The sequence below is a fragment of the Callithrix jacchus genome, chromosome 3, assembly GCF_049354715.1.
Source record: "Callithrix jacchus isolate 240 chromosome 3, calJac240_pri, whole genome shotgun sequence".
Classification (NCBI taxonomy): domain Eukaryota; kingdom Metazoa; phylum Chordata; class Mammalia; order Primates; family Cebidae; genus Callithrix; species Callithrix jacchus.
The window spans coordinates 3069237-3141325 of NC_133504.1; the positions used below are offsets into that span (position 1 = coordinate 3069237).

Consider the following 72089-nt stretch of genomic DNA (forward strand, 5'->3'; position numbering starts at 1 on the left):
AACCAGATTCTTCTTTGTAGCCCCGGAACACAGTTCAATCCGTGGTAGCACATATTCTTCCCAAATCAATATCATGAAAATGGCCATACTGCCCAAAGTAACTTATAGATTCAATGCTATTTCCATCAAGCTACAACTGACATTCTCACAGAATTAGAAAAAACTACTTTAAAATTCATAGGGAACCAAAAAAGAGCCCGCATAGCCAAGACAATCCTAAGCAAAAAGAATAAAGCTGGAGGCATCATGCAACTTGACTTCAAACTATACTACAAGGCTACAGTAACGAAAATAGCATGATACTGGGACCAAAACACACGTATAGACCAATAGAACAGAATACAGACCTCAGAAATATGACCACACATCTACAACCATCTGATCTTTAACAAACCTGACAAAAACAAGCAATGGGGAAAGGATTCTCTATCTAATGAATGGTTCTGGGAAAACTGGCTAGCCATATGCAGAAAGCTGAAACTAGACCCCTTCCTTACACCTTATAAAAAAAATAACTCAAGGTTGATTAAATATTTAAATGTAAAACCCAAAACCATAAAAAACCTAGAAGAAAGCCTAGGCAATATTATTCAGGACATAGGAATGGGCAAAGATTTCATGATAAAATCATGAAAAGCAATTCCAACAAAAGCTAAAATTGACAAATGGGATCTAATTAACTAAAGAGCTTCTGCACAGCAGAAGAAACTATCACCAGAGTGAACAGGCAAACTGCAGAATGGGAGAAAAGTTTTGCCATCTACCATCTGACAAAGGTCTAATATCCAGAATCTACAAGGAACTTTAACAAATTTATAAGAAAAAACTAAACAACCTCATTGAGAAGTGGGCAAAGGACATGAACAGATACTTTTCAAAAGAATACATTTATGCAGCCAACAAACTAGAGGAAAAAAAAAGCTCAACATCACTGATCATTAGAGAAATGCAAATCAAAGCCACAATAAGATACTATCTCATGCCAGTCAGAATAGAGATTATTAAAAAGTGAAGAAACAACAGATGCTGGTGAGGCTGTGGAAAAATGGGAATGCTTTTACATTATTAGTGGGAGTGTAAATTAGTTCAACCATTACGAAAGACAGTGTGGTGTGGCGATTCCTCAAGGACCTTTAACCAGAAATACCATTTGACCCAGCAATCTCATTACTGGGTATATACCCAAAGGAATATAAATCATTCTATTATAAAGATACATGCACACACTGCAGCACAATTCACAATACCAAAGACTTGGAACCAACCTAAATGCCCATCAGTAATAGGCTGGATAAAGAAAATGTGGTACATATACACTGTGGAATACTATGCAGCCACAAAAAGGAATGAGATCATGTCCTTTTCAGGAAATGGATGAAGCTCAGCAAACTAACACAGGACAGAAAACCAAATACTGCATCTTCTCACTCACAAGTGGGAGTTGAACAATGAGAATACATGGATGGGAGAACAGCCTACACCAGGAGCCCAATGGCAAGAGTGATGGGTTGATAGGTGCAAGAAACCACCATGACACATGTACACCTATGTAACAAAGCTGCACATTCTGCACATGTATCCCAGAATTTAAAGCAAAAAAAAAAGAAACACTAGGGGGCAACCTTGTTGGTGGCAACCCACTTTCAGGTCTCATCTCCTTACTGAGAGCTTGCTTTCTGTTGTTTAATAAAATTCTACTCTGCTGGAAAAAATCCTTTGAATGGGTAGATACTAAGATGAGGAATTTGGTCCGGTCGCGTTTGAGGTGCTGCATAGCTTGACTGTGGGTGCTGCATTCCGTGTGGCCTCCTAGACATGGTCAAAGCTTAATGATTGATTTCCTACATATGTGCTATTTTGTGCGGAAAGTGTCAGGACAAAGGCTGAATTACTTTTCTTAGCGTATTTTGCCTTTCATTCACATTAGGAAGGTCAAGAATGATGGAAGACGCATGTCAGGTTCTCTTCCCATAAAAGGACTTTCTAAATTTCCTAGCAATTATAACAGCTGCCTATTATACGGCAAGGAACACTACTCCTGTTACCTATGTGTTCTTTTTGTCTTTAATATCATCCTTGGATGTGAATCTAAAATTGCTTTGAGTTTTTCTAAGACTTATTTTTAGTGCCTAGGTAAAAAGTATTGTCTTGTTTGAGTTTGAGCAATTATATTTTATGTTGTGAATACACTTAGAACCCATCCTTAGCCACAGTAAATTATTTTGAAATTTAGTACAATATCTTACATTTAATGTGTATTAAAAAGTATGTGTGACTAGGATTGTCTAGTTTTAAATACTCTTGCAACACAAAATCTGATCTCTCCATATCATATACTATCTTAAAATAAAGACATATAGTTTAACAAAGAGCATACTGCCCAAATAATTTTCTAGAAATACTGAGACTTTTGTTTAACCCCATCATGCCAAATAGTAAGACTGACAAAAATGTTTCAGCTGTTCACCTTTACTTGTCCATTTATCACTAGTTTTCTGTGGAAATATTTCCTAACATAATGCATTTTCACTCGATTTTAGCAAATCTCTTGAGGTGTTTATATTTTAGAGTTTGTCACTTTTTAACATTTTCTCGAGTAAATAATTCTAAAATGTGTAAACAAAATCAGGTAGATAGAGAGATAGAAAGACACAAAAGCAGGTACCTGAAGCTTTCAGATTAAAATCATTACATCTGATTGAATGATTTTCTTATGAAATGACTGTGTAAGCAAACATGTCATTTCATAAGAAAACACTTTTTTTTCTTTGCCAAGGCTGCTTCATTTTTTTATTATAAAATGTGTGGTCTCAAATTAGTTCATGCTATGTGTTTTTCAAAAGTCCTAGGGAGGAAATTTATTAAACACAAATACTTTGCTTTTATATCATCTTAGAAATCATTTTATACCCTCATATTTTAAATCTTCATAAAATATGTTAGCATTAATGAATAGAGTACAAATTTTGTCATGTCGTATGGCACAGAACTCTTGTCTTGCCTTTCTGCAAGTGAGCAGGGCTCCAAGCATCACTGATTTCATGTAATTTTGGTTGTTTCAATCACAAAGCCTACTTTATGATTTGGGCTTCACGGAAATGTTACTTAGGAAATGAGAAGTTAAGTATATGAATTCAAACAACCTTCCACCTTGGCTCATGGAGACTTTTCTTAGTCAGTTTCACATGCCTCTGGGAAACATCCTGAGCTAAAAGTTGTGCGATAAAACCTGGCTATGAATTGCTTGAAATTGACTGGTTTTGAGACGTCAAGGACTAGACGAACAGGGAAGATTAAGGTTTATAACTAGATTATAAGATTCCTGTGGGAAATTTAATGTGTAGGAGTTACAAGCAATAGATACTTTTTTTACAAGGACTTCTGTAGCTTTCCAAAAATAGCTAAGATAAGAAACTAAACCTAAAATAACCAAGTTACTTCCCTGAAATTGTATTCCATGACAGGTTTTGAATACTGCATTATTAAGTATGATTGATTTTCAAAATATTAGCATCACAAAATTTATAACATGTATTTAATTATATCTATTTAGTATTATTCTGCTGTTGATTTACTTTTAAAAAAATAACAAATTGTGTCATTGTTTTTACAAGGGTCTTACTAAGATATGCTGAGGGCTATGATACTTTTAATAAATCCTATGAAAATATTTTATAAATGTTTCAGTGTCAAAATTACCAATACACAAAGTGGCAGTTTGAGATTAATTATGTAAATAAAACTCCTTTTATCTAAGAAAATATTTCTATGTCCTCCATAACTAAGATATATACATTGCAATCAAAAATATTAATTGAGTAAATATTTTAAAATTAGGGGAATTATGCAACTTTATAAGAATGTGAAATCTGGAATACTCTACTGTGAAAGTTGGCATATAATAGGAGGAAAATACAAATAAATGAAAATGATGCTCTAAATATAGCAGACGTAATATCTAAAATTCATTAGTTAAAAAACATCCAGAGATGGATCATGCATTTCCAGTTGTACAAAGTAAACACTGGGGCTGAACCAAGCAAATCTAAAAGAGCAGGTCGGCTGAAATGCAGGAGTCATTTTCAGATGGTTCCAGTGAGGTCATAAGGCGTGGCCACAGCTTTCATCTCCCAGCCCCCTCTTCTATACACAATTTGGCATTTAATGTCTAATACCAAAGAAATGAATTTGGTTTGCCCTTTTTGACACATTTAATAAAACAATGTGACAATCTGTTTATTCTTTCAATAAATATTTATTGACAACCTACTATGCTCTACATACTGTTACAACATTAAATCACTAAATAAGGTGTTTCTGCACCTTATTTATTTATTGTCCAAAGCATAAACAGTTGGAAGAACACCGAAATAGTAGCAAAACACTGGAAAAATAATGCTGCCTTCATAGGTGAAGTGACTTTCTCTTTTCCCCAGGTGGATTCCAGGGGTATCTCTTCCCATGAATATTTACCACCCTAACCAATCATGAACCCAGGGTCACAAATTAGAAAATCATGATAAATAACTGTTACTTTTAAAAAAGAGTGTATTTCTTCAGAAATGTCTAGATATCATGGAATTATTCAGATGTCTTTATACGGCCTCATACCACTGAACTTGAATATCTTGAAAGAATCTAGCTTTCAGAAGGAGTGCTGAAGCACAACTCACACCCGGAATAAAACGTGACTGACTTGCATGGTTTTCCCACATCTCTGCTATGAAATGTTCTCAGTAACTATCTTTATACAAGTCAGTGGCTCCAGGAGTACATGGACAATGTCTAAAGGGTAAAGTGCTCCCAACCGCCTGTGGCCTCTTCACTGACGTTCGCCAGTAATGTCAGCTGCAAGTGATTTGATTTTCCCCTTCAATGTACCAGTGCACATTCTTTATCTCCAAGAATTCAGTGAAGCAACAAGTTTCAGCTTGTTGGAAAAAGCTAAGTTTCCTTTTTTAAAAAAAAAAAAAAAAAGAAAGAAAGAAGCTAGGTTTCCTTTTAAAAAAATACCATGAAAAATGTTTCCAGACTTGCAATTTCAGGAAAAAAACATTTAATCCTTGTTGTGATTATGAATACAGGAGAACAAACCATTCAGAAACTCTTATTCCTTATTCCAATTCTAGGTCTCATTTTTAGACAACCCAAATGAATTTCCACAATGTCTTCAATCATGATTTCCATGAGGTCATTCACATTTCTAATAACGTGCCATTAATACGGTTTTCCAGTTGTTCACTGATGAAATTCTGTTTCCAAGAATAATGCAGGATTTTCAGATTTAAAAATTGACTATTTTATCACTTAGAGAATACTTTCATAGAATGTATCAATTTTATATTCTGGAATATAGAATATACAGGAGTAAAATATTTTTCAGAAAATACTTCATATTAAAATGAAGGGTGATCTTCATTTTACCCTTACCAATTAAAATAAAGGGTAACAAAAAGACAGTATTCTATAGGAAAATGACAGTAATATAAGAATTGACAAAATAGAAAATTCCAGTTTGTAGTAAACTTAGAAAGGATACTAAAGTGTAATCATTATTATTATGCCCAATTGTTTGATTAGCCAACATTAAATAGAAATGCATCATCTACTTTTATTGAAGACTGAAAAGGCATTCACTGTCTATTACAGTTTACAGAACATACATTTTTTTCTTTTTTGAGACAGAATCTCGCTCTGTCACCCAGGCTGGAGTGCAATGGCACAATCTTGGCTCACTGCAACCCCTGCCTCCCGGGTTCAAGTGATTCTCCTGCCTCAGCTTCTGAGTAGCTGGGATTATAGACGCCCGCCACTGTGCCTGGCTAATTTTTGTATTTTTAGTACACACAGGCTTTCACCATGTTAGTCAGGCTGGTCTCAAACTCTTGACTTCAGGTGATCTGCCCGGCCCGGCCTCCCAAAGTGTTGGCATTACAGGTGTGAGTCACTGCACCCGGCCAGAAGATACATCTTTGACTTAACATCTTCACTTCTGGGGATCTATGACATGGAAATTAAGTCTCATGTTTTAAATATTTTTATATAAGAGTTCTTAATGCAGCATTATTCATAGCGTTAAAACAATCAGAAACAATGGAAACACCCTTTCTTTAGTGGGGAAATAGTTGAGGTTTATACACATCATGAAATATTATATACACAATCACAAAAAAAGAATGTTAGAATTTCACTCACTGATAAAGAAGGCTCCCTAATGCACTGTCAGGTGAGAAGAGCAAAAATCCGAGAAGTCGGTTTAAAATTGTTGATTCCTTCAAAAAGACAGACAGCAACAGGAAATGTGTATGTGCGTCTCTGTTTTGGATATAACTATACTGGTATGGAGAAAGCTGTAACGAAACACACTAAGTTGCTAACACTGGCTACCAAGTTAGTGCCGAGAGGGAGAAAGTTAGGAGAGAGCAAACATAAATATACACCTATTTCAGATATACATTTATATATTATATTATATATATAAAATATTAGACACACACACACGTATATATATATACATATATTCTTGAAGAGTGAAAGGGAATAAAACTCCCAACCATTTCAGGTTTCTTCTTTATTTAATTTTGCCTTTCAGTGAACGATTTATTTGTTTAAAGTAAAGCTGTTTGCAAGAGGAATTGGCTGAAAACTGTCTGAGGGTGTTGTGGTGTGTGGACCTGGCCCTGTGCCTGATCTGACTGTATGAGGGTCACTTCAGCTTATGACGACCACAGCTTAGGGTCCCTGAGTTGGTAGAAAGAACCTGGCATTAGAAGAAGATTTCTCGAAATCTGTGGTCTGATTCTATCCCTTTTTGGCTGTGTGAATTTGAACAAGGATTAAAAAGAAGTAAAGCTGTTTACAATGATAAATGCATATGGAAGCAAATCTATGCATATGTTACTTGTCTAAAAGCTATTTTTGTGAATTTTTTCCAAAAATTAAATTAAAAAAACAGATTTATAGAAAATAATGATCATCAAAAATGTCATTGACTATAGGTAATTTTTATCTTTCCTTACTGAAAAAATAAAAAACATTTTTTCACAATTATACTTCTATAATTACACATTTACATTGTTTCCTGTTTTCAACTCTATAATACTGCATTAAACATTTTTGCACATACAGTTTATCATGTCTTATGATGAAGAGATGATGAGATGAATTAAAATTAGTTTATAACTAATTTATAACTTACAATTATAATAGAGAAAAAATAAGTTTAAACCCCATTGTTTTAACTTCAGTGATTTGAAGATATCATAAAATTCCCACAGCAAATTTAATGTTAATATATATAATGAAATTTAAATGTGTATGCTATTTTTAATGTACTAGAGGTATTAAAACTTAAGCTACACTAAGGCCAATGTTTGAATCACCACCTTAAATTTCTAGTCACTTAAGTTCCTTCCGAACAACATCGAGTCCCTGAAAGCTGGATGGAAGTGTACAGCCACTAATGGCTACGTAATGTGAAAGTTTCTAAACTTGCAAATATATTACAGGAGTTTATTCATCCAATTTTTGCTTTAATTTTCAAAACTTTGTTCAGACATAACAAAACAGGAGAACAATCAGCCATGCATCTTCATGGATGAACTAAGAATTTTTTTTTCTGTATTAATTTGTCTATGATCTTGATGAACATAAAAAGAAGGAAACGACCTTCTTAAATTATATCCAACAAAATATGAGTGCCACCTGATTTTTGGAAACCATTGTTGAACAGGAAGACTCTCCTTTTAGTTTAAATGTCATGCTGTGCGTTCTGGAATGAGGATGCAAACATATTGCTTGGACAACATGAAAACTTCTCCTCTGGACAGTTCCATGTCTGGGCGATGATTATCAGGCATGATACCTTCTGAAATGTCTGACGAAACGAGAGCCCGCTGGAGTGAGGAAAGTGACTGCCTTTGTCATCTATGCTCATTTATTTTGTTTGCTATCCCACATCCTAGTTCACTGAAAGGCGAAATTGAATATAAAGAAGTAATGCGGGCCAGGCGTGGTGGCTCACGCCTGTAATCCCAGCACTTTGGGAGGCCAAGGTGGGTGGATCACGAGGTCAAGAGATCGAGACCATCCTGGTCAACATGGTGCAACCCCGTCTCTACTAAAAATACAAAAATTAGCTGGGCATGGTGGCGCGTGCCTGTAATTCCAGCTACTCAGGAGGATGAGGCAGGAAAATTGCCTGAACCCAGGGGGCGGAGGTTGCGGTGAGCCGAGATTGTGCCACTGCACTCCAACCTGGGTAACAAGAGCAAAACTCCGTCTCAAAAAAAAAAAAAAAAAAAGTAATGTGGAATGGTTGGGATTTTTATTCCCTTTTACTCTTCAGGAATATTTTTTCTGAAGAAATGGTGTTGAAGGGAGTGTTGGATGGTGAAGGGTTCGGAAAATGGGGCTGGCAAAGACGGTTCTATAGCTGTGTAAAGAAGAGGAGAATGTAGAGAATGTAATGACACAAATAATTGAGCAAGCTACAAATTAGCACATGTAGAAAAATTAGCCTCACATCTAGACAGTATTCCTTCTGCCTGCATTTGTGTGTCTGCTTTTGGGTGATTTTATTTAAATCAGGGTGCCAGGGTTATTGAGTTTCTAATAGAAACCATTTTTCCTTGGCTCCTTCATAACCTGGGAAAAATGTGTGCTGTGGTAATCTCTAATTCCACCCAACAAAGTCCCAAGTCTCCAGTCAGCACTCAAAATAGTGACCAGGAATAAAATACGAATTAAAAGACCAAGTGTTTTCACTGTGTTAACAAAGCCATTTATTCTCAAAACAGAAAATAACATGTTACTTTTCTATGATTGGTTTTTATCTCACTGTCACACACACTGCAAACTGGTAGCCACATGCTTATAGAAATTCTGTTAAGCTACAAAACTAGTTTGCCTTCAAAACGAGTACAATGAATCTGTCTGAAAAATACCTGTCATGGCATCAGAATGTCCCCTTCCCACTACTTTCCCCAAAAGTTGCCTTGCTAGTAGGGCTGAGGTGGAGACTCCCCTCTTCACTCCCCAGTCCACCCCCCGACACACACCATCACTTTCTAGTTGTAGTAGTTTATGGCTGGCAGTGCCTTTTTCCAGACAGATCAGACAAAGCTATTTACAGTAAGTGTAATTACCCTCAGAAATTCAGACAGACTCAGAAAGAGTTCCCGGCCCAGCTTTTGACTTTTTATAGCTGTTGTATTATTTTAATCTTGAGGAAATAAATGGTAGCTGAAATGTTGCAGTTCAGGAGAATATTCTGTTTCTGTTACTTAAAAACATTATCTTTATAAGTTTAATAAGGTTACACTACTTTTATTTTGAAAATATTACCTATTGCCTTTAGTACTATATGTATTAAATAATATTAACTGGTAAAAAAGAGAAAGGAAGAAAGAAGGGGTCTATGTAGAGTTATAAGAGGAAACCAAACTTTTTTTCTGTTCTTAACCTGCAACCCTAAATACTTCATGTCTGGTCACCAAAATGAATGTGTGAATTTTTCCCCATTAACAATTCTCTGGCAGACCTCGGCTGGGTGTCCTTCAATGTGACTCAATCCTGACACTATTTACCTGAAATTAGCCTGAGATCCCACAGGTTGAGGGCTCAGTCCCCAAGACTGTCCCCCACTTCAAATGACAATTGCAAGCACCAGGTTGTGATCTGCACTTCTGACTGAAAGGCTGTAAGCTGGGGTTTTCACAGTCCCCTCTTCGGGTTGGATTAATTTGCTAGGCCAGCTTGCAGAATTCAGGGAAACACGTTACTAGTGCTCACCAGTTAATTGCAAAGGGTGCAAAACTGTCAGATGGCAAAACGCATCAGCAGTGTTCTTGTAAAGGTCTGTGTTCTCTCTGAGCACAGCACACTGCCGGCGCCTCCATGTGTCAAGCTGTCCAGAAGCTCCGAGAACTCAATCCTTTGGGTTTTTATGAAAACTTCATTACATAGGCGTGGTCTATTCCATCAGTGGCCACTGGTGATCAAGTCAACTCTCAGCCTCTTTCTGACCTGGAGGCTGGGGGTGGGGCTGAAAATACCGATCAGTAGTCAGTCCTTGGTCTTCGTGGTGACTGGGCTCCATCCTGATGCTAGTTAGGGGTCCTCAGCTGCCAGTTATCTCATTAGCATATAAAGGACACTGTTATACCTCTGGAGATGCCAAGGGTTTTAGGAGCCATGTGTCAGGAACCAGGGGCAGAGACCAAATATAGATTTATTATTATATCACAATAATCACAGAGTCTCATCCTTCAATTACATCAGGTTATGCTTTCTCTAGTGTAGCACCAAAACATGTTAACAAGGGGAATGGACTCTTTTCACGAGATTAGACTGTTCTGTCTTAGAGAAAAATACATGCAACATCTGCTGGTTGAATATATCTTTAGACACTCCTGTCTAGGTGGTACTAACAGCGACCCACCTCAGTGCATGGCAGAAAGTGTCTATTTGTCACATTCATCACTCATCGTTGGCCTGTCACAGCATGCCTGAGAGAAATACTCTGCAGTCATTCAGCTGATACCCCCAGCAGAAGCCTGCAGAGTGGGCAGGCTTGCCCATCTGAAGCAAAGGGTGGCAGTGGGCAGAAGGCTGGCATTCCACCCAGGGGAGTCCTGATTCGTGACATACAATAATGATGTGACCAACAATTTGTCACTAACAGTTTTGAAGTGTTAAAGTTTGCAAACACTTTATTTTTGAAAATTATTAATCACAGACGTGCAAAGGTGTGAAAGTGACTATGAAGCAATCTACAGTCACCACATCACAGAGTATTAGGTGGGAGGGGAGGGCAGGGGAAGGGGAAAGGGACGAGTCCAAGGAAGCAGCAAGAAGATCACACCCACACCCAGGACATGCAGGAGAGATGGCTCTCATGTGCTAAGGTCATCTTTTATGTATGTTGAGGTTACAAAGAGGTTACCAAAAAAATGTGAGAATTGCTGATCCAGAGGAAAACAGGTAAGATGGCTTTTAAAACGGAATTCTATGCAAAGTCTAAGTTGGTGTCTTTCCATTGTTATATGTTCCTGTGGATGAAACAAATCCCCTTAAGAGAGCAGGGAAGGGCAGTGACGATAGTCTCTGCACTTGGGTGCTATAATGTACTTCAGAGACAGGGAGGCCACAGCAGTGTGGCCCCTCGTTGTCCTGCTGATCCCTCAAACCAGGAACGTGAACAGAGCAGAGACCTTTGTTTATGCAAATAAGTCCAGAAATGAAATTCTCAGCAGAGGGCGAGACATATGAAAAAGCACAAAAGTAGATTTCAACACCATATATTCTGAGAACTAGAAGCAGTGGATATCTCAATTCTGAGACAATAAATGCCACATGGAAATTTTCCATGGAGAAAGGAAGTAAGGGTGCATTACAGGTTGTGGAACACGAGGCAGATGCTGGCATTGCTACTCCCACAACCTCTAAGAGCTACTGTAGAGGCCACAGGAAGGAGCGCATGTAGAGTTACTTCATAAACTTAAAACCTAGCTTACAAATAGTAATCAACATAAGATGTTTTGCACCAGGAAGATTGTTTGAAACTAGAGAAAAATATAAAAATATAACCGTGTGACACTTTTTCTTTAATCTATATTACTGGAACATTTTCTTTGAGGTGGAGAATTATAAGCGGGTTTCCTTTTTTACTTAGGGTATATTTTAATATCTATTAAAAGGATTGTCTGTTCATTGGTCTTGGCCAATTAGACCACTGGTTTCCAGCTTGATTGTACAAAGAATTATCTGGGACGCTTTTTAAAAAAATACAGAGTTCTAAGCTCATTGCAATTCCAGGCTAGTGAATGGGAATATCTGTGTTTAGAGCCTACACGTCTCTGAGCTTTGTGCCAAGTGCTTGGTTGGGCTAGCAGTAGTCCTCTCTGCCCCGGTCTGTGATCTACACTGGGTCATCACCGACTCCACGACGCCCTAGCCCAGGGCATATTAGAGAGCCATTTGGAACCTGCCTGCTTTTCTTTTAAAAAAGCCTTTTGATATCCTAAGATATTGTCCTAGTTCTTGCCATCACCACATCACATCTCGTTATTTCTGAAATATTCCCATTATCCCTGATTCATTTTCTTCACTCAGATTGTTTTTTCCTAGATTTGTAAGGTACGAAGCTCTATTTATCATCGTAACACACATTAAAAGACCTGAGTGATATAATCAAGGTCGCAAGGCAGTAACAGAGGAGAAAATGATACGACAACTGGGAGAAAGGAAGTAAAGTTAATATTATTTGAAGATTACATTGTTGTTTACTTTACAAAACCAAAAGAATCAAGGGAAACTTGTACCTACCGGGGAGAATGTATTTCCTCTATTGTTACTGCAGCCACCAGGATTGGGTTCTGGCACTATTGTATTTTTGAGACATAGGCAGAGGATATTCCAAAATAAGGGAAACATTAACTACAAATGAATCTTATTATTAATTTGGAGATATGCTAAGGAATTTATACTTGAGGGAATCAAGCCTCAGAGAGGTTAAGCAATTTGTCCAACAGCCAAAAGCCAGTATGCAGCTGAGCCATGATTTGAACCCAAGTCTGACTGACCCCACGATCATTCTGAAAGCATAAAGTTTGGGCTTTGTGGAAAATAAATTACTTCATTTTCCAACTGCTTTCTTATTATTTTTAAGATTTTTTTAAAAACTGTGTGCTATTCAATCCAATGGAATGGCTATTGTAAGGTCTAATAAAAAATGAATAAAAAACATTTTATAAGACTTGGCAAATTCTTATAATGCAGCTGAAACCCTATTTCTGTCTAAACTTCTTTATGATTTTTAATAATGAAGTAATATGTTATTATTATTAGAGACAGGGTCTAACTCTGTCACCCAGGATGGAGTGCAGTGGTGCTATCTCATCTCACTGCAGCCTCGACCTCCTGGTTCAAGCCATCCACCCGCCTCAGCCTCCAGAGTAGCTGGACTACAGGTGCACACCATTACACTAGGCTAATTTTTGTATTTTTTGTAGGGATGGTGTTTCCCCATGTTGACCAGGCTAGTCTTGAACTCCTGAGCTCAAGCAATCTGCCTGCCTCGGCCTCCCAAAGTGCTGTCATTATAGGCACAAGCCACTATATCCAGCCTAATACATTATTTTCATTCTTATTAAATCTTTGACCTACAATATGCCTCATATTGCATTAAGGAAACAAAAATAATAATACTTGGAACTAGGAAATAACCCTTCCTAATCTTATTTTCCTATGCATCACTATGAGACACTTTTTTTGCTCTCAAGTTAATGAATTTTAAACATCCTATGCATATGCATTCTTACAGTGATTTCTAATAATGCTTGCTGTATCAGATGTTTATTGCTGTGTAACAAACTGCACCAAAACACCAATGTTTTATTTCTGCTGACTCTGTAGGTCAACAGGGCATTCGTTCTGCTCACCTTGTTATACCCGAGCGAGTTTAAACAGAAGCACCACGCACTGAGTTTGCTGAGAGTCCACCTTTAATTGGCCGGCGTCCGAGACTCAGCTAGAGCTCAAACCTCCCGGCCAAACTAAGGGCAGTCAACATGTTTAGACCAGTTTAGGCTCGGGGGCTATACGCAGATTGCTACAGAAGCAGAAGGGGCAGGTCAGGGAAGAGGGGTGCCTAACAAAAAAAGTTCTACTCAAAGTTGTTTTTTACTCAGGATGTGGGGTAAGCAGTTGCATGGTTTTGCAAGTCCAGGATGCCCTGTTTCTCAGAAAATTGGTTACAAAGATGCCAGGTGTCTCAGACCACAAGCACTCAGAACAGAATGCCCTACACAGCTCAGGGTGGGCAAAATGAAGGTAGCAGCATTGTTTAAAATGTATTCATCCCAGCCAGGCTAGTGCATTTCAACCTCCCCTGGGCTGACTCCAGTGGCCACAGGCAGCATGGCTGGAAGCAAAGGTCTGAGCGGACGGCTCTTACATTTCTGAGTCTAAGTTTCAAGGCTGAAATGACTGTAACAGCTATTTCTTCACACAGTATCAGAAACATTCCAAGAAAGAAATATTGGAAGCCACAACCATCCTGAGTTCGAGCATTAAAAGGCAGGCAATATTACAGATTATTTGATGATGGGAAATTACAAGGTCCATCCAAGTTCAAGAGATAGGGAAGTGCTTTCACCTCTTGATAGGAGCTGAAATGGAGTTATGGTCACAGTTAATGAACCACACTTGAAATAGTCAGAATATCCACATACTGCCGTGGTGAGACCCACAGTAACATGAGAGGCAGAGTTGTGCAGAAAAAAAAGAGCATATGATGTGGAGGGCAGAGGCATGGCATCAAGCCCCAGGACCCCACTAAGTAGGCAATTGTAAGCTGTGAATCACCGCTGTATGGATTAGACCTTATTTGCCTCAGCTGTAAAGTAAAGGGGCCATTCCTTCCTCACAGCATGGCTGTGACGATTAGAGCCATTGTATGCACAAAAAGAATTGTAGAGTATGAAGTACTAAGTTAATATGACGCATTCTATAAATAACGAGGTGATAATTTTTTATTTCCCTAGATGTCTTCTCAGGATATCTTAGGAAGAGCCCTGTTAAGGTTTGTGTGAAACATTTTCATGAGCCACAGGAGGGGAGAGAGAGATTTTATGCAAATATTCAGATATTAAAAAGTGACTGCTAGATCCTGTATATTACTACTAATAAAGCACACTGTGGTCAGACAACATGTCCATGAAAACATAAATTTGTGGTAATTCACATAAATTATGATGAGAGCTTCAGACGTACACAGGCTGTAAATAGATGTTCCCAGCTGAATTTACCTCTTTTTAAAGAACAAGGATTTAGCAGCAGATTGCTAGATTACATCCAAACAAAGCAGAGAAAAATGTGCTCAATTGCTCTGTGATTAAATTTCAAAGAACTGATTCAGTTAAACAAGAGGCTCTAACTTCAATTTCCCTTTTGAGTTAAGTTTACTATTGCTTTTATTAGAAAACAAATGGTATAAACTTTCTGACCACAGAAGATCATCAGTGTTTTTTCTTCCCCTGGCAGAACTGAGCATAAAAGTGCAGCTTGGAAAACAGCCCAGCTTAAACTTCAGAAGACCAGATCCATGAGCATAACATTAACGCTGCTGAAATTTGCAGTTGTCACTGTTACTAAGACAGGTCTCACTCTCTGCTGACACTGAGTTACAGAGCAACAAGGCTTGCAAAGAAAGGCAAATACAAGTTTTATTGGCACAAAGAGAGCGACGATGCAAACTAATGACTTCTGTCCCTTTAAATTATGGCTGGCAGGCATCTGCTACGGCAAGGCAATCTCTTTCAAATAGTCCATCAACATCCCCTCAACTGCCATAAGCGTCAGCACCAGCGTGCCCCCTGCCTGGGCATCTCTCTGGGGGCAATGTCCATGCCTCTGACTTTGGGCTGTTTTCACTTTGAAACATTACAAGGTTTACAGGGGATTCATAGCTTCTTATGTTTTTACGACATTTGTTTTTAGGTAAAATTTGTGAGCCTTTCTCAAAAACTAATGGAGGACGCAAGTTTCTCACTGGTCTGAGACCACAGATCATAAGTGGGATTTATACTCAGCGCAGCTCTCTCCTCCCAGGGCTCTCCCACTTCCAGGCACTCCCTTCGTCGTGCAGACCCTCCGTTCTGATACTGAAGGTCCCCGCGGAAGCACCCTGATTTCCATTCCTTCAGATTATTCCTGAGCCTTCCCCTAAGTTAAGTTCCGTGTAATTTAGTCATCTCCTTCACTGGGCGTTATCTCGGGTTGTAACTCAACTAAAAGTTAAACTACTTTAAAATAACATCTGAGTGGCTAATGTTGCCATAATGTCTTTTCTTTTTTTCTTTTTTTTTTAACCAGGGTTGGTTCTGCCACCCAGGCCGGAGTGCAGTAGCGTGATCCTGTTCACAGCAGGCTCAATCTCCCAGTCTCAAGTGCTTCTCCCACCTCAGCCTCTGGGGCAGCTGGAACTAAAGGCATGCGTCACCACTCCCAACTAATTTTTAAAAAACTATTTTAGAGATGGGGGTCTCACTATATTGCCCAGTCTGGTCTCAAACTCCTGTGCTTTCACCTCAGCCCCGTAAAGAGCTAAAATTATAGGCATATACCACTACACCCAGCCTCAAGTCAGTTATTAAAATAAACTTGTTGAACTCTGGGCCAAACCTTAACCTAGCATTCAAAAAACAGATCTTCAAGCATTTCCCCAAGTAGAGAAGGAAGTGGGAATTCTGCCTTAATCAGTGTGGCAAAACAGTCGCATGCCCACCCATGTCTGCGTCATGATACCTTCAAGCCCCCAGCTTCCCCACTTGCGATTTCTACAGCTCCCTAGATTGTTGGCGCATGTCTCTGGGCAGAAGCCTCCGTGTCAGTCTCTTGCTGGGGCTTTCCTTGTCTGATGTCTGCTTCTCGTGAAGCTGCTCAACAGGCACATGCTCAATGAGGTTTCTGCAAGGAATGGCCCTCGTGAGAAAGCCAGTGTCAGTGCCCAGGAGGCAAGCCCCTGTGCCTACGACACCACCCCTCCTTAGGCCTGGGTCTTCCTTCACTCCCAGGGTGGGCCCCGCACTATTTATACCAGGGTCCAACGGTCACCTACGAATGAGGCAGGCCCTCAGCCCCCAATCTCTCATAGGCAACTGAAAAGAAAAATAAACATCTCAAAAATGCGCAGCAGTTTTCAGACCCACAACAATCCCAAACCCTATTTATAAGAAAATAAAAGCTCTCTCAAGGGTACACAGTAACATGCAGCTCAGCATGATACACAGACAACGTTTTCCATTGTAACATGGAGCAATTGTTCCCTCTGACCAGAGCATTTCACTGCACAGTCTTTGTTGCTGTGGTCTCTAAGGTAACGTTTGCATAACTGAAGATCTGGTCGTGGGTACATCCCTCTAATCCCTCAAAGGCAGAGACTGCAGAGCTGTCTTCAAGGCTTTGTGCCTTGTAAGACAAGAATCTGCATTTTTCTTTATCTTCCATATCAATGTTTCAAAAATCTCAAGGCCACATCTCGGCTGGAACTCACGCTCGATGAACTGGGAGTGAGGTGCCTCTGCGAGGAGAAAGCAAGTTGCCTGGAAGTGGAAACTGAGGCTTCAGAGAACAGCACACGACATTGTATTGTGAGGCCTCACTGTGTGCTTTTAAATCTTCCCAACAACTATGAATGGCAACCCCTGGCCCACACGGTGTACTGCTCACTGCTGAGGACATAGCCAGCTTCACCAGTGTGCAAACAGGGCACAGCTGGAAAGTATGGAACCCGCCCTCTTCCAGTCCAGGAACATCCTTAGAACCTCTCCCTTTTCCAGCCTCTCCAGCTGCTGCAGAGGCTCAGCAGCTAACACTGATTTACACTCCCCCCACCAGTGCTGCTCACCAGTCCCGGAAAGCGACTGCAGTTAGCATTCAGGGTGACCTGCTTTACCAACCACATTCTCTTGCCTCTGTTCTCACCTCCCCATCATGCTGAATTCAGATACTGAACTCATGTTTTTGCTTAAGAATAATCTGATCTTCTTTTGTTAAAATACAACCATATTCAGAATACAAGCCTCCCTGCATCTGTGAGATAATTCTCAGAGATTCAACTAGGATTCTTAGCTAACTATTCATACACGCACACACACACAAAAAAAATTTAAATAACTGTTTGTTATGTTCTTTCTCCTTGGCCTTAAAATTGTTATGATATGAAGTACTTTCACGTTAATACAGTAAATTAGTATATTCAGAGAAAAGGCTTTGGTTTCTTTTTGCTTCTCTTGGTAAGTCTTTTTGAGGATGCTCATTGCACAGGGCAGGGACTGTGTAGAGCGCCAGAAGCTAACACAGCAGCTGCCGAGATCCTAACGCTGTGTAGTTGGTGAGACATTCAGCTGTCAGAGGAAAGAGCGTTCAATAGTGTTCAGTAGAACTAAGTGCCTTCTTTTTTATTTTAATCTAATGACTGAAAGAAGAAAAAAGCACAAGATAAAAGACAGAGCAAATCTCCATGTCACCAACCAAAACAGCGGGATCAGTATATTTCCAAGTAGTGAAAATGCTTCTTTTATATTTTTTTAATTTATAAAGAATAGAAATTTATTTTTTATGGTTCTGGACGCTGGAAGGTCCCAAGATGCCAGCAGACTGGCAATTCCGATTCCAAGACAACACTGTGCAAGCTGCATGCTTCAGAGGGGAGGAACACTCTTCCTTGCATGGCAGAATATTACAAGGGCAAAGACAGGGTAAGAGGGCAAGAAGGGGCCAAACTTCACCAATCCCACCCATGAGGCCTACTCACAGGGTGTTCAGTTGTTTAGTTTTCTCTTCCTGTTAATTTGTTGCAAATGATGGCTTTGTTCTCCTTCATTTCAAAGAACTTATTTGTTTCTGCCTTAATTTCATCATTTACCCAGTAGTCATTCAGGAGCAGGTTGTTCAATTTCCATGTAGCTGTGTGGATTTTAGTGAGTTTCTTAATCCTCAGTTCTAATTTGATTGCACTGTGGTCTGAGAGGCTGTTCCTTTATGATTTCCATTCTTTTGCATTTGCCAAGGAGTGTTCTTCTTCCATTATGTGGTCAGTTTTAGAATAAGTGCCATGTGACACTGAGAAGAATGCATATTCTGTTGATTTTTGGGTGCAGAGTTCTGTAGATGTCTATCAGGTCCGTGTGATCCAGAGCTGAGTCCAAGTTCTGAGTATCTTGGTTAATTTTCTGTTTCATTGATCTATAGTATCGATAATGGTGTGTTAAAGTCTCCCACCGTTACTGTGTGGGAGTGTAAGTCTTTTTGTAGATCTCTAAGGACTTGTTTTCTGAATCTGGGTACTCCTATACTGGGTGCATATGTATTAAAAATAGCTCTTCTTGTCGGTCTCCAAGATTTGTAGATCCTTTTGTAGATCTCTAAGAACTTGTTTTATGACTCTGGGTGCTCCTGTATTGGGTGCATAAATATTTAGGATCATTAGCTCTTCTTGTTGCGTTGTTCCCTTTACCATTATGTAATGCCCTTCTTTGTCTTTTTTTGATATTTGTTGGTTTAAAGTCTGTTTTATCAGAGACTGGGTTTATAACCCCTGCTTTCTTTGCTTTCCGTTTGCTTGGTGAATATTCCTCCATCCCTTTATTTTGAGCCAATGCGTGTCTCTGCATATAAGATGGGTCTCCTGAATACTACACACAATGGGTCTTGCTCTTTATCCAATTTGCCAATTTGTGTCTTTTAATTGTGACATTTAGCACATTTACATTTAAGGTGAACACTGTTATGTGTGAATTTGGTCCTGAAATCATGATGCCAGCTTGTTATTTTGCACATTAGTTGATGCAGTTTCTTGCTAGTGTCCTTGGTCTTTATATTTTGGTGTGTTTTTGCAGTGGCTGGTACCTAGTTTTTCCTTTCCATATTTAGTGCTTCCTTCAGGAGCTCCTGTAAGGCAGTCAGGGTTGTGACAAAGTCCCTCAGCATTTACTTGTCTGGAAAGGATTTTATTTCTCCTTCACTTAGGAAACTTAGTTTGGCTGGATATGAAATTCTGGGTTGAAAATTTTTTTCTTTAAGAATGTTGACTATTGGCCCACAATCTCTTCTGGCTTGTAGGGTTTCTGCAGAGAGATCCACTATTAGTATGATAGACTCTTTTTTGTAGGTGCACTGACCCTTCTCTCTGGCTGCCCTTAACATTATCTCCTTCATTTCAACCTTGGAGAATCTGATGATTATGTGTCTTGAGGCTGATCTTCTTGTAGAGTACCTTAGTGGTGTTGTGTGTACTTCCTGAATTTGAATGTTGGCCTGTCTTGCTAGGTTTCTCCTGGATCATATCCTGAAGTGTGTTTCCCAACTTGGTTCCATTCTCCCCATCACTTTCAGGTACTCCAATCAATCATAGGTTTGGTCTTTTTACATAGTCCCATATTTTTGGAGGCTTTGTTTGTTCCTTTTCATTCTTTGTTCTCTAACCTTGTCTGTACAACTTATTTCAGCAAGGTCATCTTCTTTTTTTGGGGGGGGGTCATCTTCAATCTCTAATATCCTTTCTTCTGCTTGATGGATTCAGCTATTGATATTTGTGTTTGCTTCACAAAGTTCTCAAGCTGTGTTATTTAATGTTCCTCTCTAAACTGGTTATTCTAGTTAGCAGTTCCTGTGACCTTTTATCAAGGATCTTAGCTTCCCGCATTGGATTAGAACATGCTCCTTTGACTCAGAGTTTGTTATTACCCATCTTCTGAAGCCTACTGCTCTCAATTCATCAATCTCATTCTCCATCCAGTTTTGCCCTCTTGCTAGAGAGGTGTTGTGATCATTTGGAGAAAAAGAGGCATCCTGGCTTCTGGAAGTTTCAGGGTTTTGCACTGGGTTTTCTTCATCTTCATGGATTTATCTACCCTTTGATCTTTGAGGCAGATGACCTTTGGATGGGGGTTTTTGTGTGGGGTCCTTTTTTATTTATTTATGCTGTTGTTGCTTTCTGTTTGTTAGTTTTTCTTCTACCAATCAGTCTCCTCTTCTGCAGGTCTGCTGGAATTTGCTGGAGGTCCACTCCAGACCCTGTTCATCTGGGTGTCACCAGTGGAGGCTGCTGAACAGCAAAGATTGCTGCCTGCTCCTTCCTCTGGAAGCTTCATCCCAGAGGGGCACCAGTCTGATGCCAACTGGAGCTCTCCTGTATGATGTGTCTGTCAACCCCTGTTGGAAGGTCTCTCCCAGTCAGAAGGCATGGGAGTCAGGGACCCACTTGAGGAGGCAGTCTGTCCCTTAGAAGAGCTGGTGTGCTATGCTCAGAGGATCCCCCTTGTCAGGTTGACCTGCTCTCTTCAGAGCTGGCAGGCAGGAAAGATTACGTCTGCTGAAGCTGTGCCCACAGCTGCCCCTCCTCCCAGGTGCTATTCCCAGGGAGATGAGAGTTTTATATGTAAGCCCCTGACTGGAGCTGCTCAATTTCCTTCAGAGATGGCCTTCCCAGTGAGGAGAAATCTAGACATGAGTCTGGCCATAGCCACTTTGCCACGCTGTGGTGAATTCCACCCAGTCCAAACCTCCCTGTCTCCTTAGCACCTTGAGGGAAAAATCACCTACTAAACCCTCAGTAATGGCAGATGTCCCTCCCCCCACCAAGCTTGGTTGGTCAATTCCAGACTGCTGTGCTGACAGTGAGAATTTCAAGCCAGTGGTCCTTAGCTTGTTGGGCTCTGTGGGAGTGGGACCTGCTGAAAAAGAACACTTGGCTCTGTGGCCACAGCCCCTTTCCAGGGGAGTGAACAGCTCTGTCTCACTGGGGTTCCAGGCACCACTGGGTATGAAAACACTCCTGCAGCTACTTGGTGCCTGCCCAACTAGCTGCCCAGTTCTGTGCTTGAAACCCAGGTCCCCGGTGGTGTAGGCTCACTAGGGAATTTCCTGGTCTGCGGATTGCAGCAATCCATGGGAAAAGCACGGTACCCTGGGTGGGTGGCATAGTCCCTCACCACATGCCTTGGCTGGGGGAGGGAGGTCCCCTGTTCCGTGCACTTCCCGGGTGAAGTGACACCCCACCCTGCTTCTGCTGGCCTTCCATGGGTTGCCTCCACTGCCTAACCAGTCCCAGTGAGATGAACTGGGTACCTCAGTTGCAAATGCAGAAATCAGCCACCTTTGGTGTTGGTCTCACTGGGAGCTGCACACTGGACCTGCTTCTATTCAACCATCTTGGTTCCTCCCCTCTTTTATCTTAACGGTACTTTCTTTCCCCCCTCTCAGCCACATTCAATGTTAAAATCAGACTTCAAACTGGTTTGTGTAAATTAATAACTGTTGTTTTAAATAAAAAAGATTGTTGGCTTATATTTGCTTTCACAAATTCAAGAGCTGTATTTTTACATAAAAATTCCACCAAATATGAGTTATGTTCATTTCCCTTATGGATGCAGAGCAGAGATAAAATCCTTTTTGCCTTTTTTTCTTTAGTTCTGGTAACATGTGAGTTTCAGTTCTAATTTTTCTACTAACCACTTATAGACACAACTAAATGTTTTCAAATGGATTTTAAAAAATAAATGACACTTTTAGACTATAAACTTCAACAGAGCTTTCACAATTGATTATTAATTATAAATATTATAGTCAAAAAATATTCTGAGATTTCCAAATTAGCCTATGAGAACAAAGCTCTTCACAGGTAATATAAAGAAGAAAGGTCTTCTCATTCATTAAATATGTGCATATATATATATATATATCCTTTAAAAATATATACCTATGTGTGTGCATTTGTGTACATGTGTTTGCATACACACAAATTCAGGTCCAATAATTCAACATTGATTTAAGACCTAGCTCTTATTTTGCTTGCAACAGACTGTTATATGCCAACTAGAAAATGTGTAGGGAGTACTCAAAATGAAACCATTGCAAAATTTATGACAGTAAGAGAAATATGACATAGAAAAATCATGACAGTGAAAGAAATCTAACCTATTTGACTCCATCTTGTTTCTAACCTCCAAGCTGTCCTTTTAAATTCTTGGGCATAGGCCAAGCTAATTGTAGGAGAAATTTAGCTTTACTTTAAAACAAAGACAACAACAGATTCTTCTGGAAACTAACCTCATCCTTATTCAGGGACCAAAGACCTCCTTCAGAAAACTAACAAATTTGGCACAAGTTTAGGACTATGGCTGAGGAGTCATGCAGTCAAAAGCCACAAGATTTGTAACCTCCTCAATTGCTCCTGTAGAAAACACTACTGTAAAACCTAAGACTGGTGTTCAAGGTATTTTTCAGACCCTGCATATGTTTGGGCCAGCTGGTGACCAGCTGGACCACTAAACTGGCTCAACTGGTTTGGTGATCCCATAAACTAAAGACAGCAAGAGACAGCTTTAACCCCTGTGATTTCATTTTAGACCCGATCAATCAGCATTTCCCATTCTCTAGACCCTTCCCACCAAGTTATCCTTAAAAACTAGTCTCCAAATTTCCAGAGAGATTGATTTCAGTAATAAATCCTAGTCTTCTGCTTAGGTGGCTCTGTGCTTATTAAACTATTTCTCTATTGGAAATCAGCTGTCTTGGCAAATTGGTTCTATCTTTGCAGCTGGCAAGAAGAACCTGTCAGGCAATTACAGAAGCAGAAGATCAACATTTGGTAACCATCATAATAAGGGTTAGTTCAGGCATAAATCACAAAGACATTAAACCCAGAACAATATTTTGATGAAAAACAGGATATTTGCATGGTCTTAAACTGTTTCTTCCTGGATCACTTAGGAATGGAAAAATACAATAATTGTATAGTGGAGAAACTGGATGACATCTTGACAGAGGGATCAAAAGTAACGTTGCCAGTGAGGACCATGAGGATGTCATGTGTCCCCAGATGTGATATGGTCAGGAATTCATAAATTAAATCTAATTATAAGAAAACACTGGAAACTGCTCCCCACCCCCGAACCAAAGTAATCTATTTTAAAAAGCCAAAGTCATAAAAGACAAAGAATCTTGTGAAAGTCTTCTGGAGTGTTCTAGATTAAATGAAAATAAAGAGATATAAAAACTAAACATATAATTTTTAGACTAAATCCTGTAATAAAGAGAAAAGTACCATTTAAAAGATTGATAGGGCATTTGGCCAGGCATGGTGGCTCATGTCTGTATTCCCAGAACTTTGGGATGCTGAGGTGGACAGATCATTTGAGGTTAGGAATTTCAGACAAGCCTGGGCAACATGGTGAAACCCCATCTCTCCTGAAAATACAAAATCAAAATTAGCCTGGTGCAGTGATGCATGCCTGTAATCCCAGCTACTTGGGAGGCTGAGGCATGAGAATCCCTTGAACCTAAGAAGCAGAGGTTGCAGTGATCCAAGATTGCAACACTGCACTCTTGCCTAGGCAGTAGAGTGAGACTCTGTCTCAAATACAACAACAAACAAACAAAAAAAGATTGATAGGTCACTTGACAGAATTAGAACACTGATGGCAGATTGGACTGAACGATTTAATCTCATTTCCTGAAGTTGGTAACTGTGATGTAGTCCTGTTGGAGAATATCCCAATTCTTATGAAATATGCATGGGCATATTTACAGAGAAAGAACAGACAAATGGAAAATGGAAATGGATAAAAATGTTAAAAATACATGAATCTTGAGTTCCTCTTGAAAAGAGCTTGGAAGTCACAACTTTATTCCAAGTATCAATTTGAAAAAAAAAGTGAAAAATCAACAACTATGCCTAGAGCCATAAGAAAAATTAGGTCAAACCACTGACCCCAAATTGGAAACAGACAGGCATATACAAAGAATCACAACATACTAGAGCAAAAATCTCTGCAGGAACCAGTGCCAGGGTGAGGGAATGTGAACTTTAATTGATAAACTGTGGAATGATAGGTGTGAACAAGTCTGAGAGTTAAAAATTCCATATGGTTCCAGTTATGGGGAGCCCCCATGCTTTTGTATTTTTATCTCCTGAGGTTGACCAGGTTCACATAGTAAATATTGGAGAGAAATCCCCCAATGCTTCCAGTAAGGGGAGAAGAAGAGAAACCATTTTGAAGTATGCCATGGCACTGTGTTCTCCCTCACAAGGTCTACCCTGAAGGGGAATTAAATAGAGCCTAACTTTAATAGACGGGGTTTTAATAAAGCCTAACTAACCTGGGACAGAGAAAATGCTCCACTACAGCCACCTTTGGGCTTCCACATCAGATCAGGGAGACACCCAACCACAGCCTATCTAACCATCCTGCCCCACTTGAGTGTGGGAAATCAGAAACATCTGTGAAGATCACAGTCCAAAGTTACAGGTTCACCAGAAGACTGAGACCTAATTACAGGACTGTAGAACATTTATATTCTTCCAGCCTCTCACCAATACATTACAAAGGTCCTAACTACAGCAGCTCCTTTTACCCAATACATGTCTGGCTATCAAAAAATAATAATTACAAAGCATACTAAAATGCAAAAGCAAAAAACACATACAGTTTGAAGAGAAAGCAAGCATGAAAACCTGGCATGATAGAACTGACGGCATTATCAAACAGGGAATCTAAAATAATTATTATTAATCTGCTTAAAGCACTAACAAAGCAGACTATAAAAAACAGGTGAGCAATGTAAACTAAGAAATGAAAATCCTAAGGAAAGGAAAAAAAGAAGTGCTAGAGATTTAAAAAAAAAACTCTGTAAGTTACAAGAACTACTAAAAGAGCCTGGTTGACGGTTGACGGTGGCTCATGACCGTAATCCTAGCACTTTGGAAGGCTGAGGGCAGTAGGCTCACTGGAGCCCAGTAATTTGAGACCAGCCTGGGCCAAAAAAGTGAGACACCTGTCTCTACAAAAAATGAAAATAAAAATTAGCCAGGCATAGTGTCAAGTGCCTGTAGTCCCAGCTACTTAGAAGGCTGAGGTGGGATGACTGCTTGAGCCCAAGAGGTTGAGGGTCCAGTGAGTTGTGATTATGCCATAGCCTTCCAACCTGAATGACAAAGCAAGATTCTATTTTCAACAGAAAATAAATGTTAAAAGAAATTATTTAGGCAAAGATGAATAATTTAGGTCAGAAACTGGAATTTATATCAAGAAAGGAAGAGCACTGATTAAATAATGAATTGACAATCAGTGAAAGCAAATTAAAATTCTTTATTTTTGTCATTTTTAATTGGCCTAACAGATTACAATTTGTTCAAAATATGGCCATGATGTATTTTATTATATATGCTTATGTATCTGTGTGTGTGTGTGTATATATATATATATATATATATATATATGCTTATGTATACATATATAAGTGAAATGAGTAACAGCAATGATACAAGATATGGGAGGGAGGACTTAGGATTTTATTATAAGATGTTCATACTATTATAAAGTGGTAAGTGCTGTTTCAAAATCAGCTTATATTATTTGTAAATATGTATTATAAACAAAGGAGAGAAAGTTGAATCCTATAAAATTCTCAATCAAATCCACAAAGACAGAAAATAAGTGAAATACAAAAAAAAGAAACAAAGAACAAGAGAGGCAGGCAGAGTGGCTCACACCCCTAATCCCAGCACTTTGGGAGGCTGAGTCAAGTTGATAGCTTGAGCCCAGGAGTTTGAGACCAGCCTGGGCTATACAACAAAACCCTGTCTCTACAAAAAAATACAAAAATTGGCCAGGCATGGTGGCATATGCCTATAGTCCCAACTACTTGAGAGGCTGAGGTGGGAGGATCAGTTGAGCCCAGGAAGTTGAGGCTGATGTGAGCTGTGACTGTACCACTGCACTCCAGTCTGCACAACAGAGAAAAACTCTGTCTCAAACAAAAAGAAGAAGATGAAAGAAGAAAGAAGAGGAGGAGGAGGAGGAGGAGGAAGAAGGGCAACAAATAGAAAGTACTACAAATACAGTAGACATGAATCCAACTATACCTGTTATTACCTTGAACCATCAATGGTCTAAATATACCAATTAAAAGACTACTAGAGTGGATCCAAAAACAAGACCCAAGTATATGTTGTCTACAAGAAACTCACGTTAAATATGAAGACATATAGATTAAAAGTAAATAGGTGGAGAAAGATACACCATACTAGCACTAATCAAAAGAAAGCAGGAGAAACTCTGTGAACTTTAGACAGAGCAAACTTCAGAACAAGGAAAGTTATCAGGAGTAAAGAAGAATATTACATGATGATAAATGGGTCAATTCTCCAAAGAGATGTAACAATCCTTAATATGCAGGAGTCTAACAACAGAGATTAAATATGTGAGGCAAAAGCTGACAGAAAGGCAAGGAGAAATACATGAATCCACTATTATAGTTGGAGACTTCAAAAATAGATGAATATGGGTAAAAGATATTTCTATAAAGCACCATATATTGGGGCCTGCACATACATACACACACATATATATATACACAAATTTATGTGTATTTTTATTTTTCCTATAGTATCTACATTGTACAGACTGTAGTCATTAGCCAGATGTCTGTTTTGACTTACGTTGGACAAAGCTCACTTTGGGGAACCGTGAGGCATTCTAGCGGATAATGCATCCTAAGGGCATGAAAACTTTAGAGTCACAGCAAGGTTAAGCAAGTGAAAATGTGTAGAGATTCTGAGTACAGCATGCTGTGATACAGAGGTCTAACGGGATGAGCAGGTCCTATTTATAGAAACCTAAGGCAGCTGTTCTCTGAAAATTCTCTGTGACACTGGCATCCTAGATGCCTTAAGGGAGTGCCAACAGAATGTAAGAGAAATGCAGGTCCTTTCCCACCCTCCAACACCCTGCAGCTTCAAAGAGTCATAGCTGAATCAGGATATAGAGGTGTCTGGTGCACAACAGACATCAGAAAGGAAAGAAAGAAAAGAAACATGGCAGCCAGTTAACACAGTTGGTCATACTTGTTTGAAACACTCACCAACACGCTGAAAACTATGAGCCAGAGTAAAGGAGTCCAGTAGCGACCACGATTACAGCCCCATTTAATACCCACGGGCAGGTGACCTCCAGGGAAGCTTAGAGGATGTGAAGTCTACACCTCTACATTTTCCTATGAAAACAGCAACTGGTGCCCCAATCAACAGGCAGGCCAAAAATTGCCATATAAAATAAAGGCAGATTTTCTTAATTGTTTTTTTTACATTTATAAACACAAAGGCCTCAAGCAGAACAGAAAATCAATGTAAAACGAGAAGGTGAATACAAGTCTCCTGCTTTTGCAATCAAGTATTCTGCCTGGAGAACACTGCTTTAGGGAACATAAATAAAAAACAGTGAAAGCTATTCATCAAACAGACACCATCCCTCTACTCCTCCTTTCCCAAGCACTACACTGAACTGAACGGGAAACTGCTTTCAATGATCACACCGGTACCCACTGAAAAGAAAGAAGAAGAACTCCTAAGCTTTCGTATCACCTACTGCGGGGAAGCTTCTAGAAAGCTACTTCCTAAGACTAACATTATTCCGGGAATGGAAGGAGGCAAGACTGGAAAGAGGGAGATGGAGTCAGGGTAGGTAGTTAAAAAATACTGAAAAGAGTACTTCAATTTACAAGAAGAAAGAAAAAATAAGGCCGGGTGTGGTGGCTCACGCCTGTAATCCCAGCACTTTGGGAGCACAACGTGGGCGATCACCTGAGGTCAGGAGTTCAAGATTACCCTGACCAACATGGTGAAACCCTGTCTGTACTAAAAATGCAAAAAAAAAAAAAAAAATAGCCAGGCATGGTGGCAGGTGCCTGTAATCCCAGCTACTTGGGAGGCTGAGAATTGCTTGAACCCAGGACTGTGCCATTGCACCCCAGCTTGGGCAACAAGAACAAAACTCCGTCTCAAACAAAAAGAAGAAGAGAGAAGAAGAAGAGAGAAATAGAAAATAAAAATATAAAGAAAATAGTTTACCATGCCCCTGCTTTCTTTAAATTTTATTATATTTAGACTGCCCACTGCAAACAAACAAAAAGAGAAAGAAAAAAAACTTTAAAGTTTGGGCAAGACAGTACTTCCTAGTTTGCTGGAAGTAATTTTTAAACATCTTGTTTAAAAAGTAATGAATTAGTGAGGCAAGAATGTGGGCTTCTTTCTGCTCCCTATGACTCTGCCTGCGTCACTGGATTTGTAAGAGACCGAAGAGTCACTCCTGAAGTTTCTCCAATGATGAAATAACCACACATACCCATATTTAGAAATCAGATGTTATTTCTTTGTGAGTTTAATTTATAAAACTGGTAATTCGACACACATTTACTACGAAGGCTTGACTTATAAAAAGCATTGCTTTTCCTTAGAAGTTAGGGGTTAAACATATCTACAAGGAAATCTGAAAAATTATTTTACTAAAATTTTATATATCCATCTTGTAACTTACCATTTGGCAGTGAAGATACTTTAACGCAGATAAGCTTAAATAACCTTGCTATGTACCCTGATGCTGGGTTCACCTAGCAACTGTCTACCATCGTCATCCAGTGGTCATCTGGCACTGGAGTTACTGACCATTGCTGATGAAAAGCAGACAAGAAGGTCAGCCCACTGAACCTGCGTGGATCCTGCCTTCACCTGGGCCCTAACCCACCCTCAGTTCTATCATATAGACAGCACATGCCACACCATCCCAGACCAACTTTCACAAAACTTTAACATTGGCTCCTTTTAAAAATGCCATCTAAGTCTCTTTTCTTGCAGAAAATAAGCCCATCTCTTTTGGGGGGAAAAATAAGGTCGGTAAGCAAGATCCTGCAAGGTTCTGGGGTTTCTCCTCCATCTCCACTCAGTTAAAAAGGGTTCATATTGGTATCTTCTTGGTTGATGTTACTCTTCAGCCCTGAGACTTGCTGGTAGCCATTTTCTGTTACACAAAATGGAAAACAGCAAATGTTAATTTACAACTAGAGAGAATGGAGCAGAGGTACATAGATGAGCAGGAATGAGAAGAAAAGTCTTCCCCTATTCCCTTTGACATTGCTGTGCCCAGTTTCCTTTTGCTCATAATTTCCAGCTCAATTCCAGGGTGTTCCAGAATCCTTCTCAAAATATTTCATCTTTTGTTACTTGGTTTTAGATGCATGACACAAAGTATCCTCACTACCATAGCCACTGTAAAATGTTCTACGTTTCGGAAATGTTATGTGTTGAATGAAGTCTTCATCCCCAGGACCTGTGAATGTGGTCTTATTTGGGAACAGGGTCTTTATGGATGCCATCAGGTTATGAGGAGGTCGGACTGAATTAGGGTGAGCCCTGATTTAATGTCTGGGGTCTGAATAAGTTGAGGAAAATTAGGACACAGACATGTAGAAGAATGCCAGGTAAAAACATAGGAAGAGACTCCCAGAGGAAAGACAGCAGGATGGTGACAGAGGCAGAAATGGGAGCAATGCACCGAAAGCCAGGAGCGCCAAGGATTGCTGGACATTCCCAGAAGCTAGGAGAGTGGGAGCAGAAGTGACCTCACCTTGATGTCAATCTGCCACGGTGACTTCTGATCAACCCCAGTCCCATGAATGCCTCCTGATTACTACTTTACTTACTGTCCCTCCCGTAGAACATGTCGACCTTGACATAATTGCACAAAGTATGGGCTGTGATGTACACGGCATTAATGAACATATGTGTGCATGTGTCTTTATAGTAGAAAGATTTATAGTTCTTTGGGTATATACCCAGTAATGGGATTGCTGGGTCAAACGGCATTTCTATTTCTAGATCCTTGAGAAATCGCCACACTGTCTTCAATGATAGACTGGACAAAGAAAATGTGGCACATATACACCATGCAATACCACACAGCCATAAAAAGCGATGCGTTCATGTACTTTGTAGGGACTTGGATGAATCTGGAAACTATCATTCTCAGCAAACTGACACGAGAACAGAAAGCCAAACACCGCATGTTCTCACTCATAGGTGGGTGTTGAACAATGAGAACACGCAGACTCGGAGAGAAGCATCACACACTGGGGGCAGTTGGGAGGTACGGGAGAGACAGCGGGGGTGGGGGGGTGGGGGGGTAGGGGGTGGGGGGATGGGGGGGTGGGGAGGGATAACATGGGGAGAAATGCCAGATGCAGTATGCGCCTAAAGTAAAATAAAAATAAATAATAAATAATAACAGAGAAATAGAAAAAAAACCAAGTACGTTAAGCAAGAAGACATAAAGTAAAATGCTGTCACTGTCACATACGACATTCTGTGGAACCTCAAGGCAGTATTCAGCAGTAACAATATCACAGCCACCACTGCCTAAGAGATCAGGTTGAAAACAAACCAAGCCTCGCTGAATTTTAAGGTTTTTTGTCCCCTTTTCTGATGAATTTTGGATTTTATTCCATTATTGAAGTTTTGCTTTTCCATGAGAACAGCAGGCACGTTCATATTGTGAGGGACACGAGTACAAAGGAAGTAGAGGACAACCAATGCCTGTGTTGTGTGCAGTTTCCGTATCAAACATGACGCTACGCACTTGTATGCCCTTGAGTCTAATGAATGCAGTGCATATTATTATTCCCACTTTATTATTATTTATTTTTGAGACTGAGTCTCACTTTATTGCCCAGGCAATAAAGGTGCAACGATCTCAGCTCACTGCAAACGCTGCCTCCAGGTTTCAAGGGATTCCTCTGCCTCAGCCTCCTGAGTAGCTGGAATTACAGGCAACTGCCTCCACACGTGGCTAATTTTTGTGTTTCTAGTAGAGATGAAGTTTCACCATGTTGGCAGGATGGTCTCGAACTTCTGACCCCAAGTAATCCTCCCACCTCAGCCTCTCAAGGTGTTGACATTACAGGCATGAGTCACTGCGCCTGGCTATTCCCACTTTAAAAAGACCCTGGGTCTCATCGACGGTATGTGATTGACCCTAAGTCGCATAGTAAGTGGTAGACATGAGGAAATGTCTGCCTGAAGCCACAACCAATACCCATTCCATTCTACTGAGCTGACTTGTCCCTTGCAGTCAAGGCTGGAACTGAGTACACAGGCTTCCTGCTCAAGAGCAAAGTGGAAGAAATGAATGTAGCTTTAAAAAGAAAAGTCATAACAGCACAGAGAAATTAGAAGGGGTGTTAGTAATAGACTAGATTCCCGAAGAGTTATTGGAAAATATCAGATGAGATGAGACTGATTTTTAAAGAAACAAGGCGGCCATAGCCCAAGACAGCACAGAAAAATGCGAGATTTCCCCCACTCTGGAGTAAATCCATAAAAGGTAAAATACAGGGCTATGACATAGGGTGCCAGGGGATGATTTACTAAAGAGATTTTTTGAGACAGCTGTCTCCCTTCTTTGTATGTAAACAGAACTCTGGTAGGCATTACTTGTCCGCTCTCTGAGGGAAGGAGGCTGCTTGTCCAAGAAGGCCTCTACTGAAGACAATGGGACGCAAGGAAGAAGCAGAGCCTGACAACACTGGTTCTCCCCAGCGGAAAAAAGAAGGGTGCAAGCTCCACCGCAGACCACAGCACTCCTTACTTTGCAAAGCGGAAGTCCCCACACTGGTGCACGTTCCTACTGCTGGCTGAAGGACCGACACCCCGACTGCTGCGAGAGTCAAGCAGGAGCCGGCTGCAATTGCCCAGATTTTTGGCGGATTACCTCAGGCTGAAGAAAGCCATTTGCTGAAGTCCAGCCCCCTTTCTGCGGCATCTGTCTCCCCATGACGAGCATATGCCAGGGTATAAAGATTCTTCCTGTGTGGCCACCTTGGGCAACTGTGATGGGGCTGTCCGGTGTCAGATATGCCTTGGGGGCTGGCTGAGGCTTCATGTGGATTGCATCAGCGTTTCAACTTCTTTCTCTACCCCACCATATTTTATTCCCTTCTCCCACAAAAGGTGATTGCTGCTGAGTATGCCCAGGATGCAGGGCCCGCTACGCTTAGTACCCCAGACATCTAAAGATGAAACCCCCACACTGGCTGTGGCAGGGCAAGGCGGTACCTTGGGTTTGAAATTTCCTGTGTGGGGGCACTAGTGTCCATTAGGTCAAATCTGAATTTATTTAACGGAAAATGTAAATTGTTTTTACATGACGAATACAGCTACTCAGAAACCCCATATGTTGCAGAGTTCAAGGAATTTCCTTACTGACAAATTATTCAGGGAAAAGCTATCATTACATGTATACCATATTTTTAATATGTGTTTAAAGTTTTATTTTTTATTTTTATTTTTATTTTTATTTTTGAGATAGAGTTTCGCTCTTGTTACCCAGGCTGGAGTGCAATGGCACGATCTCAGCTCACCGCAACCTCCGCCTCCTGGGTTCAGGCAATTCTCCCGCCTCAGCCTCCTGAGTAGCTGGGATTACAGGCACGCGCCACCATGCCCAGCTAATTTTTTGTATTTTTAGTAGAGACGGGGTTTCACCATGTTGACCAGGATGGTCTCGATCTCCTGACCTCGTGATCCACCTGCCTTGGCCTCCCAAAGTGCTGGGATTACAGGCTTGAGACACCGCACCCGGCCCCTAAAGTTTTATTTAAAATAGCATAACAAAAGGACATTTTTTGAAAATTCAAGGTGTTATATTTTAATTGTGGTTTCATTTAGAATTAATCAGGTCAAATTTCTGACCGGAAATGTGTATTTCCTTCTTTTCAGTGCACAGGAATGTAACGTACTTTTACTTGGCCAAATTCCCATCTTGGAATAAAAAGCACTAGCCGTAGAATCTGGCCGCTATGGGAAGGTAGGTTGCTGCCGTCTCGTTTTAGCTTCCGTTTTCCCAGAGAAATTCCGAAAAGACGTGATGATATTATTGGTCAAATTATAATTGCTCATGTTCTGGCAGACATACGGTAGATCCAGCTTTGTTCTGTTCTTATGTGAAACGGAAGGTCACTGCCCGGCCGGGCGCGGTGCTCAGGCCTGTAATCCCAGCACTTTGGGAGGCCGAGGCGGGTGGATCACGAGGTCAAGAGATCGAGACCATCCTGGTCAACATGGTGAAACCCCGTCTCTACTAAAAATACAAAAAATTAGCTGGGCATGGTGGCGCGTGCCTGTAATCCCAGCTACTCAGGAGGCTGAGGCAGGAGAATTGCCCGAACCCAGGAGGCGGAGGTTGCGGTGAGCCGAGATCGCGCCATTGCACTCCAGCCTGGGTAACAAGAGCGAAACTCGGTCTCAAAAAAAAAAAAAAAAAAAAAAGTCACTAACCAAAAAAAAAAAAAAGGCTAGTTTGGATAACGGCTTTTACTCACGGTGCTCCATGTTTCGGGCTGCGGAACTGGCTGGAATTTCAGCAGAGTCCAGGAACAGCATGCGGGCAAGGACTGCGCGTGCGGTGCGCTGAGCGGGTGGTTTGGAGCCGCTTCGCCCGGAGCTTCAAGCCAGGGCTGGCGCCGACCTGCAGAGACGCGGGCGTTCAGGCGCGCAGGCGCACTGGGGAGGGCGGCAAGGGCCGTCGTGGCGGCTGCGTCCTCGGCACGTACTGCCCAATTCCCTGACTGAAGCATGAGCGATACGCCAGATACAGCCAGGAGCAAACAGGCGTACGGGGCTGCCGCCTGCGCGGGTCCCTGCCGTCCTTCCTGCGTGGCACTGAACTCCACAGCGGGTCGCGCCGCCCACGTGGCGAGGCGAGAGAGTTGGTGTCTGGGCGACCGAGCCCCGCTAGGGCACCGCGCCCGCCCAGCGCCTGCAGCCCGGGGTCCCTGTCGCGGGTCCTGACGGGAGACCTGAGGCGGAAGCACGACTGCAGGGCCCCATCCCAAAGGAGGAGGAGGAGGAGGGGAGAGGAAGAGACCCTGGTACTCAGCTTCCGGCCGGCAGGGGCAGCCTCCACCTCAGGAGGACAAACAGCCCTGGACGGCGGAAGGAAGTCTCGGCGGAAGGAAGTCTCGGCCAAAGGAAGTGTCCGCAGAAGGAAGTCTCACCGGAAGTCTGGGCCAGACCGTGCTGCCCCCGCTTCAGCCTGTTTGCGTCAGTTCTGCGTTGACGTTGACGGCGCTTGGTCGGTTCCTTATGAGACCCACTGAGTTGGTGTCTGTCCCCAGATCACCTGCACCCGCCTTCTCTCTCGAAATTTCTTCCACGAAGAATCTCAGACTTGTTGCAACCTGGCGTTTGTCACACGCCTGCTCTGTCTGCCGGCGTGCAAGGCAGCATGAGGATGCAAAAGAAGACTGACATGCTTCCCTCCTAGGGAGTCTAGGAATTCTGGAAGAACGAGATATACTGGTGTCTCGTCGCATGTCCCAGAGGAAGCAGGTGCCGCGCGGTCAGATGACGTGGAGATCTGCGCCAGGGACGAAGGAGAAGATGGAGCCGGGAAGACACCAGGAAGGAGGTATGGGGTCTGGATGTGAAAGAAATCGTCCACAATCCACTTAGGATGTGGGACTTTGGTAGCGGGGGGCTCTGGGGACCCCGGGGTGCCCTGTATCCCACTCCTGTGGGATGGAAGGGAGAAGCTGCCCCTGCAAATCCGGTCACCATGCGTGATGGTCGCTGCCTTTAGTTATTTATTTATTTATTTTCTTTCTTTTTTTGAGATGGAGTTTCGCTCTTGTCACCCAGGCTGGAGTGCAATGGCTCGATCTCGGCTCACTGCAACCTCCACCTCCTGGGTTCAGGCAATTCTCCTGCCTCAGCCTCCCGAGTAGCTGGGATTACAGGCACGCACCACTGTGCCCAGCTAATTTTTTGTATTTTTAGTAGAGACGGGGTTTCACTATGTTGACCAGGATGGTCTCCATCTCTTGACCTTGTGATCCACCCGCCTTGGCCTCCCAAAGTGCTGGGATTACAGGCGTGAGCCACCACACCCGGCCGGTCGCTGCCTTTAAAGCTCGACATATACGTATCTGGCCACTGAGAAGTCTGCTGATAACGAAAAACAATCGTTAATGATATGGCACGGAATGGTCTGTCTCACAGGTGAGAAAGTGAAGACGGAGATTCTAATAACAGGCTTGTTGTACTGGAGCGAGCTTAGAAAGTCAGCACCGAGACAAAGGTATGCCAAATTGCAGGGTCTTCATTGCCGGCGACCACGGAGGACTCGCATGAAAGGAGGGTGTCAAGACCTTTTATGCCTGTAAACCACCTTGGGGGTGGGGGTGAGGGGCTTCAGACATTCCAAGGGCCAGTGGATTCTGTAAATCACCTCCTGGGCGGAGATGAGGGTGAGGGGCTCCGGACATTCCGAGGGTCAGGGGACTTCGGATATTCCGATTGTTACTGAAGTGGTTTACAGAAGTCAAGATAAGCCTTAGTTTACACATTGCCTGGGTATGGGTGGAAATTACAGACCTTAGTTACTTATTGCAAGTTGCAGGGGCCAAGATGGCGTGGGTTTGGACTGCTTGCCTGTCACATCAGGGTTATAGAGTTTTAGGGGGCTTTTACCATGTCACAGCTGATGCTGCTTACTTTTGTCCCAATTTTATGTACCAAGATTTTTGGTGAGGAATCAGGTACTTCCCTTAAATCCAGAATGCACTTTTTCCTGGCGCAGTAGAAACAGAAAGAAATCATTGGTTATGGATAACTGAATGTACACTTCATAATACAGGAAGACATTTATTTTAAAAAATAAATTTAAAAATAATGAAATAAATAAATTGTAAGCCCAGGCTTTCATAGAGGCAAGAAGTGTGTGAAAGCAAACATGACACTTCCCCCTGCTGTCCTTTGCAGCATGTCCTCATGTCCGCAGCTAGCACAAGGAAGCCTGCTGTGTCCCTACAATAAGCAAACAACCAAGGAGCAGTCATTCTCCCTTGTTCTAGTTCGCAAGCTAAATGGAGCCTTGGGCCATCATTCCTATAAACTGCTGACTCCATAAGAAAATGACTTTATTCTTGATTTCCAGAGTATTGTCACTTTCAGTTGTGATCATCTTGTAAGAAAACTATTGCTTTGCTACCATGAATAAACCAGTAATAGCCTCAGTAAACTTGTTGATGTTGCTTCCTTTTTTCTTACCTGTTGAGTGGTTTCCACAAAGACGGATGAAATGATTGTCACTTTCTAGCCTTACAACAATAGCAAAACCCTAAATAAACAGGAAGTTAACAACTTTTCTAGAACCTACCAGAAAGCCCAACAGGACAACCAACTGTCCTGAAATCTAAGGAGGGACAGGAGCCTGCAGGGGGAGTTGAAATGCCAGCACTGTTTTACCGGGGCAGGATGTGATCAGTGTGAAGAGCTCGGCAAAGGTGATTGGTCTATTGATGGAGACTGAGTGCGACCGAGTAAAGCACTAAGGGCCATATATACAGGGAAGTCCATATCCTATTGCAGATTTTTTCTACCTGAATCCTTCTGTGCACTCTGAGGAAATTTTGAAAGTTTGTTTTGTAGCATAGAGTGGAGAAAGAAAACTGTAACCACTGTAGGAGAAGCAAGGAATTTCACCAGGATCCTTCCCCTGTGTCTCTTGTGAAACCAAAGTTTTTATCTATAGGCCTACTGCAACTGGAGGAAAAGTAATGCACTGAGAAGGCTACCCGACCCTGACACCCAGGGGTTCACAGCCAGCCTAGGACTAAGGCCTATTCAGAACAACAGAAATTACACCCATTCACACATGCTCATTGCTAATGAGCAAGCCTCTAGCAAGGCCCCTGGCAAAGCAGCCACAACCCTAAACCCACCATAGCTCCAGAGGAAGTTTAAACCTATAGTACCTAAAGGTGACCATAGCACAACAAACATAAGCCCAGCTCAACTCCTAATTAGATTAATAATTCAACTCTCCACACTAAAGACCTATAAGAAGAAAGGGCATGCCCATTTCTAAGCAGGAAAAGAAAAATCATCATTTTTACAGTTCTAAGGAAGATGTCTGGCTTTCACCAAAAAAACTTAGGACACATACAAAATAGTGAGAAAAAAACAACACTCTCACAAGGAGTCAAGCAGGCATCTAAACCAGTCTTAGCCATGTCACAAACCTTGGAAATTTATTAATCTTCATTAATATGTTAAAGGCTGTAATGGAAAAAGTAGACTGCATGCAAGACCAGATAGGTAATTTCAGCAGAGGGGTAAACACTTAAAAAAAATCAGATAAAAATAATAGAAATGGAAAACCTAATAGTGATGAAGATTGCTCTGAAGCAAGTATTAGCAGACCCGAATAGCTGAAGAAAGAATTAGTAAAGTTGAAAACTCTGTAGAAATTACCCAAAATGAAACACAAATAGAAAATATGGGAACAAACAAACAAACAAAAACAGAGTGCCTATGATCTGTGAGACAACACCAGTCTAACATATGTATAATGAAAACTCAGAAGTGAGGGAATCTGTGGGGATCGCTCCCATGTGAGGCCCCTAGGAAATGGGCCTTGCCATACCATGAGCTTGAGCCCAGACACAGATCCCTGGTTGGGGGAGTCAAGCTGAGGGAAAGCAGGAACCAAAAGACTATGTTATTCAAAATGTAAAGTAATGGATTACTTTACTTTATGGATATGAGGACTTTACTTTATGGATATGAGGACTTGGGAGGCAATGTGTCCACTTTCAGCTTCTTATGGTTTATTGCTTGATTGTGTTCGTTTTGGACCCTTTTTACCTTCATTGTAAAATATTAACTTAAGTATTTATACTTGGTAACTTACCATAACTTACTGGGTGTAACTGTAACTTACCATAGCTTACAGGGCGTAACTGTAACTTACCATAGCTTACAGAGCGTAACTGTAACTTACTTACCATAGCTTACAGGGCGTAACTGTAACTTGCTTACAGTTGTTAAGTACTTACTGGGCGTAACTTACTTGCTGGGTGTAACTGACTTACTGGGCTTAACTTACTGGGCGTAACTAAGTGGGTGTAACTTGCTTACTGTAACTTAAGTACATTGATCTGGCATAAACAACTTTAACTTCAGAAAAGTATATAATGAAACAGATTGCAAAAATAAAATTGCTGCTTGGACATAGCCTAAGCCAGCCCTCCAGACTCCGCTTTTCTATTTTCTTTCACTTCTGTGCACACTCTCCCTCAGGTTGAACAAGACATCTACGTTGGCGGTCTCAGGGACTCCTGCAGGTTGGTAGTCCCCCAGCAGATGTGCCAGACCCCAACACAGAAGGAGAAGGGCGATGGTCGTGGTGGCTCACACTTGTAATCCTATCACTTTGGGAGGCTGAGGCGGATGGGTCATCTGTGGTCAGTAGTTGAAGACCACCCTGGCCAATACAGTGAAACCCTGTCTCTACTTAAAATACAACAAAATTAGCCAGGCACAGTAGCATGGCCCTGTAATCCCAGCTGCTTGGAAGGCTAAGGCAGAAGATTCGCTTGAACCTGTTGAGGCAGAGGTTGCAGTGAGCCAAGATTGTCCCAGTGCACTACAGCCTTGGCAACAGAGTGAGACTCCATCTCAAGAAGTAGAAGCAGGGAAGGAGAAGAAAGCAGGACAAGGAGGAGGACAAGGAGGAGAAGGCAGAAGAATCGCTTGAACCTGTTGAGGCAGAGGTTGCAGTGAGCCAAGATTGTCCCAGTGCACTATAGCCTGGGCAATAGAGTGAGACTCTGTCTCAAGAAGATGAAGAAGAAGAAGAAGGCGAAGGGGAAGGGGAAGAAGAAAGAGGGGAAGGGGGAGAGGGAGAAGGAAGAGGCCAAAGGAATATTTTAAAAACTAAATACCCTTTTTTTTTCAGCTTGGTCGAAAGGCTGTATCTCCTTACAAAACTTCCCTCCATGTAATTTGATTCATTTTTTTTTTCAGTGCTTTTCGCTCTGCATATTTTCTTGTCAAGTGATAAACAACATAAAAGCTAAAATACATCTCTAGTTTTGGTGTTAAATACACACCTCTCGCCATTCAGATCTTTTTACAGTGTTTGACAAGTAACAGTGATTTCTAAAGGAATTCAGTGGAATCCTAATCCTGGGAGATAACCTATTAGAAGAAAAAGTTATTCAGAACAATAAATTTGAAAAATTACAATGACAATCTTTGTATTAGATTGGACACAAATCAAATTATGAAATGTTCTAAAAAGCTTTGCAATAAGAAAAGGGCTTAATGTTTTTTAACCCAGCGTTTTCCAAGTAAGTTTGACTGTGCAATTCTTTCTTTGGAACATACTGCTTATGAAAATTGTGTAAAGCTGGTGTCAAAATGAATCAGTTTTAGGTGATTATAATCAAACCTTTGTTCTTTTCCAATTTTCCTATCCTTTTTTCAGGTTTATTTTGATCTATACAGACCTTCTATCAATCAGTATCCAGCCATTTCTCAATCCACATCTTGTATTGTGTGCTACCATACTCACCATATTTTAGCCACAGGTTTCTGTTGTCCCTTAAACGTTCCAACCTCATTTCCTCCATACAAACGTGGCACTTGCTGTTCTTTCTGCTTTGAATGTTTTTCTGCTGGATATTTGTATGATTTACTCTCTCATCTCATTCAGGTCTCTGGCAAATGTTACCCATTCAGACAAGTCCTCATTAGCCACCCTTTCTAAATAAATTACCATCTCCCTCTATCATTCTTTATCCCTTTATTCTCTTTACTTTTCTTCATAACATTTATTATTACCTAATATTATATTTCACATTCTTTGCTTCTCTCTGACTCGTAGAGAAGAATGGAGATTTCGTGAAGTCGAGGACTTTGTTTCTATCTTAAGGACTACATTATGGATGCCTAGAATTGTAACTGGTATCATTCTAGAATGACAGTCACTCAATAAAAATGTTTAAAAGAATGAAAGATGAATGAAGTTGTCTAAACCACCTGTATTGGGTCTGCATTCTTCTCTAATTTATCCCTAACTGGCCTAGCTAGCCTATGGTGCATCAGACGTGTTCAGCTTTCTAACAAAGGTGATACGCAAATTGGAAAGCATTCTATGTCTCCTAGTCTTAATTGTTAAAAGATAACTCAGTATAAAGTCTGACTTCAGCGCTATAATTCTATCATGCTACTTCTTTTCTTCTGGATTGATCGGGCACCAATTTGTGTAATATAGGGGCATCTGAAAATGTGCTCTGCTAGTAACAAATCTTAATACCATGCAGCCTTGCCTAACGTTTATGAAAACAAACATCTTTCCCTGGGTGATTATCTCAGTCTCAAACCATCTTTACCATAGCTAAACATTTTAAGCTACAAGTGCAAAAGAATTTGTGTGCATTTAGAGAATATGAAGCTTATGCAAGGAATTCATTACCTGGAAAAACAAGTTGAAAACAACAGAGTGGAAGAACATCAACGTGTGTATGGCAGAACCGAATATTTAAAGCTCCATATCAATTATGACCCTAGATAAACACACAGAGGACATCTATAATATGATATAAAATAGATATGGTTTTCATCCCAAGGTCCCATGTTTCTGGTACAGAGCTGCAAAAACTCTTGGAATTTCCTAAGTAACGGGAGAATTTCTGTTATGTTAATGAATCATCTCCCAGTGGGGATGGAGGGTGCCTAGATGGCTTCAGGATTGGGATTGGTCACCAGAAAGGCCAACCTTGTGATTAGAGAATTGGAACTTCGTACCAGCCTGACCTCTGCGAAAAGCAGGGGTGCTGAAGATTGAATTAAATCACCCGACCAGTGATTTACTTAATCATCCCTAGGCAATAAAACCTCAGTAAAAGCTCTGGCCATTGAGGCTCAAAGAACCTTCCTGGTCGGTGAATATGTAAGTGAACCGGGATGCTGGCATGTCAGGACTTCCCAGGGACAGAAGCTTCTGGGCTCAGGACTCCTAGAGCTCGGCCTGTTACATCATTACATCCTTTATAATGAAATAGTGATTCTAAGCAGCACTTTCGGAATACTGTGAGCCGTTCTAACCAATTTTATAATGAAATGGTAATGTAAGTAGCACTTTCCTGAGTACTGGGAGCCATTCTAGCAAAATTTTTAATCTAAGGGGATTGTGGGAAGCCCTAAATTCGTAGCTGGCTCGGCAGAAGTGTGGTAGCTTAGGGACAACCAAAGCTGTGGCTGGTGTCTAAAGTGGAAACAGTCTTGTGAACGACCTTGCTCTTAATATGTGGATCTGTGCTAACTCCAGGCAGTAACTGTCAGAATTAAACTGGATTATAGGGCACCCAGTTCGTGTCAGCAAATTGATGTCAGTACACAGCATGCTAACAGAAACTTTACTTATATGATATAAACGTTTGCCACAAACATTTTGTCTTTAATTAATAATTAAAACCTTAGATCATTCTTATCTTAAATTATTTCTTCCAAAAATAAAGATCAACATTTGTGAATTTCTTCCTCATTCAAAAGTAAACTAGTATATTGCATAGATTTAAGGTAATGGAGAAAGTAAATTACCTGACCTTTAATGAATTATTTATCTTTTCTAAAATTAAGACCATTCAAAAACTAATTTGTTTTAAATATTTGACTCACTTATTAAAATATTTTCTCTTATTTAAGCAGATAAAAAGTGTTACATTTTGATTTTTCACTTTTTATTGTTATTTCAGGATAAAATTTTACAGCCAATAATTCCATATTTCTCTCCAAAATAAAATTGAAAAATTTGAAGAACTAATGGCATTAAACACAGATTTCTCATTCTGCTGTTCAATATTTTCCTCTTAGTTATTCTTATTTTTATCCTGGCTCCTGTATAATAAAGATTCAGCATAGATGAAAAAATAATGCCAAATCCAGAGATTTAAGGAGAAAGGTTTGTGACTCTAGGAGTAAGCAGGGAATGTTAACAATTACCAACTCAAATGGAATTACTGTCAACTAGACATTTGGAAAAAACCAAAAGATAAAGCTAACAGAAGCTAGCAACTCATTGTTAAAACTAAGCACATGAAAAAACCTTGAAATAATGACAAAAAAATTCATATTTTTTATTTTAAATATATACCATTTAAAATATTTTCACATAATAAAATGTTTTATATATATATATATACACACACATACAAACATATATATGTATATATGTAATCTGTATTATCCATATATGTTGCATGGAAGTAAATGAAAACTATCCATGAATTTGAGCAGAGGATTTGAAACATTTCTAAATCAGCTCTTCCTCAATTACAAAATTCGGCTTTTAGAATAATGAGAGGCAGCATTGTGTGACAGTAAAGTGTCAGTTTTGAAATGAACATTTTGATTTCACATAGCATCTCAGCTATGTGAATCTGGGCAAGTTACATTTCTCCTCCTTGGCTAAGCCATCTTTAAGAAGAGAGGATATTATGCTAATTGGGGTACAAATTACCAATAACGCAAAACGGCTAGCTCATCATTGGCACCTGAAAAGGATAGAAAATTTGGCCCAGATAACCCTGGACTTCGCACTCTGGTACTATAACTGATGATGTGAGTTTAGGAAAGAAAGCTGGATTTTTTAATTTGTTTTGAACAATCGAATGGATATATTTTAATATTTCCAGCCATGAAACACAGAATGAATTTTTTGCTTTTAAACTGTTTTTGCTAAACTCCCTGCCTCTGAGCCTAAGCCACATGTGCCCATGCTTTTCCAGGGTTATACAAGCAGATGCTAGAAGTGTGCTTTGCTCCATAATCACTGTGAATAAGGGAAATCTCCATTTCTACTTTTCTTTTTTTTCTGGGAGAATCATGTCAAAATTTTGTAGGAAAAGTGAGAGGAAATCCCTAAAGTCTAATATACTATTTCTCTGTATGTTCTAATTCATACAGTTAAAGAACGTGTAAATCATTGACCTGGGTCTGTAATAGAAACACGAGATTATCTTTATCCATGTCTGTAGTTCAGTGGTTCATCATTATTTGTCATTGAGTCACGAAGGAAGCTGGATGGAGCCTGAGAAGTAGACTTATAATGTTAATCTGAATTTAAATAAGAGTTCCTGAAACAATATCTTCTGACATTTCTTAAAGCATCAGATAATACAACAAAGTCAGTGAAAATGTATTAAAAGTAGTCACTACCCACACATTTCAGGGAAAACGCCTGGAAGAGTAGTTATGGCTACTGATTTTATTTCTTAAAGTAATTGATTGCTTCTTGGAATGATTATTTTTCAAATACAAACAAGTTATTGGGTACTTGTTTGTGAAATTAAATTTTTCAAAGTCTGTGAAACACCTCAAAATCAAATGAAATATTTCTTATGCTGAGTAGCTTTTCCCATTTCAGAAAGAACGTTAGGCTACAAAAGCTTATGTGATTTCGTTTTCATGGCAATTGCCAAGTTATGGGAATCTGAATGTAAAAGTCAGTTAATATTAACGATTCTAAGAAGCAAGCTGAACAAATCTGGGTTTAGACTTCCTCTTAATTACTTTCCAGTTTATTCTCTTGGCTAGGTTCAACTGAAACCCCTGTAAGAGTTGTCAGCACAAAAAATTGAAACTCCCTTCTTTTGACTTAATCTTTCTTAAACTATTCTAACAATGTGGTGCCACAGTTTGGGTTTTTTGAACAATCTTCATGGACGTATAAAGTGTATCTTCTAGGCTGGGATCAACAGCTTGCACCTGCACTGAACTTTCTGAAGCTTCATGGTCACTTTCTATCTGTAATGAATGGAAACAGCTATCACTCTGGAAAGCAACAGTATGAAGGATATTGGCAATCCAAGCTCACGAGGCAATCTCAATTTCAAAGTGCACAAGAACTTTTGACGAGGATTTTATTTAATTTTATTTTTCCCAAGTATAGTTTTTTAAAATCTGTGCCACACCTCCTGCTTCATTCATGTATGTATGTATGTGTGTATGTGTATGTATGTGTGTGGTTGTATGTGTGTATGTGTATGTATGTGTGTATGTATGTATGTGTATGTATGTAGTGCATGTATGTGTGTGTATGTGGCTGTATGTGGGTATGTGTGTGTGTATGTATGTGTGTGTGTTTGTGTGTATGTATGTGTATTGTGTAGTGCATGCATGTGTGTGTATGTATGTGGCTGTGTGTGTGTATGTAACAACCCAGTCTATATTTACATGAGTAAAATAAAATCTTCTGCTTGAAAATTGGAATAAATCAGAAGTCCTTGGATTTCAGCTTCTAACTAAGAGAGATTTTGCCTTGCCTGCAAAACAGAATATAGCAGAAATGTTGAGCTACATTGACATAAAAATTTTACTATAATTTCACATACCTGACTGCCTCACTTCTGGTTTCCTTTTCTTCAATATTATACTTTTCTCACTCTCTGTAAACATATTACCACAAAACAGGAAGACATAAATCAGGACTACAAAATGAGACAAGAGAGGTCAGGGGCACATTAATCACGTGTGGGGCAGGGTGATTTAGCAGAAAGTGCGGGAGAATTGATTAGATCTCGGGGCTACTGCTGTGTCTCGAGGTTGCAAGGCTTCAGGCAAGTCTTTGTATGCTTTTGTGGTCTCAGGCAACATGTGGATGAGAATGCAAGAAGCGGATGGTTGCTCTGAAGAATCAATATGATTATAACTATATTGGCTACAATTTATTAAATTTTTATTGTTTGCCTAGGGACTGTTATAAATCTATACATCAGTTAGTTTTTATGACATTCACATAAGGTGGCTACTATTATTATTGCCGTTTAACAGGTAAGGCAATTGAAGCACAGGGATCTGAAGAAACCAGACCAACTTACTCAGCAAATAAGGAACCAAGTGGAATTCAAACTTACGCAGTCCAACTTCAGCTCCTCTTCCTGGCTGCTGTCAAGACTGCTTCTCAAAAATATATGCAAATGCCACTGTATCAAAATCCATGCTCAATGCTTGTTTTCTTTATCCTTTCACTCCAGACTGCTTATGCTTACTGCCATAATTAGTCCTGGAAGCTTTGAGAACGAATAGATTATTGTGGTCTCCACTGTTCTACAGGCACTTCAAGTCTGACCCATTGATGATATTTCCATCTGCCCCAGTGTAGAGTCAGGCAAGAAAGAAATTTCATTAAGTAATCCCTATTAAACTTAATTTAATTCCAGTTTAAACTGTTAAATGAGAGCACATTCAGGAAAATTTACATGTTGAGATAGCAAAGGGAACCAGGCACAGTGGCTCAAGCCTGTAATCCCAGCACTTTCAGAGGCTGAAGCAGGCAGATCACTTGTAGTCAGGAGTTCGAGACCAGCCTGGCCAACATGGTGAAATCCTGTCTCTCCTAAAAATATAAAACTTAGCTGGGCATGGTGGTGCAGGCGTGTAATCTCAGCTACTTGTGAGCCTGAGGCAGGAAAATTCGTTGAACCTGGGAGGCAGAGGCTGCAGTGAGTCGAGATCTCGTCACTGAACTCCAGCCTGGATGACAGAGTGAAATTCTAAAAAAAAAAATGCATAGGGATAGGGAAATAATAGGCCCAGTGGAAACAATCCCAAATACAGTTTCAATAGTCTCTGCTAAAGAAACACATCTGAATTCTTGGGGAGAAAAAGAGGAGCTTCTAAAACTCTTGGAAGCCAAAGTGTTTTAAGCAATCATCCAGTCTACTAACGGAGAGCCATGAAGTAGCCGGGTAATGTGGGGACTGCGCCCATGAACTGGTCACTAGCCACTCCAGCCATTATGTAGTTACCTTTGAGAATGAAGCAACACTCTGGTCCATACAGGTACAAAGAAGTAAAAAACAGGTGCAAAATACATATTATTTCCAATGGTAGATTATCCCCCTCTGTGACACAAACATCACAGGTTACAAGTAATATCAAACACTTCTTGCTGTAAAAGCTCATCAGTTTCAAAGCCAGCAGTCCTCTATATGCAGATCAGAAACCTGAGAATTTATGTAATGGGTCAGAATTCCAGCACTTTTCACACTGTTTGAGGTAGGCAGAGAGGGATATGAGATTAAAGACACCACTGACCACTTTGAATACAATCTCAGAGACTAAGCCTTGAGCTCTTGTTAAACCTTCTTTTGGTTTTAGCTTGTTGTTCTCCTTCCCTTCTCAGCCAAACTTCTTAAAGAAATGATGAACCTTCCCATCTGACTCTCTTTCCAGTCTGCCCAGTACACTGTAGTGAGGCCTCCCCACATGCCACGCCTTGTCGCCACTGTGAACCCCTTGTTGGTAAGGCCAGGGGCCATTTCCCAGTCTTACCTCTCCATGCTGGGGGCTCAACCTACAGGCTTGACTTAAAGCCTATGCTTTGGCAGCACTTGGTGTTGACAGCTCCCCACACCCTGACGTGCCCTCTTCCTCTGGATTTAAGGCAACTGGATCCTCTGGCTTGACTCCGAGCGCAGCTCTACAACCAGGGGTCTCATTTCTATTTTAAATCTCCCTCTCTTTCTGCCCTCAAGCTCAACACACCTCATAGATCTGCTTTAGTATTATAGGAGGCCAGAATATTCCACCTCAGACTCTGCCTCTTCGATGTAAAGACTGTTTTGAGCTGGAGGCAATTCAGAAGAAGCAGAGACAAGAAATGCTCTCTGCCCTCACGCTTACCACTGTTTATGTCTAATATTTGTCTAAATAGGACATATATTTAGAGAGGCAGAGGTGCCCCTCCTGCCCTCTCCATGAGAAATCCATGTAAGAAACTCCCATTTATTTGCCTTCCTCTAATGTACTCTTAGAGACTCCAAGCCCTTTTCATTGGTCTTGTCTCTATTCTAGAAGTTTACTGTCCTTTGTTGAGGATGCTACATGAGCCAGAATGTAAGCCACCTCTGAGGTTTACTCATTTCTCTAGGTATCTTCCAGGAACACATGTGGTATAGATATAAACTTACTTCGTTTTTTCTTGTTAATCTATTGCTACAGGGAGTTACAATGAAAAATTATAAAGAGTAGAAAGAAAATTATTTACCCTCCCCTATAGTACTATTTTCCAATTGCCTTAGAAATTGGAAACCCATGAAGGTAAGAAATTCTTTTTATTTATTTCTATAGCTTCAATTGCTACCAATTTCGGGAATTTTAAAATAGATTTAGAGCTTATAGGTCACTTCAAGAATCTGATGAAAGTCAAGGGACCCCAACAAAGAAACATATAGACACTAAAATTTGAACTCAAATTCAAAGGATTCACAGTCTCTGAAGCCCAAAACCACAAAGATAAAAACATCCTTGATCCATATGTTGATGATCTGAAAATTTATGTCTGTTCAGATTTCCTTTCTGAGCTTTAAAATGGGTATTTATAAGTATAATTTTTATGAGCATTCCTTTAGCTCATTTTGGTAAACTGTATTTTTGTTTTTATTTATCTCAAAGCATTTTCTAATTTTTTAAATTTTTGTTGTGATTTTTTTACCCATTGATTATTTAGGAAGCTGTTTAATTTTCACATATTTGTGAATTTCTTGAATTTCCTCTTATTATTGACTTCTAATTAAGTTCAGTTTTGTAGTTGGATACCACACTGTCGGGGTGACAACATGCCTCACAGTATGCCACCTTGGGGTGCTGAGTATTTTGAACTGAAGGTCATTGGAAGGGCCTCAGTAACAAAGTCTCTTTCTGACCTTCTCCCGTCCTTCTGTCTCCCACTGTTCTTGATCCCCCTGAAGTGAGTCCTAGAAACCAGAATTTCTGTTTCCCAAAGCAGGTCATAGAAACTAGAATCCCTCTCCCCCAAACTAGCCATGGGACCTAGGAAAGTCACTATCTCCCTTCTTTCCTGAAGATTATCATTCCAAGGGGGCCCTGCCCCTTCCCTGGGAAAAAGGAGTGCAGCACAGAGAGGCCAAGAGTCTGGATGCAAAGGCCTTGTTGGATTTCTCGCCTCAGTCTGTTAGCATTAGCTTTTACCGTTTTCTTCCATCCACGTCTCTACACAGCTGTCCATTCTTCGTCAAAATGAAGCATAAAGATAGTTTTCCCTGGGTCCTGAGGTCTTCATTTTTAAAGCCTCCTGCATCATGTACAGCTTAGATTAAATGAATTTGTCATTCTCATCTCTTGTTAACTCGTCTTTTACTATAGAAGTATTGGTCATGACCCTCATGGTGACCCCTTAGCAGCTATAACACTTCCTGTTATTTCAGTCTCTAGAGTTATTGAAGCTTGTTTTACAGTCCAACAGAGTATAAACTGGAGGATGTGCATTGCACTTCCTTGAGAAGACTGTATTTTCTAGTGTTGAGCAAAGTGTTCCATCGATGTCTGTTAGGTCTCGTTAGTTGATAGTGTTGTTAATGTCTTCTCTTGCTTTTTGATCTTCTCCCTAATCACCATATTCATTGCTGAAATGGATACTGAATTCTCCAGCTGTCATACATTTTCCCTTAAATTCTGTCAAGTTTTGATTCATGTGTTTTGGAACTTGTACATGTGTTTATAATTGTTATGTCTTCCTGATGGAGTGACTCTTTTATCATTACGAAATTCCCTTTGTTATTTCTCGTTACAAATTTTATCTTATGGACTATTTTGTCTAACTTTATTTATTTATTTTTTTTTTGAGATGGAGTTTCGCTCTTGTTTCCCAGGCTGGAGTGCAATGGCACGATCTCGGCTCACCACAACCTCCGCCTCCTGGGTTCAGGCAATTCTCCTGCCTCAGCCTCCTGAGTAGCTGGGATTACAGGCACGCGCCACCATGCCCAGCTAATTTTTGTATTTTTAGTAGAGACGGGGTTTCACCATGTTGACCAGGATGGTCTCGATCTCATGACCTCGTGATCCACCCACCTCAGCCTCCCAAAGTGCTGGGATTACAGGCGTGAGCCACAGCGCCCGGCCTAACTTTATTATAGTCACTTCAGCTTTCTCTTGGTTACTGTTTGCTTGTCTTTTTATATCCTTTCACTTTCTATCTCTGAATCCAAAGTGTATCTCTTATAGGTAGCATACAGTTGTATCACTTGTAAAAATTTGTCTGCTAACGTCTGCCTTTAGATTGCAGTGTTCAATTCATGTACATTAATATAATTCTGATAAGGTAGAATACGTGTCTACTATTTTGTGGTTTGTTTCTATATGTCGTATGTCTTTCCTTACGTCTTTCCTCACCTCTTACATCAATCCTGTTGTGGCGCATGGGTCAGATTGGTTTGTATATCTCATAGAAAATATAAACGTGTCCAAAACTGAATCCATATTGATCTCCATTAAATTCTCTCTTCAGTGTTTTCTCTTTTAGGAAAAAATAACATTATTCATTCACTCATGTAAGAAACCTAGTTGCCATTAGTTACATTTCCGTCTTCTTCACTCGCCTCATCGGATGACTTACAAGTACCTACAAACTCCCATCTTGAAGTCATACACTTTTCCTGAGCCGTGCCCCACTCTCTCAGGTCTGACCCCCATCACAGAATGCCAGTTCTCAGTCTGCATTCCAGACTCAATTCCACAACTCGATTGTATTTCAAAAATGCAAATATAACTATGTCGGCATAAAAATCTCGGTGGCTTCCCATTGCTCTGAATTTTGCAATCTTCCGCGTGCTTTACACTACCCCGCCTGGCTAGTTCCTCCTTTCAGCCAACACTCTCACCTTGAACCTTGGCCCTGACTTGCAAAGTTTCTTTCCATTATCTGATCACAGCCTGCTCTCACATATGGTTTTCCCTGAGAAACACATTTCTTTTCATCTTATCCTTGATCTCATTAGTTCCTCTCAGTACAGAAGGTTATCTATTATTTTGTATCCCTCCCCAAATGATTTCCTAATACTTCTATTTGAATTACCTTCTAATATTGACTTTCAGAGTATTCTGTGCTTATTCTTATCATAGCACTAACATCATTTTTTGATCATCTATTTCTTGTCTCTATTCCCCAAATAATCTCAAATTCCATAAAAGTACAGACTTTTAAAATTTTGTTTCTTAATATATTTTAGTACATTTCCCAAGACATGATAATTACAAAATAAATATTTATTGAATGACTGACTGAATGAATGCCCTAATTTTCTTTAATATCTCGTTTTAAACTTGTCATTCATAAATTAATTTTTAAAAATTTCTCTTTGGAATTTCCATTTGTAGTGACTCTTGGAGAAAGCACCAACTCACTCCATTTTTAGATGATGTCTCTTATTTTGATAACATGGATGGAATGTAGTGCACGAGCCGGAGTCTACCCTATAACCCCTACAATTAACTTTTCTGTTATTATAAAGTCCTATACATGCCTTTTTCACTCTCAAACTTTTCAATTTGAGTCATCTCAAGATTCAAAAGCCATTTCTAGATTGAATATGAATTGCCAATTCTGCTATTATTGTAGGAGTTAACTTTCTTTAATTCTATTACAACTTTTTAAAAGTATGGCCATCCAGTAATTTATGTGATAAGACATGAGTTTTACTCACAGTACATAGCAAACTAAATTTTTACTGAACGTAAAGTAAAATAAAGCCTTCAGTATACAGTGTGCTATAATGCCTATCAAGCCCCATGCCTGGCAGGTGGGAGACTATTATTCATATATAGTGTAGAACATGCTTATTTTTTTTTTTTCTTTTTGAGACGGAGTTTCGCTCTTGTTACCCAGGCTGGAGTGCAATGCCGCGATCTCGGCTCACCGCAACCTCCGCCTCCTGGGTTCAGGCAATTCTCCTGCCTCAGCCTCCTGAGTAGCTGGGATTACAGGCACGCACCACCATGCCCAGCTAATTTTTTGTATTTTTAGTAGAGACGGGGTTTCACCTTGTTGACCAGGATGGTCTCGATCTCTTGACCTCGTGATCCACCCACCTTGGCCTCCCAAAGTGCTGGGATTACAAGCATGAGCCACCATACCCGGCCAGAACATGCTTCCTAAATGTGTGAGGCTATACTTACTTATTCACAGTGAGACATATGTAGCCTTCAAAAACCAAACCTCCAAACTCCCAGACTTTATTGAATTGACAGTTCACTTTTGAGATATGTATTTTCACTGTTTACAGTTAGAAAATGCAGAATAAAATTTCAGTTCTACAAGACAATATTTCTGAACGATGACTACCTGAAAATCATTTGGGTGATTCGTTTAAAAGTCAAGTTTATGGGCCATGTATAAAAACGATAGTAGCATGGGCTACCAATAATCAATGTTTTGTAACATTAACAGAGAGAAAGGCTGTTAGACACTGTAGATTAAATTCAACAGTACTCTTTACACCTAACTCTATAGGATATAAGATTTATCTTTGAAATAATTTAATTTATAAAAATTTTACTAGTTTTCATATAATTTTAGCAAATATACCACTTTATTTGAAAAATAGAATGCTGTATAATATACAAAAGTTAAAAGAATGTAGATATACTGTATTTCAGCAAAGACTTGTTGAGTTTCGAAATATGATACCCCCAAACATGGGCTCTAGTACTTGAGAAAATCAGCAGAAGTAGGAAGGTCACTGTGACCTTTCCCTGCCTCTTCTCTCCTGGACACCCTTGTAAGACAAGTATCTGCTTGCCTTTGGCCAGAGGAAAGGACTGTCACACAGAAACTCTACAAGAATCCAAACAAACAGGCCTTAATAAAGTCCCCCCGTTTGTACCATTGACCATACCCGTTTGTCCTCCAATCACACTTCTGCATGACTGTCCATAAAAATACACATTGTCTGTAATCCCAGCACTTTGGGAGGCCGAGGCGGGTGGATCACGAGGTCAAGAGATCGAGACCATCCTGGTCAACATGGTGAAACTCCGTCTCTACTAAAAATACAAAAAGTTAGCTGGGCACGGTGGTGTGTGCCTGTAATCCCAGCTACTCAGGAGACTGAGGCAGGAGAATTGCCTGAACCCAGGAGGCGGAGGTTGTGGTGAGCTGAGATTGCGCCATTGCACTCCAGCCTGGGTAACAAGAGCGAAACTCCGTCTCAAACAACAACAACAACAAAAATACACATTGTCCCTGAGCCTTGAAGTCTTCGTTTCTGAAGGTTCCCATGTCATGTAAAACTTGTATTAGATAAACTTGCACATTTTCTCTGGTTAATTGCATTTTGTTACAGGGTTTTCAGCTAGGAATTCTGTAATGATGGGTGAAGAAAATATATTACGCTTTGTCTCCTATACTGAACTTTTGAACAAAATTATTTGAGATAAATTGCAGTCTGAGATTTGTTTACTACAGAGATAATTTTCATTTAGAATACAATTTACAGAATTCAGTTAGGAGACATACATGTAAAAATCCATCATCATTTATAAATTGAAAGCTTTCTCGTGTTTTCCAGAAAAACACAACAAGCCTGGCGTGGTGGCTAATGCCTGTAATCCCAGCACTTTGGGAGGCTGAAGCGGGTGGATCGCGAGGTCAGGAGATTGAGACTATCCTGGCCAACATGGTAAAACCCCGTCTCTACTAAAAATACAAAAATTCTGTAATCCCAGCACTTTGGGAGGCCGAGACGGGTGGATCACGAGGTTAAGAGATCGAGACCATTCTGGTCAACATGGTGAAACCCCGTCTCTACTAAAAATACAAAAATTAGCTGGGCATGGTGGTGCGTGCCTGTAATCCCAGCTACTCAGGAGGCTGAGGCAGGAGAATTGCCTGAACCCAGGAGGTGGAGGTTGTGGTGAGCCGACATCGCGCCATTGCACTCCAGCCTGGGTAACAAGAACGAAACTCCGTCTCAAAAAAAAAAAAAAAAATACAAAAATCCCTGGGTGTGGTGGCACTCACCCGTAGTCCCAGTACTCAGGAGGCTGAGACAAGATATTCACTTGAACCCGGGAGGGGGAGGTTGCAGTGAGCTGAGACTGCACCACTGCACTCCAGCCTGGCAACAGAGTGAGACTGTCTCAAAAAAAAGCAACATTAGACAAATTTGATTTTAAATACCTGAATACTATATTTAACACACTCTGTGCTTTAATGTATGTGACTTTATGAATTTGTGCAACACAGGTATGTTACAGTAATATTAAATGCTCTAAAACAATTTCTTAAAGGTATAATAATGTGCAGTTATAATTCTGTCGATATCAGGCTCCAGCTTTTAAATCTTTTTTTTTTTTTTGAGTTTATGGAATTTGGAAATTTTGCTATTTCTCCTATGGACTAGATGGATATAAAGTACATTAGGGAGAAATTGCGAAAGAAAATATTGCTCCTTGTAAAATGTAATACTTGTGTGGCCTCTCAGGTGTAGGAAATACATTTATTACAGGTTAGCCTTTCCCCACAGGAGGGTGAACTCTGGAAATCTCAGGGGAAGTTGGAAATAACTGGTCATAACAGTGGATGGCCATGCCACTGTTTTGTAGTGGTTCTAAACATGGTTGTGTTCTCATTTCATAATAGGAAGATGCATTCTACAGAAGGTTGGTTTGCTGGCACAGGTCTTCTCATTTCATTGACTCCTTTCTTCTGTGGAATACTCAAAATAAATAAACCAAGAATGGGAATTGAGTTCTGTATGTCTGCTTCCTCTGCTGGAACAGTGCAGATACTCAACCTTTTGCAATGTAGAACTTAAACCTCTAAGTCTCTTAGGAACACTGTGACTTTCTTATTGTTGTTGAAAATTATTATAATGAATGTTATCATCAGAGGCTTACAATATGTCAAACCTATTTTCTGCACATTATATATAAAATGCCACTTAATCATCATGCAGAACTTGCAACATAGGTTCATATTATCTTTAAATGAAGAAATCAAGACTCAGTGAGGTTGTCACAATCACCATGCCTTTAAGCTACTGAATCATAACTCAAGGACTTAATTTTGTTCTGTCAGATTCTACTGCCAATGCTATTTAAAACTATTACCAAAAGTATGTTTTTCAAAATGTTTGAACACTGAATTCTGCATCACTGATTTTATATGTTGGTCAAGATAGAAGAGTGACTAGCAGACAATTTCCAACATTCTGCAGGTTAAAATGTGTTACAAATGCACAGTATTGCAAATAGAAGATTGTCCAGCAGTTGAAGCAGCCTGCGGAACTGAGAAATTTAGATTCTAACTCTGCCACAGCCCTCCTCTGCTTCAAAAGTGCAAAGGATAACTTCGTGGACCCTAAAATTCTATTAGAACTGTTATATTAGAATTTTACATTATATAAATGTGAAATAAAATTTTGCTAAAAATATCCACCACGCACGCACGCATGCACACACGCACAATTTTATATGGTGTTTGATGTTGTCATTGTTTTACAGAATTTTAAATGTTTCTATAGGGGACGATGGAAAAGTTTCTCTTTGCCCTTTGAAGATTTGCTGAAAAATCAACTCATAGAAGGCAGGTTAATAACAGAAAAGGCAGGCAGACAGATTTATTAACATGCATAGCATGGCTCTTCTTAGGAGAATGACACTTAACAGCCCAATGGGATACAGATGCAGATATGCCCCTCTGCTTATGGGAGCGGAGATAGGAGGAACACGGAAATTCGAGGGATATGATTTTCAGAGGAAAATGAATGGACCTGGAGAACACGCAGTGGCTCAGGACATGGTCTGTTCTGCCTAGAAACCAGACGATGGTTTGTGACAAAAGTCTGTGCGGGTGTGTTGACAGACTTCAGTCCTCTTTTCTGTGATATAGGAGTTAATGGACCTCACGAGAGAAACCAGAGGTTTCTTCTTTCTTCTTGGGCAAATGAGGGAACTTCAGAGCTACTTCAACCTGTGCTTTTGGAGAGACAGAGGATTGAGAGTTGGGAAGGCGGGGGGAGTTCAGAGCGACCTGAGGCATCTACTTCAGTTCAACATGTCAAAGCATTATATTCTGGGGTATCAGTTTCTGACTGCCAACATTTTACATGTTCTGTATATTAATTTATGCCATTTAAACTATTCTGAACATAGGTAAGTGTCAGTTGTCTTAACCAATAATTTCTACGCAAAACGAAACTATCACACCTAACTAGGTTTATCATAAATTTACTGAAGAGAAATCAATATAGTCCATCAAAGGCAGAGGTTTCAGTGAGCCGAGATCGCGCCACTGCACTCCAGCCTGGCGCCTGGCGACAGAGCGAGACTCTGGCTCAAAAAATATATATATATATGTGTATATATACGTGTATATATATTTACATATGTAAATATACATATATACGTATATACATTTCTATGTATAAATATATGTATATATATGTGCGTATATACATAGATATATATATATATAGAGAGAGAGAGAGGGAGAGAGAGAGAGAGGGTCCATTACATGTCTGTAAAATGTGTAGGGAGTCAGCCCTACATCACCCGTAGGTACCCTGAGTTTGGTGGCAACAAAGGAATGAGAAAAAGACAGATTAAGAGAGCAAGTGGGACCAGAGGACCATCACCTATTACTGGAGGAGACAGTGAAGGCCCGAGCTCTGAGCATCCACACTATTTATTGATTACAATCACTTCGATCTACAGGGCAAAAGGTGGAGTGATGGTGGGGTGATGGTGGGGTGATGGTGGGGTAAATCACTGGGCCAGAAGTGGCCGAAACTGGTGTGTCATTCTAAAGGTTGATAACAGTGGTGGTTTCAGGAGTTTCACAAAACAAGAACATGTGGTTCTCTTTAGCCTGTTATCTCTGTGCAGCTGGTGGAATGGGGCCTTACAAGGAGCCTACAAGTCTGGCTACCTCATAGTGCCACGAAGGGGTCTTACATCCTTGAGCACAAGGGTTACTGTAACAGAGCCCTGGTCACCCTGCACCGGAACGTGAGGCACAGAGAGGCCTTCCTCCTCAGAGGCGTCCTGCGGCCTTCTGCAGTTTATTGTTCCTTGTTTACGTGTAACTCATAACCAGTTTATGCAGGAGCTCTGTACATCCTTTCTCCTCTCCTGCTCCTCCCAACAAAATGCAAGCAATGTACTAATTAGTACTTTATCATTCTAAATTTTATTAGCCACCTGATTCTTAAGACATAGTAGAGAGTAGAAAACTATTTTGTCACAAGACTGAGAATTTGATAGAAAAGCTGTCTTCCAATTGAAATAACAGTAAAGACACTTTCTTTTTTTAGCAAGCTAATTAATAAAATGTTCTCTTTGGAAAATATGCTTTAGGCTATGAGTGGCAGCAATTGCTTGAAGGGTTATTTCTTAGCTATTCAAATGTAATGTGCAAGTAGGGACCCCACTGCTGGGAGAGAGACTATTCACAGGACTTCCTTCTACAGCATGTGCAAAGTTAGTCCCTATGGAGAAAGCTACATTTCTGTGGGGAAAGGGCCCAAATGAAGAGAGGAATTATGACTGCAACTGCTTTTCCTTTTGATATTCAATGGGCTTCTGACTGTAGTCATGCGTGGGGTTTTCCAAAATCTGTGGTTCCACTTTACATCATTATGCAGGCTTCATCAGGGCAGAAAAGGAATGCATCAAACTACATATAACTAGTCTTCACTGGTGACACCACATAGCTGTTTTAGAAACATTGCCAACAGACTCTGAAGTTTAGAGACTGACAGGAAACCCCAAAGATGTGGTAGCAGATTTTCAAGGAGGGGACACTGGGGTGTATTTCTGTCTCTATCTTGAGGGAGTTCAGGACACGCTACCCCAAAAGATGGAACCTTAGCATTTGAGAAAACAGCAGACGCAAGAAAATCACTCTGGCCTTCACCTGCCCTTCTCCTCCAAAGCAGGTTGCGAGACTTTCATTCAACATGTGCCCTATACCTGGGAGAAAACAGCATCCGTATCTTGGAAGACACAAGGATACAGAGAAGCACATGAACAGACAGGCCTTGCTAAGTCCCCCCAACCCTTGTCCTCCAATCGTATTCCTCTACAACTACTCACTCTTCCTCAGACCTAAGCATAAAAATGTACAGATTTACCTGCATACTTCAGTCTTCATTTATGAAAGCTCCCTGTCATATAAAACTTATATCAAATAAATTTACATGCTTTCCTCTTATTACTCTGACTCTTGCTGCAGGGGTCCCAGCCATGAACCTCTAAGATAGGAGAAAAATATTTCTTTTCTTCTAAAATCTCCACCTCTATCTGTATCTATTTGTATTTGAAATTTGTATGTAACATATTTCAGAAGAGGTACATAACTTAGAAAAATAGAATTAAAATTTTACTTGATGATGTAATTATAAGTAATGTTTTCTATTGATTTCATTTTCCATTATTTCCAAGTTTTCTTCAGTTTTTCTTTTTAGTATTTCATTAAGAAAAAAAAGAGAGTGAAATATAGAGAGAAAGTAAGGAGAGAGTATGCAGAATACTTAAGCAACACAATTAGCTGATCAAATGAACATGGCATCCAATAAGTGCATAATATATATTCTTTTTTTTTTGTTTTTTGTTTTTTTTTTTGAGACAGAGTATTGCTCTGTCACCAAGCGCCAGGCTGGAGTGCCGTGGCGCAGTCTTGGCTCACTGCAACCTCTGCCTCCCAGGTTCAAGCAATTCTCCTGCCTCAGCCTCCTGAGTTGCTGGAACTACATGCCCAGATAATATTTTTTTATTTTATTTTAGTAGAGATGGGGTTTCACTATGTTGGCCAGGATGGTCTCTATCTCCTCACCTCATGATCCGTCCACCTCAGCCTCTCAAAGTGCTGGGATTACAGGCATGAGCCACCGCACCCGGCCAGTATACATTCTTTTTAACCACTTGTGAATCATTTAAGAAACTTGGCAAAAGACATTTCATAAACAAAGTTTGCCAAGCGCCAATTGATTTCTTTCTCTAGACCAATGATGTTGGGTTAAATTTTATAACAAAAAGATAACAACATACTTCTAAATAATTCACAAAACTTAAAAATTATAATGAAAATTAGAAAATATTTGAGCTAAGTAATATGTACAATTGACTGCAATTATAAATATGAAAACATATCATGTGGCTAAAACAATAGTCAGAGGAAAATTTATAGCATCGAATGTGTATTATAAAAGAAGAGATGCAGATAATTATATACGCAGTTTAAGAAATGTGAGAAAGAAACAAAAAGAAGAAAACAGTATAGCAGGAATCAATTAATCTAGGCATACAAACTGGCTCTGTGAAAAGACTCAGATTAACAAATGTTTGCTGGAAGCACAAATTATAGTAGAAAAGAAAAAGAAGTGATTACATATGAAGACATCATAGCACTCAACTAACATTGTAATCAACTAACATAATCAATTTTAACTGATAAATTTGAAATTTTGAGGAAATAAAGTGTGAAAGATTAGAAAGAACAAAACAAACTTTCTTGGAATATGATATAATTGTCCCTGTAGAAAATCCAAAGGAATCTATAGACAATTTGTCAAGTAATAATAAGGCTTAGAAAGACTAGTGAAATATATCAATATAAAAAATGTACCTTATAAGTCAACAAATATATATTTTTATAGACTGCATTTATGATAGAATTGCAAATATGGTTTTATTTTAAAACATGAGGTGTGATGCCTATGAAAATGTTAAACTTTATTAAAAGATAGAAGGAAGATCTATTTCAAATAAATGAGAAGATATAGCTGGTTCATGGTTTGAAAGAGTTAATGAATAATATTCTAAACTTCTCTAACAGTATCTGTAAATGTAATGTACTCAATACCCAATAAGTTCAGTATGAATCTATACACTGAATCTGTAATGTATATAGAAGTATAAACATTCACAAATTTCAAAATTTTCTTGAATGCTAACAAGGTGAGAGGGGATGCTTTATCAATTATTTGTTATCAATTTATTATAAATAAAAATTATAACAATATGGTAATGAAACACTAATACTAGAATGATAAAAGAGAATGAAGAGCCAAGGAATTAATTCATATAAACAATTTAGGACTGACATGGTTGTACAGATCCATAGAAAAAGAGTGGGTCTTCCAATAAATAGGGATCATACAATTAGAGATATGACCCAAGAAGAAAAGAAAAGGATGAGAGAGAGAGGGAGAAAGTGGAAGGACAGGGAGAAAGGGAATGTGGGAGCAAAAAAGGAAGGAAGGAAGGAAGGAAGGAAGGAAGGAAGGAAGGGAGGGAGGGAGGGAGGGAGGGAGGGAGGGAGGGAGGGAGGGAGGGAGGGAAGGAAGGAAGGAAGGAGGGGAAGGAAGGAGGGGAAGGAAGTGACAGATGGAGAAGGGGCAAGAGAAAGGGAAAATTGGAGAGTTAATGAAAGAGGTTACACTCCTGCCTTGTGCTGCTCACAAAATTCCATTTCAAGGAGACTAAAGACATGAAAGTGAAAGTATCCTTTTGATCTTGAAGTAGGAACTTTTTTAAGCATCATGTAAAAGAAAGAACATACCATAAAGTTAATAAATGACATTGAGTACACTGAATTAGAAACTTTTATTTATTAAAGAATATGATAAGAGAATAAAAGAACAAGACGAACTTGAAAATAATAGTTTTGCTTTTGATATAACTTACAGAGGAATGATTTCCAGAATATATAAAGAGATCCTCAAATCTATAAGAAAAATACAGAAAATGTAATTTTAAAATGGATAAAAGAACATTACAACTGAGAGATTGAAATTGCAAACAAGAGGATGATTTTTTAAAGTGCCAACTCTTCAGTAAACTAGAAAATGTAAAATAATGCCACAATTACAATCGACTCTCACCAGATGGACTATAATTAGTCTGACATGATTAGTCTGGCTGTGTGTTTGAATCAGAGGAGAGACATCCTCAAACACACTGCCAGAGTCCCCTCAAGATGTCTGTCAGATTTTTAGCTACATGAGTGAAAATCTCAAGAGCTAAATGAAAAATACCCCAAAGACAATAATGAATATCCCTTCCATTTTTTTCAGGAAAGGGATGAGGAAATAGGAAATTTCCAGGCTCTCAATTAAAAAAATTCCGTGAAAGGCACATTCACAGTTAGAAGTAAACTGGAAATAGACTGAGTGGTGCTGAGACGGCCTCAGCACAAACCTAATTCCATCATAGTGATCGGCTTGTCACCCTATCCTGCTAACACGGGAATCAGCAGAATTTCTGGGGAAAATTAAAATAAGCTGCAGTCTTTTATGCAGTCAGAGGTATAAAACTACAAATAACCAATTACCATACATATAAAGAGGCAGAAAAATGTGACCAATAATTCAAAGAACAAAAAAAGACGAAATCAGTAGTCCCATTGATGATAATAGTATTAGAGTTATGCCAAGAATTTTTAAATAACTGTTATAAATATGTTAAATAAAGTAAAGGAGACAAAATTAATGAACAGTGAAAATCTGTGACATTTAAGTGGAATTGTAAGGAAGAAAAAATTAGATATGCTAGAACCAAAAGATGCAACAATGTCAATTCAATACATGAATTAATTGATATAAAGACTCATTGGATGGTTTAACAGAGGACAACACCACAGAAGGCAAAATTAATACACTCTACAGTAGGTCAATAGAAAATATCAAAACAATACAGAGGAAAAAAGAAAAAGGAAGAAAGCAAAGCATAACAGACATATAGAATGTGGTCAGAATGTCTGATACATGTGCAATGAAGTTCTAACGAGGAAGGACCACGAATGAAGCAGTAGCAATATTTGCAGAGATAAAAGCCTTGAAACTGATAAAATACATGCGGCAACGAAGCTCGGCAACCCCCAAGAAAGATACATACAAATAAAAGCACACACAGGCATGTCATGGTCAAACTACCGTCATTCAAAATTAAAGAGAACAATTGTGAAGACAGCCATAAGAAAGAGGCACATCATCTTTCGAGAAGCGTGTTAAAATCCACGGCTGCCCTGAGCAAATACAGTAAACCAGAAAACAATGAAACGCTATCTGTAATGTGCAGGAGAAAAGCATGTCTAAAGTCTAAATCCTGCTAAAATAACCATCAAAAATGAAGGACAAAGGATGACATTTTTATGAGAAAATTTAAAGTTTACCGTCGGATTTGGATCACCAGGAAATACTACAGGAAGTACGCCATGCAGATGGAAAATGATTTGAGATGGAGGGACAGAACCCTAGCGCCGAAGGAAGAGCAACAGAAAAACAACTGTGTAGGTCACTTGAGAAGAGCATTGACTGTAAGTGGAGTTAAAACGCTGCAGGCCACATACACTTTTGAACAATTGCTACAACTATAGAGTCCACTCTGTTAAGTCCGAGGAGCATGTTGTAAAGAGCAACCACTAGAATTATAATATAGAAAACTAGTAGGGATAAAACGGAAGATTGAGAAATGGATTAATTCAAAAGAAGATAACATCATAGAATAAAATACCATTTATATAGTGCAAATAGATGAGAAACAGAAACACTCTTTATATGAATCGCACTCTATCAGCAAGGGCATAAAGTACAAGGGTTGGGCTGCTCTTGCCACACGCCTGTGGGGTAGCCCCGCTCCACAGGGAGCAGTATATACTACATAGACATTGGGCAATGCACTTAGTAGCTGTGATACACATCCACACAAACACACGTACACATGCACCCTTAAATCTTACAGATCAGTAAATACAATCAGCTGAAAACACAATCAGGAAATTGATCAAAGCAGCAAAATTTTGGGAAGGAATAAAATTATTAGTATTATGTTTTTAACAACATTAACAAAAGTATTAGTATTATAGTATATACTATCTAGTATAGAGTATAAAATATATGCTATGAAAGGCCAGGTGCGTGGCTCATGCCTGTAATCCCAGCACTTTGGGAGGCTGAGGCAGGCGAATCATTTGAGGTTAGGAGTTAGAGACCAGCCTGACCAACATGGTGAAACCCATCTCTACTAAAAATACAAAATTTAGCCAGGCATGGTGGCATATGCCTGTAGTCCCAGCTACTCAGGAGGCTGAGACAGGAGAATTGCTTGAACTTGGGAGGCTGAGGTTGCAGTGAGCTGAGATCAAGTGAAACTCTGTCTCACAAAAACAAAAGCAAAAAAAAAAAAAAAAAATATATATATATATATATATATATATATGGTGAAAACATTCTAGTTTAAGATAAAATCTGTATGACAGGATACAATATAGGATCCATTTGTATAACTATGCACCATTTATAAGAAACATAAATATATGGCCACAGATGGATTGAAGCAAATTATACAAAAAATATATTCTACCCAGACACTAACCAAATGAATGCACATAACACTTTATTAGCAGAAGTGCTAGGTTATACCAGCATGGGTATGCATGTAAAAAGTTACTGTGAAGGTTTGTACATATGTCCACAAATTCTTTGACACCTTCCTCTTGGAGAGTTAGCACCTAAGTCCCTTCCCCTTGAATGTTGGTGGGATGTAGTGGCTCGATTCCAGTGAATAGGTGGAAGGGACTGTGGGCAGCTACAGGGACTAGGCCATAAGAGGCTTCCCCTTCACTTGTCCTCTTTTGAGAGTTTGTCCACTCTGGGGAAAGCCAGGTGCCATGTAGTGAGGACACTAAAATAACCTTGTGGAGAGGTTCACACAGCAAGGAAGTGAATTCTTCATTGTAAAGCCATGACAATTCCAGAAGGGGATGCTCCAGCCTCAGTAGAGCCTTCATATGACTGTGGCCCATGCCAGCATTCTGCCTGCAGCCACAGGAGACCTTGCGCTAGAACTATGAATACCTAGCTTAGCGACTCAAACACCTGTCCTGCAGAAACTAGAAGATAGCAAGTGCCAGTTATTTTAAGCCATAAAGTTCTGCAGAAATTTTATACAGATATCAATAACTAAAATATAGTCATTGGGCTATGTACTCAGTATCTGTGATACACACATACACACACACACACACCTTAAATCTTACATATCAGTAAATAAAATCTGTTGAAAACACAATCAGGAAATTGATAAAATGGGCAACATTTTGGGAAGAAATAAAATTATTAATATTATCTTTTTTGGGTTTTTTGTTTGAGACGGAGTCTCATTCTGCCACAAGGCTGGAGTGCAGTGGCACAATCTCGGCTCACTGCAACCTCCTTCTCCAGGGTTCAAGCCTTCTCATTCTTCTGCCTCAGCCTCTCGAGTAGCTGAGATAACAGGTACGTGCCACCATACCCAGCTAATTTGTGTATTTTTAGTAGAGACAGGGTTTCACCATGTTGGCCAGGATGGTCTTGCTCTCTTGACCTTGTGGTCCACCCACATCGGCTGGGATTACAGGAGTGAGTCACCACACCCAGTCTATGCTTTCAATGGCCAGGCACATAGGTAATGATGAATCATTGCTGATCTTATTATTCTTTGCCATGGATAAGTTGTAAACAATTCTTAATATTTCTCCAACTGCACAGCCTTTTTACTGCACGATGATGTTCAGTAAATGTTGATCCATCTAGGGCGCTAATTGCTTCCTAAGAGTTTCTTAATAATAGTGAATTCTATTCCATCCATCTAGGGAATTTCTTAAGAGAGATTCTGCCAGAATTTTTTTGAGCACAAATTCACTTTTGCTTTTTAATATATTTGTATTAAGAAGATACTAGAAATTTAATATATTCTTTGCAAAGTTGTCACGGCTTTTAGAATAAAAAGTTATTGGTAATTTTTTCAATTACCATTTTTTGAAAATACTGTTGCTAATCACAAATTATAAAATTGTTTCTGGTACCAAATATACAAGCAGAGGAAGTGGTTGGAAGGCAATTATGTACATAGTATGTCTTTATTTTCATTTTTCCTGTGGTTTTGCAAGTTGTAACAAAACTGAGTAAAATTGAATTTAGGTAAAATGTATCTCTATTAAATTGAAATTATACAGAATTATTTTCAGCTGGTCAAGCCATTTTTGGTACACAAAACATTTCTAACTGAAAAATAGGGGCAAATGAGCACCTTGCAAATGTTCATAAACACAATCAACAGTTCATTATGATATCAAGTATCACACAGGAAACAGGATCAAAAGCAGACACAGTGGACATTTATAGCAGTGAGAGTCCGCTTACCTCCAAACCTACTGCCCTGATGCCAGCCTCCTTCCTGTTGCTTTTATCATGAGTAAGTAAAAGACGCCATTCTTTCCTTTCTTCCTTTTCCCTTCTAATTGTAACTAATTCTAATGTCACTGCTTTCTAATTCTAGTGAGTCACAGAATGCTGTCACTTAAAACAGAAAATGGTTATTTTTATGTTCACATTCTTTATATCCCTTCTCTGTCTTGCTAAAGACCATGTGTGGGGTGAAAATAATTCTGATTCATTATGTGAATATAAATCTGTATCAGAATTTCCTCATTTTATAAACTTAGCCTTTTCTGTATTAATTTTGAAGTGCTTGCATCTACTTGGAGTTTCTCAATTGGTTTTGATGTTTTCTGTCTGCTTTTTATAAGGATTGGGGGAGGAGAAATTTACGTTTGTTTGAAGATTTTCGAAGTCATTATTCTTGTGGTTATCTTATTCTTATTCTTCCTGGATTATCCATATTAAATAAAGTCCTTGCTCTTGCCTTAGCTTGGTCTGTCTTTAATGTGTGCCATAGTCCCTTACTGGTTGTCTCTGACTGCTGCTAGGCTTAAGGCTCTCATTGCTGGTTTCTCTGTTCTGGAGACAAACAGGATATCTACGAATATGTGTCTGCCTAGGCGGAAAATGCAAAACTTAGTAAGAAATTATACCCATTTATTTATAAATTTGCAAAGTTAAAAAAAAAATGGTGAAGACATTCTTCCCCCTCTTGTAACACAGGGTTTCATTCTTTGTAAAATTAACCAAATGAGAAGAAAGAAAAGAGTAATGTGATTTCTTCTGAGAAAACTGAGTGCAAGTGTGGTTTTGTGTCCATGCTTGATTGTGATATATAGAGGCAAATGTAATTTATTTTTAATTGCTTGTCTTGTAAAATCCAGTCCAGAATATATTGATCTGGGTTAAAAAGTAGAGAATTAACCTTTTGACCATCTCAGTGGAAAGAGAGTTCTCTGACTTCTAAAAATTCTTCTATTTGGTAGGCAGTGAAGATACCAGTCTGTAGGAACTCTTGGAAAAAATGAACAATAAAAAACTTCCTCAGATTTGCCTTGCAGAAGAACAGCAAGGGCAGAGCAGTACAGGTCAGGTATATTATACCCAAAGTCCTCTTCATGCGACTATGAAAGCCTCTTTATAAAATAGAAAGGACATGAAATAAAACTACGTTGAATGTTTTAAAATATATCAAACTTTGTAAAGGGTCTTTGGTTGTTTGTTGTAAAAAATACAGAAACAGTGAGGTTTATATTATAATACAGAATCTGCTCTCATTACAAAATGACATACTGAGGAACTTTATATGATAATGAGTAACTTTTAACTCTTTAGTCTAAGCCTTCTGGGAACCAAAAGAACATTCTCTGCTTATAATTTTGGTGGTTCTATATACATAGAAGCAGCTGAGGCACCAGTTAAAAATAATCGAAACAAGAAAAGAGAGAAGGAAAGGAAGGATGGAAGGAAAAAGACATAAAAGTAAAAAGTGGAATAAAAATAAGGTGTTATGAAACATAATTGAGAATTAAAAAGATAGTATTTTAAATCGTTTTCTAGCATTATTTTAAAATAAAAACAAAGATTTCTTCACTTTTAGAAATATAATTGACTATAATCTCATAATCACATATGAAATACATCTTCATATATATCACAGTAGAATAAACATAAAGAACTAAAGAAAAAGAAATTACACATTCTTACATGGCTGTTCTTAGAATACGTAATTCCATGTAAAATTTTACATGACAAGGTGCCAGTAGAACTGTTTTAAATAAAAGGCAAACTTCATATTCTTGTAAAAGAAGAAATATCCCATTCTCTTGGCTCTCATTGCAAAATAAGTAAAAATAAGTAAAATAAGAAATAAAAATAAGCATGTGTAGACCAAGACTTAATAAAGTTAACACAGGCATTTTCTGAAAGATATAATATATTAGACTTACAAGTTAAATTATAGAAGTAGATTTTCCAGGTAGGACTGAAGAATAATTCTACTAATTGGCACTTTGGAATAGGCCATAAAGGGACACTAGTGCCTCTGCTCATTTCTATAACATTTCTTTCGGTAAAGCATGATGTATACTGTTTTCCAAAGTGGCTGAATGCTTCTAGTTCTCTTCACCAACGCCTGAGAATGGTATCATAGGTTTGCATTTGCCAGTTGTTAAAGTTTTAAGCTTGCTAGATGTGTAGTGATTACTAATGGTCATTTTATTGTGTATTTCCCTAACCATTAATGATACTGTACATCTTTTCTTGTGTTTCTTTGCCATTTATACAGGTTTCTTAGTGAAGTGTCAAACATTTTCCCCATTTCTTAATTGAGTTGATTACCTTCTTCTAGTCAAGATATATTATGTTTCTGGATACAGACCTCTATCAGATACCTGCTTTGCAATCGTTTCTTTGAACTAGTGGTAGTTTACCTTTTCTTACAAGTCATTTAAAATTTTTTTCCCATTTTGACTAAATTCAGCTTATCAATTTCTGTTATAGTTTGTTCTTTTCGTGTTCTATCTAAGAAATGCTTACCAAATCAAGGTCATGTTTTCTTCTAGGAATTATTGAGCTTTAGCTCATAAATTTAATAATTCATGTAAATTTAATTTTCTTAAATGGTATGAAATAAGGGTTGAATTTGATTCATTTTTATATAAATATTCCAATGTCCCTGCATCATTTTTTGAAAAGACTATTCTTTCCTGTTAATTACCTGGCAACATTTTGAAAAATAAGTACATACAAGTATGTTTCTGAAATCTCTATTTTTTTATTCTACATTTTATTCTTACAAAAATACCCCACTGTTTTGAATGCAACACTTTCTGGTAAGCCTTGAAGTAATCTCCAGCCCTGTGATTACTCTGTCTTTAGTGAGTATATGACTCTGGAAAATCTCAGTGCTTCTCATCTTGTGCCCTTCTCCTCTTCTCCTTCTCTTTCTTTTTTTTTTCCTTCTTTTTTTCTTTTTGAGACAGAGTCTTGCTGTGTCACCCTGGCTGCTGGAGTGCGGTGGCACCATCTCAGCTCACTACAACCCCCACTTCCTGGGTTCAAGCGATTCTCCTGCCTCAGCCTCCTGAGTAGCTGGGATTGCAGGTGCATGAAACCACATCCAGCTAATTTTTATATTTTTAGTAGAGACAAGATTTCACCATGTTGGCCAGGCTGGTCTTGAACTCCTGACCTTGTCACCTGCCTACCTCAACCTCCAAAAATGCTGGGATTACAGGCACAAGCCACCATCCTCAGCCACCCTCCCCTTCTTCTTAAGTGGAAGAGGAAAAATTAAGCAGCTGGAGCTGGGACTTTCCCCTCACCCAGGTCACTTAGGCTCTAAGAAAAAAGTTCCAGCAGGTTTGGCTCTGTTAGTTTCTCTTGAGGGAAAATCTTTTTCAAAACAGAATGCCCTGCCCTGTTTCCTATTTCAGACTGGTTCCTTTTCCCCTGCCCCTGGTGGAAGTACAAGGGGATTTTTCTCCAGTGTTCAATGTCAGGTCCTGGTGGAATTCCTGGAGATACAAGATGTAAATGTGTGGCTTCTTCTCTCTGACTGGGTCTCATAGGGGTTTTCATTCTCACACTTGTCCACATCTACCTTACAGAAATTCGTCAATTACAGTTTAGATTTTTCTACCCTCCACTGATTCCCAAAGAGTTCTTGCTCTTGAGTTTCTGCTCTGGTATGTTGTGATTCTTGTATCTGCCTTTTTGTCTCTCCAATTTGGGAGCATTTTACCCATGACTTCACTTCTCTAATGAATCTGAGAAAAGTTGAGATTTCAGTGTAGGTTTTTACTAGTTGTTAGGACAATGTGTCGTCTTTTTGGGTGCTTAATACTCTATTTCTAAACTTATAAAACAAAACTATAACGGAATGATCTGTACAGGCAAGAGACAGCAACAGTCATTGGAAGTGCCTCTCGGATCCCTACATTTGTCTCTGTTTATCCAAAGAACTGCAGCGCTGGGATGAACGGTGTTAACCTGGATCCCCTTAAAGCTCTGGAACAGCAAAAGCCGCAGCAGTGGAGATTACTTTGTGTAACTCAGGTCGAATAAAAGATTCGCCTTGGGATGAGCAAATTGGCACTTAGGTCCCTTGCAGAAGAAGCCAACTAAAGAGTTGAGACACATTATTATGGGGAAATGATGGAACCGAACTTGCAGTAGGAGTAGCACTTGGGCATCCTGGTGAGGTCATACTGAGGCAGGAACTTATGGTGGTCGCCCCTGTTGCACAGCCCCCAGAGCTGGTGCTTATACACCACCATCTTGTCCCCTCGGTCATACTGGGAAGGGACAGTTTCCCTTTCTCACAGAGCCCTTTAGTGAAGAAGTTGCACACAGCTGAGTCCGACTTCTCCATGCCCTGGAAAGAAGGGAGCCCAGTGCCCTTCTGCATCTCATTGTCTGTTTCAAAAGGAAATTTTGTCCTAAGGCATTGTCTAGGGTGTTATCTGAGTTCATCATCTCATCACTGAGAAAATTAAGGAGCGTGGTTGCAAACAGTGAAGTTGGAGTGAAAGTTTAATGAGCAAAAAAAGCTCTCGGCAGGGGAGAGGGGGGCCCAAGTGGTTTTCTGTTTTTACAGTTGAATCCAAAAGGTTTTATAAGAAACTCCTCTCAGCTCTGAAATAGTAACTTTCCTTCATCTGAAAAGTTGTCTGCACAACACCCCTTATCTGTGTCGTTGTGGGTACGTCTCTAGGCAAGCAGAAAGCATGGCATCTCTTGTTTGTATAGCAGCAGGTTTGTTTTAGGGAAGCCCTCCTCCTCTCTGCGCAAGTTCCCACGGAATCCACCAGGTACATGTCTGAAACGAAAGGGAAATTTTTCCCTGGGAGCTGGCTATCACACGAAGAACAAAAGGCCTCTGTGCTGGGCCCTGCATGACTGTGCAGGTGCAGCTGGAGTCTTCCCCAGGCTGCTCTCTTTTTGCCCGTAGCTGTGATTTTTCAGGCAGGCTGCGTCTCCAGCAGCCATCCTTAACCACTCACCTCACTGAGTTTTCCTTTTCTTCTCCCCATTACTTTCAAATGTCTTATACAGAACTGGAAGTCACAGTTTTCTTTTTAAAAACAAACAAATGGGACGTAATTAAACTTAAGAGTTTCTGCACAGCAAAAGAAACAATCATCAGAGTAAACCGGCAACCAACAGAATGGGGGGAAATGTTTTCAGTCTACGCATCTGACAAAGGGCTGATATCCAGAATCTACGAAGAACTAAAACAGATTTACAAGAAAGAAACAAGCCCATTCAAAAGTAAGCCAAAGATATGAACAGACACTTTTCAAAAGAGGACATTTACGAGGCCAAAAAACAAATGAATAAATGCTCATCATCACTGGTCCTTAGAGAAATGCAAATCAAAACCACATTGAGATACCATCTCACGCCAGTTAGAATGGTGATCATTAAAAAATCTGGAGACGACATATGCTGGAGAAAATGTGGAGAAACAGGAACACTTTTACACTGTTGGTGGGAGTGTAAATTAGTTCAACCATTGTGGAAGACACTGTGGCGATTCCTCAAGGATCTAGAAATAGAAATTCCATCTGACCCAGCAATCCCATTATGGGTATATATCCAAAGGATTATAAATCATTCTATTATAAAGACACATGCACAGGTATGTTCACTGTTACACTGTTCACAATAGCAAAGACCTGGAACCAACCCAAATGCCCATTGATGATAGACTGGACAGAGAAAATGTGGCACATCTACACTGTGGAATACTATGCAGCCATAAAAAAAAAGATGAGTTCATGTCCTTTGTAGGGACATAGACGAATCTGGAAACCATCATTCTCAGCAAACTGACACAAAACGGAAAACCAAACACTGCATGTTCCCACTCATAGGCAGGTGTTGAACAATGAGAACACATGAACACAGGGAATGGAACATCACATACTGGGGTTTGTTGGCGGGGCTGGGTGAGGGACAGGAGGGAGTAGGGAGGTTGGGGAGGGATAACATTGGGAGAAATGCCTGATGTAGGTGACAGGGGGATGGAGACAGCAAACCACCATGGCGTGTGTGTACCTATGCAACAATCCTGCAAGATTTGCACATGTACCCCAGAACTTAAAGTACAATAAAAAAAAATAAAGATGCTAAAAATGAAGAACAGGGTGTTTTCCCATTTTGGCGCTCTTTGTTCCTTTGCATAGTAAAAATGTCAACCTGTTGTCATTCCTTCTGCAGGAGGAATTAACTTTACATTATTTGTAGTGCATATGTGTTGAAAACACTTTTTTTTAATGAGGAAAAATCTTATTTCACCTTTATTTATAAAAGATATTTTCACTGAATATAAAATTTATAGCCAGCATTTCTTAGCACATTAAAGAGGCTATGCAATTTACTTCTGGTTGATGTGATTTCTAATAATAATTTTCTGCCACATTAATTTTTATTACTCTGTATATAATGTGTTTTCTCTGGTTTATTTTTAAATTATATTATTCATTTTCAGATATTTTGTGTTTATATGCTCAATTTGTTTTTATTTAAACAAATAAATTTACAAAATTAGGGCATACATTTTTACGTATTTTTCTCCCTTTACCTTATTAGAACTCAAGTTGCAAATGTGTTAAACCACTTAGTATTGTCTTAAAACTGAATGAAAGATTGTTCTTTTCTGTTGAATCTGGTTTTCTCTGAACTCTTTGCTTCATTTGGAATAATTTTGAGTGGCAGGCTTTCAAGTTGGCTGATCTTCTGCTGTGTTAGATGCTTTTTATATAATCCAATGTAATTGTCATTTTTGATATGTTTTTATATCTAGAAGTTCAATTTGAGTCTTTTTATATCTTTGATTTTTTTTCATATTATGTTTATCTGTCATTTACATCTGTGACTACTCAGTAGTCATTTACATTTATGACGACTGAGCATAGTCATAAGATTTATAATAATCTTATTGAAATTCCTTTGTACTAATTTGATCATATTCCTTATTTCTGCATGCGTTTCGATGGGTTTATTTTTTCCTGGTTATAAGCCAAATGTTGTTATTACTTTGCATGCCTGGTAATTTTGTACTGGGTGGTAGACATTGTGAATTTTATGTTATTTGTGCTAATTTTTGTTATTTTTTTTTAAAGAGTCTTAGATTCTGTTTAGTCACACAGATAAGAACTCTATGGGTCAGTTTTATCCTACTTCATCCTATTGAGCTTTGTTAGGTTGGATCTAGAACATCTGTATTCTTGTGCTAATTTAGCACAATTAGCTAATTTAACTGTTCTACTAAGATGTCTGTCTTTTCTGAATTTTACACAAACCCTATGTATTATGAGGTCTTTAATTTTGGTAGATAGGACATGAAGATTCCTAATGCAGTTGCTGTAGAATGATTTTGCCTACTGCTGTTTTCCCCCCAATCTCATGGAATTTCCTCTATATCTGCAGACAAGAGTATTTTGCAACAAAACGAAACAAGCAAAACTGGAAAAGTCTCTTCTGAAGATCGTGAAAGTTCTCTGTATGTATCTTCTTCTAGCAAAGTCCCTTACTTTTCAAGTTCTGGATACCTCAACCTCCTGAAATACTGAACTTGTCCAATGACTGTTGGCCTGAAGTTCAGGTTCCCTTCACTTTGCTGTAGAAAATTCCTCCAGACAAAAGTGTATCTCATTTGTTTTCTTCTCCCCTCAGGTGTTTTAGTCTCGTACTGTTTGTCATCTAAAACTGTTGCTTCAGATCTTTTTATCCAGGTTTCCACTCATTCACTCTCAGAAAGCAATTTCTGTAGTTGTTAATTCTTCAGGGGCAAAAGTGGAAGTCTCCACAGTGTGTCCCACTAATTCCAATGTAATCTTATTTAATGTATTTGCTTTGATGTTTTCTGATGTGTTTGATATGTTTTTCTCTAAATT

General features: G+C 39.6%; 1 protein-coding gene and 1 long non-coding RNA gene across 2 annotated transcripts; one reads left to right on the plus strand and one right to left on the minus strand.

Annotated features, from left to right (window-relative positions):
• Window positions 1-7006: 7006 nt before the first annotated feature.
• LOC128931655 (uncharacterized) lies at window positions 7007-34339 on the minus strand. Its single transcript, XR_013533307.1, has 2 exons — window positions 33715-34339; window positions 7007-29360 (listed from the first exon to the last, which is right to left on the minus strand). It is a non-coding gene; the product is annotated as an uncharacterized LOC128931655 (long non-coding RNA).
• On the plus strand, window positions 33410-39043 carry LOC144581896 (uncharacterized). The gene is made up of 3 exons (XM_078367793.1): window positions 33410-34802; window positions 35393-35471; window positions 36155-39043. The coding sequence occupies exons 1-3, from the start codon at window positions 34706-34708 to the stop codon at window positions 36300-36302; spliced, it is 324 nt and encodes a 107-aa protein (XP_078223919.1). The 5' UTR covers window positions 33410-34705; the 3' UTR covers window positions 36303-39043.
• The last annotated feature ends 33046 nt before the right edge of the window (window positions 39044-72089 follow it).

Bases quoted from the DNA above. Each gene is read 5' to 3' on its own strand.
- LOC144581896 (XM_078367793.1), top strand. From the start codon at position 34,706: ATGTCCCAGAGGAAGCAGGTGCCGCGCGGTCAGATGACGTGGAGATCT. The intron at 34,803-35,392 runs GTATGGGGTCTG...TCTGTCTCACAG, and splicing joins GGGAAGACACCAGGAAGGAG to GTGAGAAAGTGAAGACGGAG. The intron at 35,472-36,154 runs GTATGCCAAATT...TGTCCTTTGCAG, and splicing joins AAGTCAGCACCGAGACAAAG to CATGTCCTCATGTCCGCAGC.